At 35.6% G+C, this 72,089-nt stretch overlaps 2 protein-coding genes across 5 annotated transcripts; one reads left to right on the top strand and one right to left on the bottom strand.

The window, feature by feature from the left end:
- The first annotated feature begins 17,424 nt into the window (after positions 1-17,424).
- On the top strand, positions 17,425-17,871 carry LOC145680427 (uncharacterized). Its single transcript, XM_081750951.1, has one exon. The coding sequence runs from the start codon at positions 17,425-17,427 to the stop codon at positions 17,869-17,871; it is 447 nt and encodes a 148-aa protein (XP_081607077.1).
- A 4,974-nt stretch (positions 17,872-22,845) lies between these two features.
- LOC145661652 (cilia- and flagella-associated protein 298) lies at positions 22,846-66,610 on the bottom strand. 4 transcript variants are annotated; one of them, XM_081726982.1, is made up of 7 exons: positions 66,511-66,602; positions 51,953-52,088; positions 48,346-48,509; positions 40,578-40,813; positions 37,071-37,241; positions 28,300-28,515; positions 22,846-23,317 (listed from the first exon to the last, which is right to left on the bottom strand). In XM_081726982.1, exons 3-7 carry the CDS (start codon positions 48,482-48,484, stop codon positions 23,207-23,209), a joined length of 873 nt encoding a protein of 290 aa, XP_081583108.1. In that variant the 5' UTR covers positions 48,485-48,509; positions 51,953-52,088; positions 66,511-66,602; the 3' UTR covers positions 22,846-23,206. The 4 variants fall into 4 exon arrangements, with proteins under 4 accessions (XP_081583108.1, XP_081583104.1, XP_081583111.1 ...); XM_081726978.1 differs by lacking the exon at positions 51,953-52,088 and having other exon boundaries at positions 66,511-66,610; XM_081726985.1 differs by lacking the exons at positions 51,953-52,088; positions 66,511-66,602 and adding an exon at positions 63,420-63,519.
- Positions 66,611-72,089: the final 5,479 nt, after the last annotated feature.

Here is a 72,089-nt window from a genome sequence, read left to right as displayed (position 1 = left end):
CAAACCACCGCCCAGAAACTGACTCAATGTCTAAATTTAACATTATATCAGCGAGAGAGAAATTTACAACACAATAAACAGTTATACAATTAAATATGTTCAGAATTTAGAAGAGAAAATATTAGTGATATAGTATGACTATTAACTTAACATCTGAAACGTACTTTAGAGAACTAGAGGAAGTGATTTTTGTTAATCACATTTCTTATTTAAACAAGATCAACTCATAATAAAATGATCTTCTCGATCACACTGTCCATCGCAGGTACACAATAAAGTGCACACTAACCCCAAGTTTTGACACTTGCAAGAATGTTGACAAAGAGTCTTGAAACCACAGCGAATAAATTCTCTACAGTGCGCAGAAACTTCTGGAAGTAAGGACCACAGAGGATAATAACCACGATCCACCTTCTTCCAACCCCTTTACAAGTTTCGGGTATTATGGGCACTTTCTGGAGAGCTTGAGACCAGTAATATCCGGCCTGTAGGGCAGCTCGCAGACAGTGTTGAAAGAAGGCTGCCTCTGTAGGTGGGGTCCCTTCGTAAGAACAATTCTTTTTCGTCATTAATCTTTGTCAACAGTCGTTAACATTTAGTAAAGAACTGGAGCGATCGTACAGGAGTACGGTGAAGCGTTGAAGATCTGCAAAGTAATGAGCTGAAATTTCAGCAGGAGTAACTGAAAGTTTGATGAATGCATCCGTTATTTCAGAGAATGCTTGCCACACCTGCAAAGCTGCCTTCTTGCCATGACCACCAAAAGCGGACACTGTGTCACACCCTGTAAATGCGTGCCAAAAGAGCAGGGCTTTTGAGTGAGACTTTTCTAGGCTTGTTGCAATTTCATGGACAGGAATATATCTCTTATTTTTACCCGTTCCATATTCAATCCACAAGCGTGATACATTGAGCTCAAAGAATAAAGGAACGGCAATAACAACAACATCAGAATCGACAGTTTTAATTGAGATATGTCCGTGGTTGCTGGCATGCAATGCATGTAAGAACATGCGTGTGTCTGCTTCTTCTTGTTTACAGGGCATAATTCATGTTACGTTCATATTAGAGTTTGCTGATGCGGCATCATCACATGCACACACAATCTCTCTCTCTTAGCATCAGAATCATTTATGTTCTGTAAGTGTTTACACAGAACTCGAAATAAATCAGTTTTGTTTTCAGATTTATTCAAAAACAATGCCCATGTTTTGGGAGTCAGTGTGGAGTCTTTCACAAGTATTCTAGATCCTTTTCCTCGTTGGTCTCGTTCTTCTTTTTTCAGACTGTCGGAATCATGATTGTCAAAGACTATGTCCATTCTGACGATATCACTCGCAAACTTTTCTAAAAATGATTGAAATGTGTTAGTGTAATACATAGAAAACGTCTGTCCCGGAATAGGCTTCAGCATGTAAGCTAATACTACTCCAAATATAACACACGATACACTAGGTACATCGTATTGTGATGTTCCAAGGGCTTCTAAGTAAGAAATAATATCTGATTTTGTTCCTTTGCGCAATTGACCATTTGAAGAGAGTGACGGAGGATACAAAAGTTTTTCGTGAGCAAAGAAATCCTTGATGTCTCCACCTCGACTTTGATAAGCTATGTATAAGCGAGAAAACAGGCTACAGTCAATCTTTAAAATTTACTCCTTGAGTCCTTTCTTCATTCCTTCTTTTTGCGATGTGTGAAAAAGCGAAAGTTTATTTTTTTAATCGGTTCTCTTAAAGGCGTCTGGCATTTGATGAAACGTTTCCGAACAAATATTTTGTACTATCGCTTTCCCAATTCTTCTGCTTTAAAGACAGACTAATTTGCTTTCTCATCCATAACAGCATATGTGGCAACGCATATTAGGGCACCATTTTCTTGAGCAAATGGATTTCTGTCATCATCTTCACATGCATTTATTAAAGCTTTCACATGTTTTTTGAACCTACAGGAAAAAGTGTCTGTATCTTCATGATGACTGTGATAATCTGAATCGTCACTTATTCCTGCCTCTTTCTCAAATTCGGTTAGTAATCCTGCAATCACTGTCCCTGAAACCATCCAACGCAGAAGAGTACTTTCATTATCAAAGAGACCAATGGCACCTCCTTCATATTTTAGATCCTTATTACATTGTTCATGTAAATGGTCGTGGGACATGTGCGAATATTTACTGTTTGTCTTTCTTCCCACAAAATTACCTTTCTGAAATTCATCATATACTTTTGGGTTTCGTGCATTCAATTCTCCCAAAGACTTTACGAATACTGACATCCAACGAGCATAATTGATATGATCCAGGGCGAACATCCAGGGACAAATCTCATCCAATGCACTACAATAGGAGGACAATTTCGCCGATCGAATACTGTCCAGCAAATAAAAAAAAAAAAAAAAAAAAAAGAAGTGATTCAAGGTTCATGGCCGTGTACCAAAATTTGAATTGCGCCGAGAAAAATAAATCATATAATATTATGCATAACACATATTTAAGAGTCGACGGCCATCTTGGGTTTATGACGTCATATACTCGCCTTTTGCCTCAAAGAAAAGACAATAACTTATGTTACTTTATGATTCTACATATGAAAAAAGATATTGGTGGTTGTTGAACGTTTCTATCGTTTCTCTAATGCGAGGAATAAATAATTTTCATAATCCGTATGTAAGCCATAGCGCCATACTGTATTTATGACGTCATATACTGGCTTCTAGACACAAAGGGGAGCCAATCACAAATTGATTAATTGATTCCAGATCCAAATTGATTAATTATTAGTCTTTTCCGCAGCTGCGTTTTTTGTAGCTTTAGGAGCAAGTTGGATCTGGAACCATGGCTGTACCTTAGTCAGTGGCATACGTAAGGGTAAGTTCTTGAGTTTTGAGCTCCATTTGAGCAAGACAATATGGAAAAATAAATATTTACTATATTAAAATAAACGTGCAACAATCACCCGTGTTCTGAAAAAAATACGGGATTAGTGCTTGACCCCCCCTCCTTCTTCAAGAAATTCTGCGTACGCCCCAGCTCTCAGTAATCTTGAAAGTCATCATCTGAAATGTACATGCTTTTCAAGGAAATAAATTCGTGAGAAGAAAGAAACAGAGTTAGATTGAATGTTAAAAAAAAAAATAAATAAATAAAAATAAAAATAAAATGCTACTGCTCTGCTCTACATTTTGGGGTTATCGAAAATTCACAAATTAAACTACCACTACAGGGATTAATTTCGGGCAAAAATTTTAACATATACAGGACAGAAAATGGGTAGCAAGATTTATTTCCGACAGCATATCGGTCTTTAAGTACTCTATTAAAAACGAGTTAGAAATTCTTCCTGACATACAATCGATGGTAAACGCAAACAAACTTAAAATAGCTTCAATAGATATAACAGAAATCTACAATTCAATACCGATAGAATTACCCATATCATGCACGCACCACAAACTTAAAAAGAACAATGTTTAAAATTTGCTTATTTATGAGATCATTAAAATATTAGAATGTTATTTGGCCAGCAATTACTTTCAATTTGAGGACAACATATACAAACAAAACGAAGGCTAGCAATGGGAAGTCCTCTGTCTCTCTTATTGGCAAACATAGTAATCGACCACTTTGAATTTCAAATTTGAATATATATATATATATATATATATATATATATATATATATACAGTAAAACCTGTCTTCAACGGACCCTTTATTAAACGGAAAACTGTCTTAAACGGAAATATTTCACGGTCCCATGAATTTTGGAGAACAAAACGTGTAAAAGTCCCTTCATTAAGCGGAAACTGTGTTACGCGGACAACGGAAAGAAAAACAAACATTTAACGGAAAATTCTGAGTTCCGGACTACAGCGTTTAGAAGATGTTTAATGTTAGTTCTTTTGTTAAATATTTCTGGACAGTGTTTACCTTCCCCAACCACTATTCATATTCACCCCCACAAATTGTCCTTAATCCCCGCAACTTAATCAAAAATCATACGGAATGTCGGAAAGAAGAAAACGAGATAGAGGAAGAAGAGGAATACGATACCGAGTTCGAAGAAGAGTGTAGAATAAATACATATCAAGATTCTCTCAGAAGTTTAAAGGAACTGCAAAAATTTGCCTTACGGAAAAATGATTCTGATTCACTTAGTATAATTTCTCAGGCTAAAGTGTATGCGGAAAGTCAAGCAGCCAAGCAGCAATGTACGCAGAAAACCCTGCTTGGCTATTAGAAAAATAAAGAAAAAGTGTGCATAGTATATTTTGTATTCATTTTAATTTTTTTGTGTATTTATTCGTAGAAGAAAGAAGTACTGTAATCGAACAATGTACGTACAGCAATATATTTTCTCAGTATGCTCCTTTATAAGCATGTATTTTTTTTTTTTTTTAAAAAAAAGGTCTACCTCCACTAAGCGGAAACCTGACATTAACGGAAATTTTTGCAAGTCCCGCTCGATTCCGCTAAAGACAGGTTTCACTGTATATATATAAATGTTAGAAATTTTCGTTATGTTAACTACTGTTAAATAATTTATAGAGAGTACACTTTCAGAGTTAATTTCAATCTTAACAGCAAACGCAAATACATAAAATCCACAGTTGAAAAAGAATCAAAAGAAAGACTCAATTTCCTGGACACTTTTGTACAACGTCTGAACAACAAATTCTTTCCATCTGCTTATAGGAAAGGAACAGCATCAGAATTTTTTGCAAAGAATCGGCACATTCCAACCTCATTAAAGCGAACGTCTGGAAGAATTTCTTTCTACGAGCTTTTATATATTCCACAAGTGAAACTGATTTAGAAAACAATTTACAGTAATTACTTCACCTGGGAACAAAAGCGGATTCGATAATTACACTTGCAATAAATAGCAAAAAGCTGCTTTGAAACAACACAAAAGACCAGAAAACAAGAGTAGAAAGGAACATAAGTGGATCTCCTTATTCCTTTAGCCTGGAATTTCTGAAAGGATAAGGAAAATAAGCAATAATTTTGGTATCAACGTTTAAGTCAAATCTGCGATCAGTTTTGAAGATTTGTTTTCTCCTTACAAAACTTATTACATAGATTAGTTGTCTTCCACAGGGATTTACGCAGCCTGCGACAAATACTACATACGAGAGGCCAAAAGGAATATCAAGGCGAGAATTAGAGAACGCATATTGGGATGCGAGAAGTGAAGCGCCTCCTCATCAGGATTGTATACACATCTTCAAACAACAGACCATTAAGTAGATAGAGTCGAAGTCTTACATTCCTGCTCAAACAATATTGATAGGAATGTAGGGGCCGCGGTGGCTCAATGGCAGAGCGTTCACCTCTGGTGCTTGGGGTCTCGGGTTCGATCCCAGCCCCCGCCAAGTGAACTTTGTGGTGGACAAACACCATGTGCGTGGGTTTTCTCAGGGTTCTCCCGTTTCCTCCCACTTTCTTCATTCCACCATTTCATTCATTACTCATCACCGTTTCCTTTAGCCTAACCGGCATAACCGTGGGACGTAAAACTCACAGATTTTTTGATAGGAATGTTTTTCAATCATCCTTCATTAGAATAGAAAGACCTGAATTGAACTTGGATAGCAGAAACCGGATCATTGGTGGAACAATATAATAAATTAGTTAACCACATCTGAATATAAACACTTTTTATTTCATTATTACCAAGATATTTTAAAGTGTAAATAATGTACACTCATGTCCAAAATGATTGTCGCATATCTATAACTGTCTTATAAGAATATATTTTGGTAATGGTTTTGCAGGGTACTTTTAATACTCATACCATGTGTATAATCAGGAAATGTATATTTGTGATAAATTTCATAGGAAAAGAAATATAAATACGAAAATTAGAATGAGTAAAAAAAAATGTTGCTAAATGAACAAGAAAGTTTTATTTTCGTTTTATTGTTCTTATTTACTGCTCCTTTGACATGGAATTTGTCACATACATATCTTTGCCGATTATACACATACTAGCATTGTAACAAATACTGGGCGAATTCGTTATCAAATTATATTCCTACAACAACATATTTATAGACATTTGACAATAATTTTGGACATGAATGTACATAGAAGTTTTGAACAAGTAATGAATATAGTGGTTTTTTTTTTTTTTTTTTTTTTTTCACACAGGAAGCAAATATCCACATTGATGTGATAATATTGATCTTTATAACTATTGAACACATGACAGTGGTACAAAGTGCTTTTAAAGGTAGCACATATCGTTTCGGTAGTTTCAGAGAGGTTAGTCTGTACCAAGGATCTTATAAAATAGAGAATCTGCCCATATGTATCTTCATCCTATAAGATAAATGAAGCCAAAAAACAACCGAGCATCGGCACGTCTGATTAGCTACTCTCGTTTCCGCCATTGTTTGATTGGCTACTTTCGTTTCCGCCATGATTGTTGGCTCAAAACATTGCGATCCTATTGGGAGGAATGAGCACAGTAGGGGTGTTGAAACTGTGACGTATGGCTTCAAGATTTTGTTGTAAGGGCAGATCCTCTATTTTATAAGATCCTTGGTCTGTACAAACAAAGATATAGGTTGGATAGACAAGACTGTAAAGAATATATTTCAAATGTTATGTACGAAGATTTAAAATTGTATCGAAAGATAATAATAGTTATTTTGTAGAACACCATTGATTTGACAGGACTAGCTCAGGAGAGTAATGCTCCCGGAAGTAGAAACGAAAAACAGTTCTGATTGGTTGGCGTTATCCAGTTCTTGCCACGTTGCATTCAAATAGCAGAAATCAAATGATAGTAGTTGTCGGTCTTCGTGGCCGAGTGGGCTAGCGCTATGTGCTAGTAACCGGCCCGAGGAAAGTTTTTTTAATTTTTTTTTTTTTTTACATTTTTATAACACTTTTTAAATTAAAATAATATGAAAATAACACTCACAAAAGTGATTTACTTACTTTTGTGGAGATTAGTAGTAGTAGTAGTAGTAGTAGGAACGGGTTAGAAGCCTCGCAAGACTCGTTTTGTTCCCCTTGTACTCCATGATATAGAGCTCGTTTTCTTCCCCTTGTACGCTATGATATAAATTTTGTGACCAACTTAAAACAACTGGCTAGGACAATGCGTAAAACAGCTGGCTAGAGTAGCGCGCGAAAAACGTACTTGCGGGAGCATTACTCTCCCGAGCGGGTTGTGATTTGACAGTTATCGATTATAGTAAGGATATACAGATCAAAAATAAATAGACCAGACAACATATTTGTGCTTTCTGCTGTAGAAGGCTACCGTACAATAGTAACAATCAGGGGCGGCTTTAGGTTTTTAATTTTGGGTAGGCCCGCTCGCTCGCTTATGGATACATATATACATATGATTAATAACAGTAGGAAATTACTTTTACAGTAGTGATTGATGCTATTTGTTAAATAATTATCTACCATTGGTTTCAAACAAAAAATTACTCAATTGACATTTTCAGTGCTCGGAATGCACAAAGGGTAATTGACATTTATTCCATTATTTTGAAAGCTCATAAACAGATTTAAGCAACAACAATGGTGGACACTAAGAAGCTATAGAAGCTAAAACCACAATCTGTTTGCACAAAAACTCAAGAGTTATGTACACAATTTACAGAAGTATATCGCGAAACACTTGGTGCCGATGTTTCTATTTACAAGTTTTGAAGTAATATAATAATGTAAACAAAAAAATTGATTTCGGCTAGCATCACATATGCGATTGAGGATGATTCCAGAAAAGATCGAAATATTGTGAGAATAATGACTTAAAACATGAATGGAAGTTAGGGGTAGAATGTGGGATTTCGAGTTTTAAACTATGTACCAAAGAGCATAATTTGATAACTACCGTATTTTAGAAGTTGCGCAAAGACACACCATAATGAACGCATGAGACAAAATCAAATAGCATCGTGGAAGTATATATAATAAAAAACGCTTACCTAAAGTCCATATAGCATGGTCGTAAATTTGACACAATAAGTAATTACCAACACACAACTACTTATGATCAAAATAAAAAGTTTTGAGTATGAAAACCCGATGGAAATACAAAGTGGCCCAAAAGTAGGTATACTCGCCCGTACTGATCAACTCATTGCTTTTTATATCATTTCTTATTTTTATCCATCAGGTAGACTTAGTTTCTTTATTATTTGTTCTTAACGTATTTTAACTTATATATTAAGCTCGGAACAGCCGAAGCAAATAAACCTATAAGCTAGAATGTTATATTTGATCAATGCAGCGGTGAATACGTACTTTTGGGCCACCCTGTATAACTCACCAAGTAATAAGATGAAGTGAAGCATTCAGAGAAAATTGTATGGAGGGCCAGCGATTTCTCAGCATGCTTCAATCGATAACAGATAAAAAAATTCGTATTCATAAGTTATACGATTAAAAATAATTTCTAAACCAAATCAATAGAACTAATAATAATAAAGTTTTTAAATATATTACAATACCTATATATGGGAACAAAGGAGCACCAAAGCGAGAATAGGACGAAAAATAATTACCAGAAAACAGTCAGGGCATAATCGCACGTTCACTAAAAAATACAGTACACTATGGACACTTTCGCTAAATGCTTCATCATAAAGGAAAAGGAAAAATTAGGAAGGAAGAAAGCGAGAGAAAAAATGCCTCTGACCGAGTAGCACTCGTATACTAATCAATTATTTTATTTCACTATATATATATATATATATATATATATATATATATAATATGCCAAAAAGCTAAACCAACTTTTTTCACAAAGGTCAAGATCTAATGGTTTACCAGCAAACCTTTCTTTGTAACTAGCTTTCGCCGTTGCCGTTGTAACACAGAAAGATCTAAAGCTTACTCCCAGTATGGCCAACCCTATTACAATCATCACAGTAGTATCTTACAGCTGTTACTTCTGGCATCTGGAGTTTTTAAACTATAGCGTAATTTTTGGAATAAAGCTTTGCACCTAGCATAAGTCAATTGATCATATATGCACGAAATATTTTAATTACTCTAGGTGTTGAGATATAAGACACACAGTGCTTTAATGTAAATAATGTCAGGAAGCATATAAAAATTATCGAGAAGAGCAAAGCTTCTTTACTTCCGATCCAAGCTCTTGTGTTTCCTTTTGCAACGTCAAGGAATCAGCAATACATTTTAAGAGCCGAGATCTTCTTACGTTGGATGTTTTGAGTGCATAACTGATAGTGGTTATTTTCCATGGCAGTAGGCAGGAGAGGTAAGGGGGCTGAATAATTTCAAGCGCCCTGCCCCTCAGTATCGTGATTAAAAAAAATAGATTCTGCTTACATGCAGTATGCTCCATTTGTGATACCAAATTTTACGACGTTCCTTTTATAGTTTATTGCATAAAATAAATAGGGTCTATTATACAGTCATGTTACAAGAAACTTATGACTCAGAAACATTATCTTCCACCCTACATACGACTTTAAGAAATTATTTACGTACCATATTATTCACTTTTGGAGCTGTGCTTCGTTAGAATATTCATCAAAATTTACCATTTCTGGATCTAAGTAAAAGGCATTAAAATAAAGTGAATGTTCTCGTTTTTTTAAAATGAAGTATTACTGAGCTCCTATTCAGCCGAATTATTAACGCACGCGACTTCGGTGAGAGTTGTTCCTGGTTGTATTCGTGGTGGAAGCAGTAAGATTTTAGGATGTTGACCCAGCATCATGTAGTGATTCGGAAGCCGACCACGTATCACCCAGTTGAACTTGTGCTATCCTGTCAGCTATAGCCCTTCATGAACAGTAGCCCCAGAGAATATTTTTTCCTTTTTAAGTGTATTTGAATACCGTCATGCAACTAACGAAAACTGAAAAGGATGTAACTTGTTTAATAACTGTCTCTTCTATAACTCAACTTACCTCTGTGTACTGAAATCAAATAGTAAACTTACGTTAGTGTTTGAAAGAGCTTATAAAGTCTCTGGCCCACTAGTGGCGCACATTTCAGTCAATGATGTGTGGTCAGTACATATACTTCCAATGCCATGTTTTTATCTTCTCAGACAAATAGCTGTAAATATTGCTATATAATACTTAGTATTTACTATCAATATTGTAATGTCTCACGTGGTGTTGTGTATAAATAACTCTTCACGCTAATGTTTACACACACCACCACATGGTTTAACAAGAGGATTCTACACACCTGATGGATCCACTATCACCTGCAGACGACGGACTTCTGGCCCCTCCCACGGAGCAGACGATGACAACGAAGCAGCAGCGCCACCGCCACCTGAGGATCATTATAAATTTGGTGGACGACAGCAACTAGATTCTAGTTTTCTGGTGTCCCTCCTACTGTTTGCCACGGAACATTAGGAGTAACCTAACCCAAGGCCTCTAGTCTGCAACGGGACTCTTGGTCTATCCTTTCTCCTGGCTCTGATTATTAAGATTCGATACCAGTTTGAGCTCCTCTGTGGCTAAGCGGTTAGCGTACGCGCCTTTGGCGTGGGAGACCCGGGTTCGATTCCCGGCGGGAGCTCATGTGATTCGGATTCCACGTTAATCAGTAGGTCCACGTCTCATATAGCCTCGCTGCTGAAAGGGACGCTAAACTAAAATCAACTCAACTAACTCGATACCAGTTGGACGCATGACATATTTCTTGTCCTATTCTTGTTCCAAAGTGACTCACGGTCTTACTCAGCCTCCGTAAACTGAATCAGCCATAGGGATTATTAAGATTCGATGCCAGATGGAAGCATGACATATTTCTTGTTCTATTCCTGTTCCAAAGTGACTCACGGTCTTACTCAGAGTCTCTAAAATAAATAAGGCATGTGGATTACTATGGTTCGATACCAGGTGGAAGTATGACACATTTCTTGTCCTATTCTTGTGCCAAAGTGACTCACGGTCTTACTCAACCTCTGTAAACTGAGTACCAGGAGATACTTGAGAGATAAAGATGGTCGGAAGTGGTGCTGACTATATCATCTCCAATGTGTGCCCGAGTCAAGAAAACGGAGTTTTATTTCCGTATCAACCTTGGTCCTCTTGTCTAGTTCGCATTATTATTACTAGTGAATAAATATATAGGCTTAATAAAGATTCTGCACCATCTGAACATTATACAGAAGGCTGTTTCATCCTTATGGTAGAGACCTGCACGGGCCGAATTTTTCGGCCCGAGCCCAATCCAGCCCGAACGTACCTAGGCCCGGCCCAGCCCGGGCCCGAAAAGTTTTGGAGATTTTCGGCCCGAGCCCGGCCCGGCCCCATAAGTTTTTCAAAATTCTTGGCCCAAGCCCGACAAATTTTAAAAGTTTTGGCCCGACCCCGGTCCGATAAATTTTTTTAAAAAATTAGCTCGAGCCCGAATCTTTCTCAAAATGTAGTACTAAATTTTACCTAACCCTCAGAAACTTTTTCTAAACTTTGGTTCACAACCTGACGCTTGCCTCCCGAATGGTACCATTGCCTCCTAGAACTTTGCCTGTCATCGAGAGAACAAAAACTCCATTCCCTGTAACAAAAATCTAACTTAATTGATTTTTAGCATAAAGTGAAGATGGCAATATTGTTTAGCGATAGGCAAAACATTCCCACCCCTTCTTTTTATATTTTGAGTTCAGTGAAGGTCAAGGTCAGAGCTCAATTTACCGCATAATGCCTGCAATCCTCTATAGTGAAAGTGGAGCCGCTAAGCAACACAAACTATAAATAGCTATTGCATTCTTTGTAACATTTTTCACGGACATACTTCTTCAACGTTTGGCTTTATTCCAATGATCGTTTAACGAAAGTCAATAATTATTAAAGAATTGCAATTGATCGGCCCCAGCCCGACCCGACCTCAAGAGAAATCAGTGTCTGCCAGCCCAAGTCCGGCCCGGCCCAAAGAAATAACAGTGTCGGCCCGCCCAGGCCCGGCCCGGCCCAAAGAAATAACGGAGTAGGCCCGCGCAGGTCTCTACCTTATGGTAGCAATTTGCAGTAGCCACCAGAGGCGCTAGTTTCGCGTCAGTAACGTGACGCACGCAGCACGGAGTAGCCAGACACTTGTGTACAAGCCGTGCAGAGGAGAGACGTGTGTGAGCATAATGCCGCCGAAAATCGACCCTTTTTGGGAGGGCTACATCATAGCACTTTCTGATATAGGCTTCAGCTATAGCCGAATAAGAACACAGTGCAAGAAGAAAGGTTTCACAGTGTCCGATAAGGGAATTAATGTATCCATCCATCGCAATGCAAACCCAGAGCAAACTATTGCCATGCGTCGTCAAAAGGAGCAAAAGAAGCAACCGGCTCCACAACGAAGTCAAGACGTCATTGCCAAGGTCAGCCGGTTTGTGACCCAGGAGAATCCACCCACCCAACGTGACATAGCGAGGCGTGTTGGACGGTCAACTGCAACTGTACACCGAATCATACGCGACAATTTGGGACTCAGAAGTGCTCACAAGCGGCGGGTCTATGTTCTGAAGCCAACTCACATCGCAGAACGGCGGGTGGCATGCTAAAGGCTGTATGAAGGTTACCTGGCAGGTGACAAATGGCGTTATGTGATCACCTTAGATGAAGCATGGGTCTATTTGACAGGATCCGAGCAGATGCGTGCAATTTACTACCGCCGCAGTGATGGAACCGATCATGCAAAGTGGGTTCGCTCCTGCAAGAAGAGTTTTCCAAAGGGATTTATGGTAGTGACGGATTTCTGTATAAAAGGAAAGCTTCCGATACACCGGTTGTCATCAAATGTCAAGGTGAATGCAGCGTATTATATTGAGCATGTACTGGAACCCATCTATCGCCACCATGCCCTGGCTTTGTATGGCAATGACACTGCCAGAGTGTTCATCCACCAGGACAAGGCCAGCAGCCTACTGCCAAACGAATGATGGCCTACATGACACGTATGGAACAGGAGACAGACAGTAGACAGATGTAAAGGCTATCCCATTTCGAGACATCCCAGTCGAGTCACCAGATGCATCCCCTATGAACTTCTGTGCTTTCGGCCTCCTCAAACGGAACATCAATAAGCGTCGTCCGACCACACTTGGTGGCCTTTGGAAAGTGTGCAAGAAGGAGTGGGCGAAATTGGATCAGGCAGTGCTCAATAGAGGTCTCCTTCAGTGGAAACTACGATGTCGTGCAATCGTTCACCAACGGGGCTCTCACATCGAACATGATCGCTGGTAGAAACGGGGTTTTACGCCCTAGGGCACTGATCTGTACTCCACTACCATAAGGCTGAAACAGCCTTCTGTATGATATAGTTAGGTAGGTTACTAACTGCTTAATTCCTTTGCCATGTGATTCAACAAGTGTATAAAAACTGGAGAATAGGAAGATGGAGTGAAGGATGGATGGTGAATTAGGATTGAAAATATTACATAAGAAATGAGTAATGATAGCATTATTACTCTCATATTAACGTACTACGTTCATCAATATGAGGAACTTAGTATTTAAGAGAATGTTTCTTAGGCATATATTTATAAAATGTCAGGAAAAGCAAATCTGTATTAATTTGAATGATTTAACGTTGATAAAGTTATAGTACCTGCGAATTGTGTTGAAGGAGAATGGAACAAGGCTCTTCAAGTTCGCATTTTATGTAGACAGATGGCTTTTCAAGTAATAATAATAACAATAATAATAATAAAATTATTTATTAGACAGCAAATAGCATTTATAGCCGCAGGTACGCCTGAATAGTGGGTATATGATACATGCAATACATATTCTGAAAATGGAATCAAATTTATGCAAAAATGACAAAAATATATCTGGTAATGGGCAGCCTAAATTATACATATATAAGCTGCATGTATGCAGTTGAAATCATAAAATTTTAACATACAATAAACTTAACAAATGATTTTATACAGGGATAAAATATGACATATTATAAATAAATAAAGAGATTACAAGAAGAGTAATTCATGTAATTACACAAACTCATATTCACTAAGATAAAAGAAGGGCATGTAATTATCAGATCATGCAACTAAAAAATACCAAATTTTACAACTAAAAGAATAAGAAAAGACGGAAAGAAAAAAGAAAGCGATAATTAGTTAAAATCAAGAACTAACAACCTATATATATAATATATATATTACTTATTTGGGATCGTAATAAGATTTATGCGAGAGTAGTGAGCATTGAGGATGCACTAATTAAAATAATATTTGATTGAATTAAAAGAAAATATCTAAGTTTATCTCTTTTCGCACAAGTTTATTTCCCTTTTTATAACTATTATATTTAATGACCTAGGGTGACAGTTATATCATACTCAGAGGGATTTCCAGTACATACATCTTCTCCTGTCCACGTCAGGCTCTCCACTTTTTCTTCTGGTAATTTGCATAAAAAGTCTTTCACTATGAATTGATAAAATATCGGTTAGAGGTTCAACCAAGAATAATCCTTTCTCACTGTCTTCTGGATTTTATTCCAAAATACCTTCCTAGGTTCTCTATTATTGAACCCAGGAGTGTAGTAATGCGGAATGTCAACAGGGTGGTGTGGTCAAGACATGGCAATGTACTCATAGAAAATACAGTAAAACTTCAGTGGATCATTCTTTCTAAGTATATACAAACAATATATAAACTCATAAATGTTATAATTCTAAATTCAATAAGTAACACTAAAGGTTCTTTAATAACTGAATAAGTTCTGGACGAACTTTAACAAATTTCATTTGGAAAATATCTAGAATAGAATAAAATTTATTTGGAACATGAATGGTTTTATAAATAGATGATTGTGCAGAAGAAGCTTTAGAGACAAAATTATCAGTATTACGGTAAGGAATTCTAATGGAAACAAGACCATCACTAAACCTAAACGAAGATTATGAAACAAATTAAGATATAAAAATGTATCTTATACATTTTATATGTAACATATATCATATCGGCTAAGGACAAGAGATGTAATTCTTTGGATATACCAGATAAACTAATATCTTCGAAATCTATGCATTTCCATCGTAATCAGGCTAGGAAGTTATTCTGAATAGACGCAATATTATCTACGAAGTGTTTGGCTTCATTGTTCCAAATCACGGTACGATATAACAAATGAGACCGCATATTACACATGTACAGAATTTTATCATGTATTAATGTTGAAAAAATTAAGGCAAAGCCATTTTAACATTGCTAAATGTTTTTCTAGCCTTAGGTGTAAACCTGTAGATATTTTTGAATTCCGAGATCTTTAACTAAGCTACAAATTCAATTTCCTGATTACCTATTACATATTTATAAGACAAAAGATCAGTTTACTGGAAAAAGTTATACCTTGAGGTGTGCAATATTAAAAATAAGAAATTATTCTCTGACCATTTAACTAATATATCAATGTTTTCTTGCAACATAACTTGATCTTGGACAGCATTAATTTCATTAAAGATTTTAATATTATCAGTATACATCAAATATTTATAGATTAATTTATCACGTAAATCATTTCTATAAAGAAAAAACAGCAAGAAACCCATGTTAGAGCCCTGAGGTACTTCAGATTTTATATTGAAAATAGAGGAAGTACAACCATTATGCTTAGCACTTAATTTGCTGTTACTTAAGTATAAATTTAGCCATTTTATTATATGATTTGACCAATTTGCACTTATACAGCTTACTTATTAATAAATGATGAGGCAGTTTAGCAAATACTTTTGCAAAATCAAAGTAAATAACAACAGTTTGACCACCAGATCGAATAACAGAAAATATAATTGTATAAAACTTGCCAAGTTTGTACTAACTGATTTGCCATTTAAAAACCCATATTGATTAATACTCAATTGATCATAGACAGTGATAGACAAGTAGTTACATTATTTTTGTTTTTAATTAGGAACAACATTCATTATAGAAACAGACCTATAATCATTGATATAATCACCTTTAGCCTTGGGTACGGTTGTTATGATTACTACCTTCCAAGCTTCAGGATAAATATTTACATTTAAGGTCCAAATAAACAAGGATGCTATCGCTGGTGAAATTACTTCGGCCACTCTTTTTATAATGAATACAAGTATTCCATCTATACCAGATGCTGATTTGATCTTTAAGAATTTAATAGCATCTTTTACATTTTTAATTGTAATCATAGGTGGTTTTCTCTCACAGAAAGGTTTCAAATAATGTTGAATAATAATAATAATAATAATAATAATAATAATAATAATAATAATAATAATAATAATAATAATAATAATAAAGGATTAATCCAAAACCTGCTCCGATTATATGCCACGGGTTTAGTTATCAATTACATTAACTAAACAAACAGTGTCGTTGGGACCTTTATAATGTTGTATTTTGCATTGGATAACTTTTATTTAATTATTCAAATTTTATATTTTTTATAGTCGATTGGTTGATAGAGTATTATTAGCCTGGCGCTTGGGGACCTGTGTAGAGATTAGCATGACAATGCTTGGGATCTTGCGTAGAGATTAGAAAATGAGAGATAATTCTGTGAGGGATTAGCGCAAAAACAATGACGTTGTTCTTGTGTGCGTGTTTACTGTGTTGACAGACTGACTAGTTATCAGACTACATTTCAGTGTTTGTATATAATTACTGTATTTCCTGCACCAAAAATAAATAATGTATAAAACGATAAACGTCGTTTGCAGTTTGTACATGATTATTGTCATCCAGGCCGAACCGGGACTTCAGGCTCCATTACGAAGTGATTGTGAATTTCTCGCTTGTTCTATCATGGACTTGTGTAGCTTGTGTAAATCAAATAAACATTTCCAACACACTAACTTTAATGGACGAAAAAAGAAAAAAAAAGTACTGTTGCCAGCTTAACAAACAAGGGCAGTAGTAGTACCATTAGTGTACATTATACTTACTGAAACTATTATGCATTGGTTACATATTAGTGGATTGAATTTAGCAGACACTTCGTTTAACATGGTTGGTTCAGTTGATGTTTTTTGAGAGATGATATGTTTTCTTCATTGCTGCTTAGTGGAAGATGTGTGGGACCACCAGGTTCGCCAGTGGCGCTGGAAACAGTTTTGGGATGGTTTCTTTTAGGTGGTATAAATTTGAACAATTATTCTAATAAAGTTGTGTCACGTTTTGTATCGTGTGATATTGATGTGAATTTGAAAAGATTTTGGAAATTAGAAGAAATCCCATCAAAGACATTTTATTTCCACGAAAAGAAACAATGTGAACAGCACTTCGTTTCTATCCATCAGCGGAACGAAACTGGAAAATACATTTAGACTGCCTTTTAAAGAGAATTCTAATTTAATATTACGTTCTTCAAGGGAAATTGCTGTGAGAAGACTAGTACAATATGAACGCTAATTTATAAAATATTCTGAAGACAATATAGATAATTCATGCAAGAATACACACAGTACATCTTAGTCACATGGAAATTATTCCGATTAATGAACGAGAAGTTCCACAGGAAGTCAGTTGCTATCTTTCTCATCATGCAGTGCTAAAGCCTAGTAGTTCTACAACCTGTCTGCGAGTAGTTCTTGATGGTTCAGCTCAGACAAGTACAGGCGTATCGTTAAACGATAAACTGATGGTAGGACCTATCCTAGCGATCTTAGTGCATAAAGATGTTAATTACCAAAGAATAGTCTGGCGTGAATCACCCGAGCAACCGATAAAAGACTATTGGTTATTAACTGTTACATATGGTGAATCCAGTTCTCCTGTTCTGGCTACTCGAGTTTTGCCACAGTTAACAAAGGACGAAGGGAAACATTTTCCATTAGCAGCAACAATACTACTTCAAGATTTCCTCATGTATGACCTTCTCAGTGGAGCATTTTGTGTTTCAGAGGCAATTGAATTTCAAAAGTAAACCACTGAATTGTTACACCAAGGAAGATTTCAGGTACGTAAGTGGTCAACGAATTCACCAGATGTGTTACAGTCCATTCCAGAGGAATTGAGAGAAGCAGAGCGGCCATTCAGTTTTGATACACACATTAATATCAAAATCCTTGATGTCCATTGGAATCCATGTACTGATCAGTTTACATTTAGCATAGTGCCAGCAAACAAGGAGGACAATACTTTCAGGGTTATCTAAGATATTTAATCCATTGGGACGTCTAAGTCTAACAACAGTCAAGGCAAAACTGTTGTTACAGCGACTGTGGAAAGAAAACGTAGATTGGGACGACAACGTGTCTGTTGAAATACGTAAAGAATGGCAAAGTTTTCGTTGTGAGCTGCCTTTGTTGAAAGACGTAATGGTAGATGCTTTTGTTCTCCTAGTGCAGTTCGATATCAGCTAATAGGATTCTGTAATTTCTTCCAAAGAGCTCATGTGGCAGTATGTTATATGCATTCAATATTACCAGATGGTAGTGTAGAAATTAAATTAGTGGCAGCTAAAAAAAAGGTCGCTCCAATTAAGACAGTTACTCTACGCGGCCTAGAATTGTGAGAAGCATTGCTTTTGGCAAGACTTGTCAGTGCTGTAATGAAAGCAACACTATTTGAAATACATGAAATAATAGCATATATAGACTCTACAATAGTATTGGCATGGTTATCTTCCAATCCGAGTCGCTGGAAAACATTTGTTTCCAATAGAGTAGCAGAAATTCAAGAAATAATTCCATCCTCCCACTGATATCATGTAAATTCAATAGATAATCCCGCCGATTGTGCCTCAAGAGGAATATATATTGTGCCTCAAAAGGAGATTCATTGCACACAGAGGCTATCCTACAGAAGAAATTTCGTTGGTGCTAACAGGGGATTAAAAGAGCTGCTCCAAAAAGGTGCACATCAAAATTCCAATGAAACCACTTCCCAATTCCTTATTGACTATAGTATAGTGGCACTTCAACCCGTCAGCTACGCCACATTTCGCTGGATTGTGGAAAGCTGGTGTAAAAAGTGTTAAACATCATCTATATCGTCCTTGGCAATAGTGTGTTAACTTATGAAGAGATGTATACTACTCTTGTGCAAATTGAAGCTTGTTTAAAGCCCCGTCCACTTACCCCAGTGTCCAATGATCTCCGTGATATGAATGTGCTCACTCCAGCGCATTTCTTGATTGGTTATTCGTTCTGTCGCTACCATGCGAAGACTATACACAGTCTAAATTATATTATTTAAAAAGGTGGCAAATAGTACAACTTCTAGTACAGCATTTTTGAAAACGTTGGTCTCAAGAATATCTTTCGTCTCTGTACCAAAAAATAAATGGTACAAGAAAAATGAAAATATCAAATTAAATGACTTAGTGCTTATTAAAAATACAAATATTGCACCTCAAGGAAGATTAATAAAAATACATCCTGGTGTGGATTCTGCAGTGCGTGCAGCAACTTCGAAAAGCGCTAACGGTGAGTTTAAAAGACCTATAGTAAAATTACCTATGAAAGAACATTAGTAATTGTGTAGACATTACATAGTTATACTGATTTTTTTTTTTTTTTTTTTTGTTTTGTTTTACTGTGAGCATTCTCAAGGTGGGCGGAATGTTGGGACCTTTAATGTTGTATTTTGCATTAGACAACATTTATTTAATTATTCATATTATATATATATATATATATATATATATATATATATATATATATATATATATATATATATATATATATATATAGATAGATAGATAGATAGATAGATAGATAGATAGATAGATAGATAGATATTATAGTTGGTTGGTTGATGGCGTATTATTAGCCTCGCGCTTAAGGACCTGTGTAGAGATTAGCATGAGAATGCTTAAGATCCTGTGGAGATTAGAAAATGAGAGAGAGTTCTGTGAGGGATTATTGCAAAAACAATGTCGTTGTTCATGTGTGCGTGTTTACTGTATTGATATTACAGTTGTCAGATTACATTTCAGTGTTTGTATATAACTACTGTATTTCTTACACCCGAAAGTAAATGACGTATAAAACGATAAACGTCGTTTTAAGTTGTGCAAGTGTAACTATAAAAGTTTTGTTTTCATGCACACATAATAATCAGATGTGACGTCAGTATAATTAATCATTCCAGTCAGAAATTAAAATAAGTTTAACACAATGTTTTCAAGAATGCGAGTTCGGAATATGCATCGAATTTCCCGCTTCTTTAAGCCTGCACAGATGTCAAGTTTTGTGTGTCGTCTCGTGTGAACGTCAGAGGACCTCTGAGACGTGCCCCTACTGTGATTCTCTTTTGGTGGCGAAGTTTGTTTGTCTTTGATTAGCTGACGTTACTGCGATCTGTCAAACTGTCTGAATATTGTCGCCGTAGTTGCAGAAGAATTCCTTGCCAGAACAAAAACTGAATGTCACAGGTTCCAGCCATCACTGTAAGCGAACACCGACAAAGAAGAAAGAGTATCCAATCGGGAGTGGTTCAGAAATGAGGAAGAAGAATGTGTGTATTATGATAAATGTATATGAATACGTGCGTGGTATAGTAAAAACTGGGGGAAGGGGTAGAATTGCTTAGTAAAAACAAATAAAATAACGGCAGATGCAACTGGTGTTAACATAAGCACTGTGAGGAAAATTTTTGCAATTGAGGATATTTTATCATATTAAACATAAACCAAACGGAAAGTCAATAAAACTAAATCGGCTTTCGATAACATTGATAATTTTACGAGGGATTTAGTTCAATAAACATGTACGATTTTTTAAAATGAAAGTTTCTTATCATCCCTTATAAAATAAAAGCGGGTGCAGATAGCCGGAACTGGCGTTAGGCCGAGGATGAATCTTTATGATTCGTGTCAATTGCACGGCCGCAATCTTGCTTTCCACCATTTTGAATTTCGCTCAAAAAATTTAAATGGAAAGGGGGTTATGTGATATATATAAGAGAAACTGAATAGTTTAAGCAGATTTAATATAACTGTAATATTTTTGAAATTATACACACATGAAACTCGAATTTATCTTTTATTTCCAGGTATCATGCATTAGCCATTAGCCAAAGCCGACCGCATCGAGATCGTTAAGATATGGGGTGGTACAAATCTCCGTACTATAGCTCGTGATTTTAATTAAAGACATCCTTAACATGCTCCAGTTTTGCGCGTTGCAGTAGCACAGTTACAGACCAAGTTCGAAGACACCAGTACAGTCGAGGACAGTCCACGTTCAGGTAGGCCCAGCTCATCGCATGTTAAGTCACCATAGCGCAGCACACGCCGATATTGCTGGAATGTCATGTTAGCCCAACTTCAATTTGCAGGGTGTTACAGACACATAAGTGGCATCGTTACAAGCTGCAACTGCAGCAACTTCTCTCTGAGAATGACTCAGATTGGAGAGTGCAATTTTGTGAGTGAGCAGTGAAAAAATTGCAGCAGAATCCACGCAAATTACAGGCAATGCAAATTTTGCACACTTATGAAGCAAATTTTTACGTTACAGGAAGGTAAACAAGCCAAATCTACGTTACTGGTCTCCAGATAGCCCCAAATGGACAGATCCATGTAAAATGGTTGATGCAGGGAAAATTATGGTGTGGGTAGGGATTTGGGGGACACGTATCATTGGCCCATTTGTTATTCCTGACACCTTACTGAAGAGCGTTACGTGGACATATTAGAACAAATCATTCTTCCCTCATTATCGGCCCCGGATGGCAACTTTCCCTTATCTTAACATGATGGGGCGCCACCTCATTATGGACTGCAGGTTCGTCAGAAGATAGATGACAATTTCATGGTCGATGGATAGGTCAACGTGGGCCAGTGCAGGGGCGGACTGGCCCACCCTGCTACCCTGCAAATGCAGGATGGGCCCCCCAAACAGGTGGGCCCCCTCCGCCAATTTTAAAAAGATGTGCTCAATTAAACCTACCAGCATCAAAAATATGGCAGGGTAACTCCCGCAAACTTGTGTTTTGCATAAGAAAGACGTAAAGTTAAACTTTCATGAACAGACCTTATTCTTCTTCACGTTTTTCGACTTGAAAAGGTTCCGTCTATGAGACAATCAGGCCCTAAAACATTGCGGGGTTTGTGATACAAATTATCACTGATTTAAAATTTGACAGAGCATGAATCGTGTTTCGGCTAGAAACTGTGGTAATTTATGATATTAAACAATAGATTCACCTCAAACATTCAATTTTTAAGTTGCTGCTGACTGAACACCTAAGATAAGCAGCGTTACAGGTATATAGAAGCTGGGATAAGTACTTGGTCATTTTTTTTTTTTTTCAAAAAAATAATAGTATAATTAATATATTCAAGAAAAGGTCTTAAAATAACTTTAGATTGGCGATATGATGGTTCTTAATTTTTACATTCGAAGTACTTTCTTCTTCTTCGTTTTCTTTTAGTGGCAATATATACCTGGTTTACTTCCAGACAGCTTTATTTTAGGTTTGCTATTATTACTAAAATATGTAGTACATTTTCTATTGAAGATTCTTTATACCACTCTATAGCTGAATGTGTTTCTTTCAACATAAGGAAATATAATATGCCCAAGAAAACTAGTTGCCCAAGATCGTATTCAAGATATGACTTTATTATTATGAAAAATAATAATTGAGGCATCTGTTTTAATTATATGATCATTTTTCTATTTTGTATTAACTGAACAACAGATGAATAACTAAAATAATAAACTTTTCTAGTATTAAGAAAGAAAAGAAGAATTAAACAAGTTTAGTTATGTGTATACACAAAAAATCAACATTAAATAACAGATCATTTGCGCCAATAACTAAATAAAACGACATTATTTCTATTTTAATGCTACACTTGATTTATTTGGATGCATGATTATTTATTCTTTGAACTAATTAAAATAGCTCTCTTTGTTTTTTCAAACACATTTAAACGGTAATCTGATTGTAAAATTTAGAAGTACTTGTCTAATGATAAATTCATATAATACTTTACTTATTCGATTTAAAATAAATACGATGAAATACACTTCGGTCTATGAATACATTTTTGCCAATACAGATAGTTATTCAAACACACATGTTACACAAATAGAATGGCTACTATTAATTTAACCAAATGTGCTCTGGTGTTCGAGACGAACTACTGTGTGCAACAATGTGACATATATTATTGTCTAATATATTTGATGAATGCATGATCCTAAAGAAGGTAATTCATACAAATTAGAAAAACAAAGTTTAAATTTACGATAATGTATTAAAAATGAGATGAATGAGACACTACCCATATGAATTAGATATGTTTATACAGGTTTCCAAGAAATGTCTGAAATGCCGTGAACTCTTCGCTTTAAACTATTGTTATCTGCCCAGGAAGAATTTAAATATGCGTCATCATCGTCTTGTTCTAACTTCTGCAACAGATTAAAAAAAAATAGATCATAATAAAATATATTAACATACTGTACACACAAATAAATCGATACATGAGGTACAGAATATGTTATCTACTTTTTCGAAAGAAGTAAAAAGAGCTAACATACAATCATAATTGGAAGTACACGGTAAGTTACTTGAACACTATAATTACAATAAATGTTTGCTTCCTTTTCAATAATTTATTACTTGTTCTTACGATTATACCTACACTAACGAGTTATAAAGACGGACATATCAAAAGAATTAATATTTTCTTAGTAATATACATACATACACACACACACACACACACACACACATATATATATATATATATATATCATTATAGCAACGTATATTACGATAAATATTCTTTTCTTCTTCTTTTGGTATCGTGCAGAACATGTAGAACCATGCAGAACATGCATTGATTGAACCTCGTATATCAGATATATTTTATGTGATTTGAGTTTAGCGCTCCTTTCAGCAGCAAGGCTATATAAGACGTAGACCTACAGCTTAATGTGGGATCCGAACCATATGAGCTGCTGTCGGGAATCGAACCCAGCTCCTACGCTATCCACATAGCCATGAGGAAGCTCATCGGATATACTGATATTAAATTATATCAATATATAAAATACACTTGTTCTTATGATATTTAAAAGATCCTTCATAAATATTTACCATTATACATATAATTCGTTTCGTATATAAATTATTCCTTTATTATACTATTCCAATTAATTGACTCTTCGTTTAATATAAGAATACTACAACATATATGTGTAGGTCTTAGGTTTTATATACATTTTCTTCAAATTACATATGAATGTTATTCGTAAAAATAGATTTAATTCTGTAGATTGCAACAGCGAAGACATCAATATGTTGTACATTACTTATATGTCTAGATCACAAAATTAGATATGAGGGTTGGAACTTTAAAAGTGGCAACACTACTTTAGAGACGCTACGTAACGGAATCAAATAATGTCCCTCGTACCACATGTTAGTTACATACCTACCTTGCCTTAGCGCAAATGGACTTTTCTTTTCGACGTCACGCGGGAGGGCAGTAGACGAGGACAGAGCCTCGTGTAGCGGGCTGTCTAGGTTATACACACATACATCCGTACGCGCGCGGTGTAAGGCAAGGTTATTGTAGTCATGATGTTTTCGAAACAGGCCGTACAGCATAAGAGTGTCATTAAATTCTTCAAGAGACTTGCGGGGAATCTGTAGTGTCTTAGAGAACAGTGGCAAGATGGGTAGGTGCCTTCAAGGATGGACGCCAAAATATGGAAGACCAGGCCATCCTCGTCTCAGTTAAGAATACGTAAATGTTGTTACCGTGTTACTAGACACTGATCGACACTACTTCATGAGCTGATCCAAGAGACAGGATTAGCGTATACGACTGCTCTGCACATTCTGAAGGAACGCTTGGGCATGAGAAAAATTGCATCACGATGGGTTCCGCATGAGTTGACAAAAATGCAGAAATGGTTATAATACGACGCTGCTTATACCCAATTGGAACGCTACAAGTGCGAAGGAGAGGCTTAATAATACTGGATTAAATATCGGCCAAATTGTACGAGTCACACTTGAAACGAATGATGTCATTATGGGTCACCACGAAAATCCAAAGTTCGTCAGAATTCCAGCAATGTAAAAGTCACGGTAATTATCGTGTACGACTGGGATAGTACGTATAATTCTAACGCACACCATTCCCCCACATCAGACTGTTACTGTGTAGTATTTTTGTTCCTTTCTGGAACACAACTTGCAACCAGCATAAGAAAGAAGCAGCGATACTTTTTGTAGAACACACCCATTTTCCTGGGCAACGCTCGGAAGCATACAGCGCAAGGTGTGACTGATTTGTTTGATCGATGGGGTGGGAAGTGACAGCTCTGACAAATGTTTCAATATTGGTGGAAACTATATAAAAAAAAAAAAAAAAAAAAAAATAGTTTAAGGTGTGCTCTTTCATATAAAAATAAATTTTGCTTCAACAAATCGTTTTTATTTATTTATTTATTTTAACGGTACTTACTTTCCGGACGCATCATATTACAAACTATTCACTTAGAGAATGCTTCTTCCTATTAGTTTTTTTTTTTTTTTTTTTTTCCAGCATGTTATCGGCAAGTATAATTTTACTGATAAGATGTTTCGCAATACAACTGAAGTAACAATAAGTGATTGAAACAGGATCTATTTCAATCTATTATAATTGTTACAAACTAGGCATCATAATATGATTTATGTATTTTGTTTTCATAATATTACAGGTAAGCTTATCCATGCCAGCAATATTTTTCATTATATAAAAACTGAATGAAAAGCAGCGTGTATTTATGCAAAGAAAGATAAGGCCAACAGGAAGGTGGAGATTTCCCTTGAAAATTTCAGCATCAATAAATACTTTTAGGCACATTCCTGAGTTTAAGTTACTAGTTACAATTACGTGTCAGTTTAGTTCCTTTAGTAACATTTAAGTACTTAAGTAGAGCAACGCAACCAAATTAATATATTTATTTGGTCAAATTACACCACTGCAGTTGATGCAACATAAAATGTAATGTATTTCTCTTACATGATGAAATAAAAAAACCTAGGACTACCGAGGAAGAATATTCACGGAAATATTAGAAATATTTAGCACACACCAATCTTTGAGCAATTATATCAATATACTGGTTAGTGAAGTAGAAGTTACTGTTCAGAGAGGTTCCTTACGTTCTATTAGTAACCTTTAAATAGTTGACCTTACTAAAATCAACTAACTAGCATTTTTTAGCACTAATATCAATATCTTCAAACTTCTTTAAAAACGCGCTCGCGGGAATACTATCAACGCAATAGTTATAGAATATTATTGACCTAAGATGTGTGGTTTCTCGTTCCGTTCCGGACAGGTGCTTCCTTCTTACTGGTACTTCCAGAACATTCTCAGGTATTAGTGAATATGTTGGTACGTTTCCCTCTTCAACACAACACATTATCCTGTTTCCGGTATTAAACACATTCTAATTTACAGATGACCTTGAAATTTCTGATTGTATCAATTTCTGTTTCAATTCGAATTTCAGTACTTGTTATTGAACTTTGGATAACTTCACTTGATTTTATCTTCCTCTTATTGGTTTGGTCTTCCTTTCGTAATTCAGCGATTTTGTGTTGGTTAAAATTCGTGAGAAGAGTTTGTCTATTTAATTCTTTTAATAGACGTCATATCTTCATAAAATATTCTTTTTACGTTGTCTAACTTGGCATTAGATTGTTCCATTTCTTAGTATTGACTCTCAGTTTCGGTGTTAGTTATTTTTGAGATTTCTTTCTTTCTTTCTTTTTCTAATCGGCATTAAGTTTTGAAGTTAAGGTGCTCTTGAGAATTGTTGCATTCACTGAAATTGACTTTTTACTTGATTAGTGAATGCTTCAAGTTCTAAAGTTGATTAGTATATATATTGGATTAGGTACTGATGTAGTATCTATCCTAGTCGGCACCTCTTCAACGTATCGCTCAACTGAATTTTTGGCGATTGTCTTGACAAAAACTGAATAATCTTACAAGAACAGTTATGTATAAGGTATAGATAATCCGTACTATAACTCGAATTATCGAGATTTTTCAATGTGGAGACACCACGACTACAACGCCATTATTATATACATTCTTAATATTACACCACGTAATCATGGTTGGTTGTTAATATTTTACTTTCTCAGAAAGACTACTGTGATTGAAGATTTCATGATGGACGCGGAGAAAGAACGGAATGATATGTCTTATTTCAATTATTAAACATTACAAGGCTATGATTGAAGCAAAAGTACTGAAATTCACCTTACTTACTGGATATTTGAGGAAGATTTCAAAAATGTGGTATAAGACAGTATGAATGGATTCCTAATCCATAGAACATCACTCCAAATTGATGACAGTAGATTTTGAAAACATATATAATTTATTTATCAAAATCTCTCATCCTTTTTGTGTCAAGATGTGTGGTACTGATGTTGATTAATTTGAAAGAAAATATAATTTACTATTAGGAGGTTAAACACATAGTTGCGTATTTACATTTACCAATCTAATGTGGGCATAATGTACAAGGTGAGTCAAAAATTCCAGGGCACGCTTCCTTCTCCGAAACATAAGTATCACTCTTTTGGGTTCACCATCCTGTATAAAGATAGGGACCCTATTTTTGAGGGTACATGTGAATTACGTCCACCATGTTGAAATCCACCATGTCATAGATCTTGATTAAAAGAAGATATAGTAACTTTGGTGAATGAATGTATATATACAGTTTCAAAATTGTCCATTACCAATTTGGATGTTTCACGTATTAAGAATCCATTCATATTGTCCATCCATTTTAGGATTAGGAATTAGATTTATGGGTTTTTAGCATCTATGGCTATGTTAGCCCATCATACATATAAGGAATGACATCCCTCGGCGACCACATTATCTGGAAAGTTGGAGAGGAAGAAAGGAATGGGGAAGGAAGGAAATGCCTGGGAATATTATGGTAGGAGCTATCCCGGCATTTGCCCGGTGTGAATGAGGAAAACCCAGGAAAAGTTTCACTCAGGATGGCTGAAAAATCTGTTACACCTTTTCGACCGAGTGTCCCTATCGGGAATCGAATCCGAAACCGCTCGCAACAAAGGTAAGAACATTATCGACTACGCTACACGGGACCACTCCATCCATTTCGTGCACTATGCTGTTTTTCCACAATATTTGCATTCAAAGATGAAATAAGGGTGTAAAATTCCATGGGTTGGGAACACTGCTGACACCTTCACAGCACTGCGATTATTGACGGCTCTAATAACTAAGGGAGAGGAGAAGCAGGAAAATACAAGCTCGTTAAATGATTTAGCTGATCAGTATAGGATTTTGCTCGTTTAATGACGGCAGCAACAAGACTGAAAAACATAATCATACCTTCAGCTCTTCTTGTCGTCTGTAGGCATGAAGCATCATTTGTTTCCGCTCATCTTCAGTTATAACTGGCTCTCGTCCTGGAGGACCCTGTCCTTGCTTCTGTAGTTTAAGAATCACTTTAGTTTTTTCATTGTGACCAATATAGTCCGAAAGTTTCTTTTTCCTATTCATTTCTTTACCACAAAACCATAACTGAGCCATTGACAAATCTATAACCTGCAATATGAGAAAGAAAATGAGGTTTCCATTAAGAATGGAACAATCATCTACTGCAACAGATCTTTGTCAGTTAGTAACACTGAATATTTTTAGAACTGTGTTTGAAGCATTTTACATTAAGATCAAAAAGCCGGGCCTAAATACAGAGAAAGAATACTTGGACAGAAATTGGAATGCTGTGACTACCAATAACATCAATACACTATAAAATGATGGCAATAATATGAATATTCTACTTTTTTAAAGTGATGTACATAAATTATAAATTGGCAACTATGAAATATGAAATTATAAAATAAATAAATAAAAATAAAATAAAAATACGTATTCACTGCATGAATAGTCCCTATTTAATTTTAAATGTTTGATTTAATTAAATAAAAACCACAAAACAGATTAATTAATAGATGTTTCATACGGACAATTGCTATTACTGTATATAGATGACTTACGTAGTTAAGATGCACCTAAACAGCACTGACTGTGATATGCTAGCTTACCAGTTACCATGGAAGTAGTGAGGTTGATTAATTTTCAGGTTTTTCTATACGCCACAGGTGTTGTTCCTTTTAAGTTTATTGTTTTCCTTAAGCATAATAAGAGGATATATTTATGAAGATTAGCAAAGAAAGAATATCTGAATAAAAAATAAACAGCACGTAAAATATACAATCGTCGTTGCCCGTAAATATGTCAAGAAGTAATATAAGGATGAAATGAAGAAATACAGACTTCTGTAACTGCACTAATATGTTTTATTTAAAGCCGAATGTTCTAGCTTCCACTACTTACAAATACCAAAGACCTACAACACTATTTAGTCTTACCGAAATCATTAAACTACTTTTCCATTTAATTCTGTATAAATCAATACTGTTTCTATGTACAGTTTTTAGGCATCGTTAGTTAAACCTTTCTTGTCAGCGATGGCACACAACACTCAGTTTTTTTTTTTCCAACATCTGAACAAATGGATAGATGAATTAGAGTTTAGTGTTCCTTTCAGCAGTGAGGCTATATACAACGTGGGCCTACAGCCTAACGTGAGATCTGAGCCACAGAGCTCCCGCTGGCAATCAAACCCAAGTCTCACGTGCCGAAGACCGTAAGCTAACCATATAGCCATGAAGAAGCTCTGTATAAGGAAGTAGTACGTATGGAAGTGGCTATGATGAATGTTCGATAATCGTGCTAATAACGAGGCATATGTATGTGAATTATTAGTGTAAGCCACTTGAAGAGCTATCACAGATAAACTCAGTAGGTACTCACCTTCTGCGTTCTGCTATGTTCCTTCAAAAAATCATTTACACATTGAACTTTCATGAGCACCTATTTTTAGCAATAATAGTTTGAATCAATTATTTCACTTCCGTTCGCCCTTTCAGACCTAATGTCCATTCCAATGAACATGTAGTTTATTGCTGCTGGAGACAAATTACTTTGCGGCTGATGTCCCCATTAAACCATAATCATACATTCATTCATTGTAATTTATTGTTTTATATCTTATTTTTATAGTGGAAAGCTTCAGCTTCAGCCTAGATGTATATTAGATTGCACTATTATTGGATAACTTGCCATCTGACGATTTACTTTTTGATTTTTCAAAATACAGGTGTATTTCTTTCTTTCTTTTAACCATTAAAATAAATCAAGTCTGAAAGGGTTAAATTCTAATTCCTGAAAATTTCTTGTAATTCTAAATTTTCAACTTTCCCATGAAATCTTGTGCATTGGTGGTAAAAACAGCAGAAAAAGGTAATAAAAACACGAAATATATAACGGAACGGGCTCACCAGGAAAGAACAGTCAAAATGCATTTAGTCAATTGCTGCTGGTTATGCAACTGATGGTGTGGCACACTGTGAACTGGCAGGTCCAAGTTGCATGCTCCTTTGTTTGTGCAGAAAAGGTTGCCAACGTGTGTTAGTGTTTTTGTTCTTGTGCCAATGTGGATTTCATTCCTTTCTTAACCAATCCTTATTTATGTTAAATTTGGAATTTTAACGAAAATTAAACAAAATTTCGAAAACAAGTGTTTCTATTTTATTCTTGGCTCCCAATTAAATTTCTAAGTGTACAATATTGTTGTGTTTCTTTTAAATATTTGTTAAGACCTAAAAACGGGTGGTCTGTTTTAGCATCTCTACGATGCTCTTTGTCCATTATCTTCAAATTTCTTTTTGTCGTGAAATGTAACCCTCCAGGAAACTGCATTTTATCCCTTAAACTTTGGATTTTTTATGTTAATTTTTTCTTAACTTCGGTAGTATCCTTTACATCTGTTGGAAACATTGCTCAAAATGGATAGAACGAAAAAAAAAATGATATTAAAAAACTGAATACGTAAGAATATCACATAACATTTTCAGAAAAAGGTAAATTTAATATAGTATTAGTGGTCGCAAAGGACACTGAGAAAACCTAATATAAAAATTTCTTCACTAATCAGCTGGATTCTGTATTTTTATTAAGTTTCCTACTCGTGCCAAGATACTTGTATAGGCATTATAAAAAGGAACATTTACCAGACTGAAAGAACATATTCGTGATGCCAAATGCAACGACGTTCCGATATGAAGTTATTCTAAACAACTAAAAAGTACAAAACACTATATTGATAAAGTAGAAGTGAGCAAACGATCTTCATCATCTACAGAAAGACAGGCATACAGAAGTACAAGCTCTTTTTTAATAAAACGAAGGAATCAAAATTAAACTTCGACATTGGCAGTCTAGACAAAAGTTGGAATAACGTCATTGATACCTTCACCGTTGTCACCAGCCAGCAAAAAAGAAGCACAATAACTTACGATTCGCATACTGTGTAAACTCGTACTGGAAACCTCAAAATGTTTGTGTTTGCAAGTGTTATATCTTTGTATACATGATTTTGCCTTTATAATTACCTACTACTATAATCATTAGTACTTATCCACTCTCTCCCTACTAAACCTTTCTTCTTACTGTGTCGGAGACCTGGGTTCGATTCCCGGTGGAAGCTCATTGGTTCGTATTCCACGTTAATCAGTAGGTCCACGTCTCATACAACCTCGCTGCTGAACGAGACATTAAACTCAAAATCAACTCAACATATTTACTGTGTGTTGGCAATGCTAACAGAAATAAGCGAAAATTCGAGGTATCAACGATTTTTTGAAGGAATATGTAACAGAATATAGAAAAGCAAGGTGAGTACCTTTTAAGTGAGTATGTATCTATCGTTCATGGACAATACAAAGAATATATTAACGAAAGGAGGAAACAACCGATTTAAACTTATTTTTACACACTAAATCTTCTGTAGATGCAAATTCAATAACATATAAACAATAAAAAAAAATTACTGGACTTGGACTCGAACCTGGGATCTCTAGCATACAGTGTCGATGCGTTGATCACTACTCCACAATCGTCAAAAGGTGTTCTCAATATATGGATTGTCCAAGCACAGCAGCTAGGCTGTGGTCTGAGTGGAGAGCACAGACTATAGGAGTGAGAGAGTGTTTGGCTGTTCTGGGAAGCGGACTGGCTGGCGTAGGGGTGACGAATCGACACGGCATATCGGAGGTCCCGGGTTCGAGTCCAAGTCCAGTCAATCACATTTTCACTCTTTGTACGTTAATAATTCGACATCAATATCGACATTACGCTTACACGAACCATAAGCACCAAATCCAATTTTTACTCGACTTTATTAAAGAGTATCTCATTTACTAGTACGTAAACTAAACCAAGACACTGACTTGCATTTTTAAGCATTACACGAAAATTATTTGAAATAAAAATCCTAATTCCAAGCAGAACATTTTGTCTTTCTTTCCATGCGCTGTTTACAAACGGAGGGAATATAAGAGACTACGTCACGATTGTATGGTTATCTCCCACATTGTATGGAATGCAAGACGTATTGAAATCTCATGAAATCTGATGGGAAGGAATTGTGTCGCTCACAGAGTAGCGTAGATCCTTACCACAGAAAAAATGTCAAACACATTCTTTAAGTTAAAACACTTCAGTTTAGCACAGAATTAGACACTTAGTAAGCAGGTAACTGTCTATAAGGAGAAACTTTTTGTTTCTTCATTTTGGTACGAAAAATATATTTTATTAAAATCTTCACCAACTATACGAGTCTACGTGCGAAATCATTACTAAAAATAAAGGGATACACTGTGAACACATTCTGTTTTTAGCGTCAATGTGAAATAACACTTGATTCTGCATGCTCATTATACTTACTTTTTTTCTAAAATTATCAGAGCCCTAATCCAGTTTTTACTTTGTATTTTGGTTGTAACTTAATAATTTATACATATAATATTTGAAATTGTCTACTATATTTCTTCCTTCGAAATCTAGCTACTGTATTTCTTCAGAAATATTTCAACATGGATGATATCTCGGGCCCGCGATCCTTTCTCTAATAATGAGATAAAAATAAATATCTAACTAACCCTATGGCCTATGAAACATGGAGGCTCAATGCCGCGTTCACAAAAGCTCTCCACTGACTTTTATCCTTAGCCAACTGGATCCAGTTTCTACTTTGTATTCCTATTTCTGCGAGATCCATCCATTGTCCTCCCATCTGCGCCTAGGTCTTCCTAATGGTTGTTTTCCCATTGGTTTTCCAGTCAGGACTTTGAAAACGTTTCTACTTTCTTCCATCCTAGCTAAATGACCTGCACACCTGAACCTCCTAGATTTGATGACCCTAATAATGTTTAATAAACAGTATAAGTTATGTGGTTCCTCGTTATGAAGTTTCCACCGTTTCCCATTCCCGCTCCTTTTGGATCCGAATGTTCATCTCAGGATCTTGTTCTCAAATACTTTATCTACGTTCTTCACTCAGAGTAAGTGACCATGTTTCACAACCATACAGAACTACAGGCATGATTATCGTTTTATATATTTTAAGTTTCAAATTCCTTGTCATAATTCGCGACGACAAGAGATTTTGAACTAAATAATAAGACGAATTCCATGCTTTTAGTCGACATTTCATTATTCGTGAACATGATTTTCGTCTGTTAATACTGATCGTAGATATCTGAAAGTATCAACTTTATCACAAGTATTATTTAATATTTTAACGCATCCATAATTTGCAGCATTATGGTCCCGACGTACTTCCATGTATTTAGTTTTCTCTGCATTTACTTCTAAACCAAAGTCCCTGTAAGCGTTTAATAAAACCTCTGTATTTCTTTCTATTGTTCTCCTATCATCCCCTATTAAATTTACACCATCAGCATAATATATATATATATATTTAAACGTAGTAGTAAGAGGGTAGAATGAAGTTAATAGAGAATATACACAAAAAATACCATCTCTCCGTAAAAACGAACTCTGGTACAAAGAGAATATAAGGAAAATAATACACTGAGTCAGCTAAGTAGCTAATAAGTATGTTCCTTCTTGTGCACGTGGTCTCGGCTTCGTTTCTCGGTAAGAGTACCTTGCCTTGGATTGAAACTCGATCTGTGATTTATATGCCACTTCAAGTAGAAGGTTCCGTCTAATATAGCCACGGTGCTAACAAACTATGTTCAAGTCCAATCATGTCAGGTTTGTTCAAATATATATTAGGACTCAAACAGAAAACCGAAAAGTGTAACTATTGCATAAATCAGAATTTTAAATAAGAAGAAACACATTTGAATCTTTTTGACCATGTGTTATGAATCTTGACTTAACACTTACAGAAGGGGACATAATGGCTCAGTGCTAGAGCGCTTACCTCTGGTGCGTCAGTCCTGGTTCGATAACCGTTCCACTGATTATTTCATCATCATTCATTTGCCTTCATCATCTGTCTCCCTAAAAAGGGCATAATCGTGAAACGTTAAACGTTAAACAAAAAAGACTAACAGTAATTTCTTTTATTATATGGACATTTTAACTTGGTTGAATTAATCTTCTTTACCGTCTACGTCCATTCTTCCTCATTAGTTAATCTTTTAAGAAATCTTTAGCATTTCTTTGCATCGTGACTTGAAAGAGAACTGAGAATATCGACTTTGAAATATCGCTAGTATTGAATAATAATACCGGACTTTTAACATACAGATTTACAAAGCATTAGTATTGCGTGATATACATATATTCTTTATGCTAAACTTTTCTTTCGAGTCAACATAAATATGGAAAAAATAAAGTTATTTAAAAAAAATCATAATTAGAAAGTATGGTAGTAATATGTATGATTCACCGATAATATTCCATGTTCCTTCAATGCATGTTTTTTAGTCTATACAATATATCAATTACACAAGCGGGCAATCTTCGTCAGGGCAGAGGGATTAAATTATTTTCCTATGCAGATCTTTGCGTATATGCGTAGTTGATGCAACTAATAGTGGTACGATGTAAATAAAAGATAGTATTATTACGTCCTTACATGAAATATTGACAACCAGTTATTTATCATACTAGTTAAAAACTGTTAACCTATTAATATGCGTATGAATACATTAAAACTTTTTTTTTTTTTTTTTTGGTGAGAATCACTTCATTATGTTCACCCACCAATGAGCGCTTCAAATTTATAGATGTATAGTGTTATCGGACCAAACGCTATTGCCAATGAAGTAGTTACTACAACCCATAATATCTATATGAATTTTGTAATTTTTGTGCAGCCTTCTTTTTACCAATATAACCATTCCTATATTGGCAAAAAGAAAGTCTACCACGGGAAGTCCCCATATCGCCAGTATCGGCGAATATAGTATTGAAAATCACTACGAAACGAGTATTCTATACAACCCAGAATCAAATTATATTAATTAATATCCTTATACGAACAACACGTTAGTGGTTTGCCGACACAAAGAGCAATTGGATATACTTTTAAGGAAATTAGAAGGTATGGATAATGGAATTAAGTTTACTCTCGAACGAGAAAGTAATAATTTCATTAATTTTTTGGATGTTACATTTTACAGACAATTCAACAAATTCCAATCAAAAGTATACAGAAAACGTTCAGCACGTAATATATTGGTATATAAAAACTTTAGATCATCCATGACAGACTAAAGCAAACATATGGATCAACGTGTTTATAAGAGCATTTATTCTTTAGGAGGATTTGATGGAAGAATTTAGTAGAATTACTAAATAGGGTCTTGTCTTACTAATGGGTTTAGTTCTTCCATAGTGAAAACTTGGCACCATAAAGCGGAAAAGAAAAATTGGAGTTAATAATGGAGAAGGAAATAAGGCTCCCCGTGGGTCTCCCTCTCGCTCCAAGGAGCTCTTACAACTTATGGAAAATAGTAAAAAGATATAACCTTGGAATCAGTTTTAAGCCTCCTACTACTACGGAAAGGTCATGTTACAAAAGCTACTTCGTGGACATACATACGTTTAGTAGCATTTACCAGGACGTTTGTTCGTATCATGCTTTCTACTTAGGGATTATCAAAAGGAATATAGGCGCCAGATTGAAGAAACATATTAGAGAATCTCGTGAAGGAAGAAAAAAAAAACTGTATCATGTTTATCAGAACATACCAAAATCACTAAACATTCAATTCGAAATGTGGAAGTTTTACACCGAGTCTCTTTTAATATTGAAATAAACGTATTTGAAGCTTAATAAATTAGAACAAAGAACCCATTATTAAAGAAGGACAAGGGAAACACTCAAAAAGACTGGAATACTATTATTATTAATAACATTAACAAAAACAAATTTTAGGACGTCAAAAATATCTTCTTCAAATTTGTGTGGCTGCATAAAAATAACAAAATTCATAAATTATGGGTTGTACAGTCCGCAGCAAAAACCTGCAACGTGAGCATGTAAGTTTATTCTGAAACGACAAAGTCTTTTGTTCCAAAATAAATGTGCAGGGGAGGACGCCGAGGTTTCTCCTGGCGTGATTCGTGCCACTTAGACGTTATGTTGATTCCCTGCGCTGGTACGCGTAGTTTCATAATAAACTTACATGCTCATGTTGCAGTTTTTTGCTGCGTACTGTACTAGTTACTTTATTGGCAATAGTGTATAGTGTTAGATCTGGGAACCTGTACATTTAGAAATTTAAAGCACTCATCGGTTGATGGACATAACGAAGATTAGTACAAGAAGACACCATCGAGTGGCTCTTACAAAAAACAGATTTAGTGTATTTATATATTAATGGGCAAAGAGCTCTTAACTATATAGTTAGGTAAATAACTAGTTGTGGATTCCTCACAAAGATAGTTTAAAAAAATATCGTATCATTGTTAGTTGTATCAACCGTGTAAAGAGCTACACAGGAAAATAATTTAACCCCTCTTCTCTGACGAAGATTGGTCACTTGTGTAATTGAAATATAGTCTACAAACACGCATTGAAGAACATTACGGGAGAGTCATTGTATTATTATTATTAGTGAAAGTGAGTTCCATATGCTCAATAAGCAATTAGAAAGCACGATCTTTTCGCTGGAGTACTTGCATGGAACTTAATGAAACTCTAACACGTAAAAGATGCATTGCATATCAGAAAAACCGTCAACAATATTATCCTCAGATGTCGAACTCACCTCTAAAGATGCATGAGTGCCGCTCAAGTCTTCGTTATTTTCAAACTCCAAACGAATGGGATCGTAAGGTGGTAAATTCATTGGATAAACGATCATTACAGCTCCCCGAAGAATATCAAGAGCTTCCTTAATTGTTCTTTGTGTCAAATACACCTCTTTTTCTACTAGTTTCTGAAAATACATTGAGTAGAAAAAATTAAATATTTATAAAATATGCTTTTTATATGGTGCTACATACGGATTACCTAAGAATGGTTGTTCTCACATTAACTAAAAAGTTACGAATTTGCCATTCTAATCTTCTAAATCATATTAATCTATATGGTACATTAAAATTAATGTATAGATCTTTGTTCCCGAATTCCCGCCGGACCGCTGCACCAATTTTGATTATTTTTGGTATACGAGTAGACCCCGATGGCAGAACTTTCTGTGCCTTTCTGCGATGAGCTTTAGTAAGTCAAAAATTTTCTGCAGGAATTCTGCAAAAATTTTCTGCAGAAGAAAAACTTGTGATTGTTAAAAATGCGCTTTACGTGACGTAAAAACAGTTCAAACTATATTTATGTGAGTAGTCCGCGCATTTAAGACATCTACACATAGCGGGCATGTTTTTATACTTTTCTGTTGACTATTTTCTATTTTCTCTGGCAGTGCGATCACATCGCGGCATGTTCTGCTATGGGGAGTAGACCATGGCCAAACTTAAGTTTTTGTCATATTATTTCGATTAAAATGCGTATACTAAGGGGAGAGTGGGGGGTCACAATTAATGCAAAAGATTGATAATCTTACAATCTTATCAATTTAGGGAGATGAAACTTGGTACATAAATTCTTCATTTAAAGTAGGTGTACCTCACACAATTGTTTCGAAAGTTCCCATTTTAAGCGGATAACGGGTATTTATATATAGGATGTCCAAACGAGAAGGCCAGATTCAATGTCCCCCAAAAATTTTACTTTTAGAAAATGGACAATACTTTTACATAATTACATCTCGCAAATGTTCCGAATTAAGAATAAAGAATAATGTCTGTTATGTATTCCACGACCTGCTCTGCAGTACTGCACTTTCTCGATGAAATTCATAATCACTTTTTCACACATACGCCTATCAAGGTCACTAATGACACGTTTAATTTCATCTTTAAGTTCTTGCACTGCTCTCTGTGTTTATTTGCCTAAACCTGTGATTTCAGAAATCCTCAAAGAAAGCACTTACAAAGAGTAACGTCATATGACCACGATGGTCAGTTATGATCACTGTTGCGAGCGAGTATTCAGCTTGAGAATTTCTCACGACGAGAAGCAATTATTTCATGGGAAGAGTAGCAAGTAGCGCCATCTTGTTGAAACCACATGGCTTATTGTTCAAATTCAACATTCTTAAATCGGAACGTTTGCTGTTGTAAACATGTAAAAATAGTCAATTTTCTAAAAACATTGCGACTTTTTGGACATACTAAATCCGGTTTTCTTGTTGGGACACCTTTTATATAAAAATCTATGTATGTATGTTCCACTATAGCTCTAAAATGCCTGCAGTAATTTCAACTAAATTTAGTATACATATCACTTACGATCTGGAAAAATACTGTACGGATAACACACATATATAGCACGCATATGGGGGTGAGAGGAGGGACACGTGTAAAAATAATCGAAAACGACTAATACTAGTGTCAAATCCATAGTTTTTGGGGTCGTTGAGATGAATAGTGACACTCCAGAATCCAAGCTCAATTTCTATCGGCCCAAGGATTGAGAAGGGATGACAAATAAGAAGTCCAAAATGACCGAGATTAGTATCGAGTCCATAGTTTTCGGGGTCAATAAAACGGCTCATCCTATTGAAATTTCTTTTGAAACACAGTACCTACCTCAAGCTGAGTTTTTTAACATGTCTTAGATTAAAGGCCGTATCCTAATGAGATAGGATGTTCAAAATTTAAGGCCGAAAGAAAACTTCATTGAAATGCATGTCCTAAGGGGAATGGGAAGAGGGTTCCGCCCGAAGAACAGGCATTTCAGCATATTTAACAAGAAAGATGAGTCGTATGCCAATCGATAGATCTTAGTGAGCTGAACACAATGATATAAGCGTGCAAATCCTTATGAGTTGTTTTCGAGAAAAGCGACTTTTTCTTGTAATCGCGAAAATTCACTATAGAATAAGCATGCCACCTATTTTAAGATGAAACTGCTACTGAACTATACTATCAGCAATCTTTCATTACGATACTAGAGAAACAATAGTACTGTGAGCACAGTACGTTTAATGATATATATCCTAAAATTACAATTAACTCTTAAACCTTAATTTTTGTTTAACTACAATATTATTTGAAGATTCGACAAATATCAATTCATAGATTACATCAAGCGGAATAAAATTAGATGTTCGAGAGTATATTTTCGTACGTGGTTAAAAAAAAAAAAAAAAAAAAATAAAAAAATAAAAAAAAAAAAAATTGAAGTTTCTTGCCAATAATAATTGATACATTTTATTCTAATAGAACAGATCATTTTTATATTTCTACATATAATTTATCTATATCTATCTATCTGTCTATATAGGATTAGGAATTAGATTTCTGGGCTTTCGACATTTATGGCCATGTTAGTCCAACACCTATGATGGATGACGTTTCTTGGCGATCGAATTAGCTGGGAAATTGCGGAGAAAGAAAGGAATGGGGAAGGAAGGAAGCAGCCTGCGACCATTGTTAGGTACCATCCCGGCATTTGCCTGGTGTGAATGAGTAAAACCTAGAAAATCTCACTTAGGATGGTTGGTCTGGAAAAACTCACTCAGGATTCGACCGAGTGACCTCACAGGCAATCAAATTCGGGATTGCTCGCATCAAAGGCGAAAGCGTTAGCGTATACGCTCCCGGGGCTACTATCTCTCAACATATATAAGTATATAGACAGATACTGCAAAGTAGCAGATTGTACCTATTGTTGTTCGTTTTCTCTTAACGGTGACACATATACCTGCAATTATTTGAAATTAACGGTTAGTTCATTAAGAACATACTCAATTAGCCCCCGTAACTAAGGTATGTTCATTAACTTTCAGAGATACAAAATGGGTATATGCATGGTGTCAGTGTCTGGGTTCCGTTCCAATTAGTGACACAAGACAATATTGTTGAATCATTCACCTATTCTATGTTTTGATTCATCCATGCATCATCATGCTCTTGCATTGAGTTGCTAAATATTGTCCTCTTGCACACCTTTTCAATTTACAAATTAATCCACAACTATGCTTGAAATTGAATAAAAATAGTTTAAATTCAAGCTGATTCATTCAAACAAAATTGTCTAAACAGTACATGTAGGCAAATAAAACCGATATTTTTGTTCATAATTAAGCATAGAACATACTATACAACTTTATTTAGAAGTATCATTAGAGGAAAATGTCTTAACTTAAATTTCCTTAGTCTATTAATAATTAAATAAAAGCGTTTTGATCCAGTCATAGAATTATACTTACTTTTGATACCATTGCTTTTACTTCTTCTATAGCTTTTTTGATAACGTCCTGCATTTTCTCATTGGGTTGGCGGCCATTTCTTCTACCAAGTTCGTCTTTGTTGAATGTCCATCCTCCACTAGGCACGCACCTTTCTCCCCATTCATCTTTTAAATGCAGCTCTTCTATTTGTTCGTCTGTTAATCCCATCATATTGGCTGGTAATATTGTCCCATGTTGAGCCAAGAATTCCATTTCTGCATTTGCAATTAAAATAAAATGATACATTTAAAATACTTAAGAACTGCCAAAGCAATACTATAACTAACTCACTCTTTGGCCTATGGAACCCGGAGGTTCAATGTCGCGATCACAAAGCTCTCCATTGACTTCTATCTGTGAGATCCATCTTAATAGTGTCCTTCTATCTGCGCCTAGGTCTTCCTAATGGTCGTTTTCCGATTGGATTTCCAGTTAAAACTTTGAAAGCGTTCCTACTTTCGTCCACTCTGGCTACATGCCGTGCCCACCTGGGCCTCTTAGATTGATGCCCCTAACAGTGTATGGTAAATAGTATGCATTATGCAGTTCCTCGTTATGAAGTTTCCGCCATTCCCCATTCCTGTGACTCTTGGGTCCGAATATTCGTCTCAGGATCTTGTTCTCAAATACTTTCAGTCTACGTTTTTCTCTCAAAGCAATAACCATGTTTCGCAACCATACAGAACAACAGTTATGATTATGATTTTATATATTTTAAATTTCAAATTCCTGGACATAATTCGCGGCGTCAAAAGATATTGAACTGATAGTAAGTTCGTATAAGTTGTATGTTCGTATGCAAGTTGATGATACAAATATGCCGTTTGCGTCATTCGATTATTCTCACGTTCCTGATGAACAATTACCATGGTGTCACTCTTTCCTGCCCTTAGGGCATGTGTGGTCACGTCATCAATATGGCCGCCGCTTCAAACGACTTAACACGTGTTATCTTGAGAACTGCTTATCCAATTTTTAATCTATTCGCGTCAAATGAAAAGTTTAATTTCAAGTTAAAAATTATGTTCAGTGATATTTTTTCATACAAGCGATAATTAAAAATGTACGAGGGACTTTATATATTTTCCGAAATCGATATTTGTGTTTTTTGGCAAATTACAGAGAAATTGTCAGGTTTGCGGAAACATGTTACAGGGCATAAATTTTAGTGTAGTTTAAGATCTTTTATTTGCTGTAAAGAAAATCAAAATCGTTCTATCAAGTCTCGAGGTATGGGTATAAGAATTAGTTAAAAAAAGAAAAAAGAAAAGCTCGTAAATGCTTGTCACTATTCAGTTGCAGATGTCATGAAGAAGACTCCATGTTGAAGATGGTCATATCATTAGGATAACCAAAATAAAGACAATGCAACTAACATAACAGCGCCAGACGGATTTGCGTGATGTGCTGGTACGTTAACAAGTTTTTGTTGTGATACGTTTTCTTTTTAATTTAGATGGAATTATGCATCTGTGCAGTAACAATAGCACGTTAACTGAAATTTTGAAGATTCTACCAAAACCTGGTACTTCTCCAGGAGAAATGCAAGAGCCTTCGGACTCGAATGAGCAAAGAAAAGAACTAAAACTTATCCCACGCGAAAGGGGCTTCTCAGTTGCTTTAGTTGATGGAATGCGAGAGCTACAGGCTCTAAGTAAAGGGCCAATCGTGAAGAAATGCCAGGATTTATCAGAAAAATTCACAAAACTAATTATTAAAAAATACTTGGGCTTCCACGAAATGCATCTGATATTTGATAGGTAAGAACACAAATCCATTAAGAATCAAATGAGACAGAAAAAACTTCAAGGCATGACTTCAGTTTAATATAGGATTGTAGACAGTACAATGATAGCAAACATAACCATGAAAAAACTTGTTTTGCACATAAGCACTAAAGTTGAGTTAATATGCTATTTATCAGAGAAAATAATTTCATATGCTAAATGTTCTCAGAAAAAACTTGTAACTGCATGACGTACAAATGTAGTTGTAACTCACTGCAATTTGGAATACCTAAATAGCACTCAGGAGGAAGCAAATACCAAGATAATTCTTCTCTCTGTAGATGCAACACAAAGAAGCGCTACAACGCTTTATATATTTGCTCAAGATACCGATATCTTAATTTTAGCATTAAGGCATTACTCAAGACTTCCCACAAACTCCTACTTTATACCGTCTCCACAGAATTGTGTAGCTTTGTCAGATATTTACCACATCCTCGGTGCTACAAAAGCGTCTGCACTTCCAGCGTTACATGACCTCTCTGGATGTGACAGTACTGAATATTTATTCGGCAAATGAAAAACATTATTGGAAGGCATTTAAAAACTCTAATAAAGAGACTCTCTTTGCACTATAGAATCTTGGAAGGCAAAAACTTTCTGCTACACTAATAGATCAGTTTGAAGCATTCATCTGTCAAATTTGTCAACCAGCAACAAAAATTACTTCTTTTGCGGAGCTTCGTTGGAATATGTTCAGAAAAATGAAGACAAATTGGAAGAAAGTACCTCCAACTCGAAACTCATTCATACCCGCTCTCCAGAGAGTAAGCTACCAAACGACTGTATGGAATCAAAGATGATAAAGTTAAGCCTTGTATACCTTTGTCAGTGGCCATGGTTGGTGTGAAGAAAATTGGGATATTAAACCTATGTACTGCGAATTACGTACCTTGTGCGCCAGAATCTATTTTAAAGTTAGTACGTTGCACATAAACTAGAAGTAAGTACAATGTTCAGTGCAAGTGTTCAGCAAATAAACTTCCCTGTACTGAAATGTGTGAGTGTAGTGCGAATGAATTTTGTTGTAATAAATTTAAGAGTGAATCCTCATATCTACATGACGATGTTAGCTTTATGAGTTTGATCAATAAATAAAGAGTGGTACCTAAGGTTGACCATGTGCAATGTGTGTAGTGGTTTCACTATTGAGTGGTATTATTTCTTCGGAAATAGAAAGGTACCTCGTCAGCAGGGATGAAGAATAAAAGTTATTTTTGTATTACATATTTTCTTTATGTGCAATATATATGAAAAAAAAATGTAACTGAGTGCGCCAGTAACTGCTATTGTGACTTAATTAATTGTTTGTATGGAGGGTTGAAACGGAAATAAATATAAGTTTATTTAAAGGTAATTTGTTACTGATTCATGTGCTATTATCCAATAGATATTTTAAATAATTTTTTTTAATAATTCAGCAATTCGTATCTTTCACGATATCTTGAATGAACACAGTATGTACAAATTTGATGGTGTACTGAAAAGGTTCGGCCTTACTGCCATCGGCTGTAGCATTTAAATTAGATTTTCAATTCTACATTTCGGTTACGGTCGAGTGATCAGTTTGAGACGGTCGCCCTTCGGAGTCGGTTTGTATTGGGACAGTGGCCGGAATTTAAAGTATGGATTGCGTTATTGAAGAGCGAAATGCCGCAAGCAGGTGGCCTCATTCATGGCTTTATAGAAGCAGTATCTATGTAGGTAACCAAATTAGTTGCAATGTTATGGTACCAGCAACTACGCATATCTTTACTTTTGTTGTTCTAATGATGTGACCATCTTCAACATGGAGTCTTCTTTATGGCATCTGCAACTGGGCAGTGAGGAGCATTTACGAAGATTTTTACTTATGCCCATACTTCGAGACTTAATGGGCCGATTTTGATTTTCTTTACAGCAAATTTATGTTATGTTATGTTATGTATGTAACATGTTTCGTAAACCTGATAGTTTCTTTGTAATTTGCCAAAAAACACAAATATTGATTTCGGAAAATATATAAAGACCCTCGTACATTTTTAATTATCGCTTGTATGAAAAAATATCACTGAACATAATTTTTAACTTGAAATTAAACTTTTCATTTGACGCAAACAGAATTAAAATCAGTTGAGCAGTTCTCAAGATAATACGTGTTAATTAGTTTGAACTGGCGGCCATATTGGTGACGTCACCACACGCGTCTTAAGGACAGGAAAGAGTGACACTATGGTAATTGTTCATCAAGAACGTGAGAATAATCGAATGTCGCAAACGGCATATTTGTATCATCAAACTGCACACGAAAGCGATTTTTCCGACAATTAAGCTCCTACTATAAATTCCGTGCTTTTAGTCGACATTTAATTTCTTCACGAATATGGTTTTGGTCTATTAATATTGATCCTAGATATTTGAAAGTATCCATTTTATCGATAGTATTATTTGATATTTTAATGCGTCCATAATTTGCAGTATTACGACTCCGATGAACTTCCACGTATTTCGTTTTCTCTCCATTTACTTCAAAAGCCGTGTCCCTACAAGCGTTTAATAAGACCAATGCGTTTCTTTCTATTGTTCTCCTATCGCTTCCTATTAAATTCGCGTCATCAACATACGCCATAACTTGTGAATACCATTCAGCTCTAGGCCCTGGTTGCTATCTTTGATTTTCCTTATTGCATACCCCAGAACAAATAATAATGGCGACAATATATCTCCTTGTTTCAGGCCATTCCCGATGTGAAAGCTGGTGGACAAGAATTTTTCTACTCGGACTTTACTTTAGGATTAACTTAAACATATCTTAATTAATCTAACTAGTTTTTTCCGCACTTCAAATTTTGCAGGAATGTTGTACAATATACTATAATAAGAAGCAATAAAGAAGTAATGCAGGAATTACTACTAAATAATGTAGTCGCTTAATATAAGAATATTTTATTTGTACGTAGTATGTGCATCACTGTTAGGAGTACGTGTGTAGCTATTAGGGCTATATGTGTGTCACTGTTGAGAGAATATAAACAATAATAGACATAATAAGCTCCATCAGAATAGCAACGAATAATATACTTTTTGACTCCATAAAAACTATTTTCAACGAACTTAAAAAGTTCGTTACTGACTTCTCTATGTCTGTGTGTGTGTGTGTCTGTCTGTCTCTTTGTTATTTGCGATTTTTTCAATTTTGAACCCTGCATTCTATACAGCATCAAAAATTATTAAAGAATGTGATTAAATTTTTCGTGTCACTATTACCGTTTCCGAGATATTGGCCATAAAACAGCCGATTTCCAGAGATTTAAGGAGCCATATCTCGGGAACTGTAAGTCATAGAGAGATCATATTGGTGTTGAACAATATCTAAAAGGATGGTGAATATGTTTGTACCAAATAGCAACCGGTGGCCACTGTCCAATGGCCAGTGGCCACCAATTAATATCGATACCAAAATGTTTTCCATGCTCTTAGGTATTGACTAACCAATATAATCTCTCTATGACTTACCGTTCACGTGATATTAGCCAAAAAGGCCAATTTCTAGATATTTAAGGAACCATAGCTCCGGAACCATAAGTTGTAGAGAGATGATATTGATGTTGATCAATATCTAAAAGGATGGTAAATATTTTGGTATCAAATAGTAACCGGTGGCCACTGTCCAATTGGCCACTTGATTGGCCAATGACCAGTTGGTCAGTAGCCACCAATTATTATCCATACCAAAATGTTTATCATACTCTTAGGTACTGATTAACACCAATACCATCTCTCTACGACTTACTGTTCCCGTGATACTGGTGAAAAATGGACAATTTCTAAATATTTAAGAAGCCATAGCTCCGGAACCGTAAGTCACACAGAGATCATATTGGTGTTGATCAATACCTAAGATGATGGTGAACATTTTGGTACCAAATAGTAATCGGTGGCCACTGATTAACTGTCTACTGGCCAACTGGCTACCGTTCTCCAGATATTGGCCAAACAAGTTCGGATTTCGGGAGATTTAAGGAGCCATGTCTCAGGAACCGCGAGTCATAGAGAGATGATATTTTTGCTGATTTTTGCGAAAAAGAGAAGAAGATGCGGATAAAAATATTTACTTTTACATCTAGGAACAATCACAGTTATTTTTTTCGCTCCGTCTCTCCATTCTTTTTAAGTTCGTTCTGATGGTCTTGGAGCATTCTCAACTTTTTTTTCTAAAACTGCGCATGAGCATTTTCCCTCGATCTTGTCATTTTCTTCAGCTTGATGTGATCTAACGATTGATATTGGAACACTACTGTAGTTAAACAAAAATAAAAGTTTAAAAGTTCACATTTTTTTAACTATATCTCATTAATAAAACTTTATACTATCGTTTTGCTTTGTGTCATAATGAAAGGTTTCTTATTTATTTATTTATATGTCTATCTCTGGGCATTACTTGCATCTATAGCTTTAAGCCAGTCACGTAGGAAGGATGACGTCTCTCGGTGAGCACACTATCCCGGGAAAAAAAAGGAAGCGGCCTAGGACTTGCATGTTAGGTGCCATCCCGGCAGTTGCGTGGTGTGAATGAGGATAATCCCGGAAAAACTACCTCATTCAGGATGGTTGGCCTGAAAAAGCTGTTACACCCTTTCGACTGAGTGTCCCACCGGAAATCGAACCCGGGACTGCTCGTACCAACCCCCAGAGACTACGCTACGCAAGGCCACTAATGAAAGGTTTGATTAATGTGTATTTCAGTATGTTTCATCTTTATAGGTGGGGTGGGTATCGTACATTATCGACTGTTAGGTTTACAGAAAAATACTTTTTTTTCTATTTTTTCGATAACTACGCATGAGGATACAATCATTCATGCAATTTTCTTCAGTTCAATGGAAGCTATCGATTTGTATATTTCTCATTTATGGACATTTTTTCTGTTAAATGCTAATAACAATGTAAAGTATATTATTAAAAAAGAATTATTTATTTTAACAATCTGAATTGCTCTGGTTACGAAGGTGATTAGCGAGATATTCTATCATTTTTATGTAGAAGCTACTCGAATGTTGAAAGCGGCTAGTGAAACTCTATTCGTTTAATTTTCAAAATGTACTACAAAAGCCCTTTAATATTTAATTTCGGTGATTATGGAGGACAAAGATGATGTGGAATTTCGTTCTCATGCTCTTCCAATCATGACAAAATAGTCATAATGTGAGAATTGCAGCGTTATACAATTGGCAATATTACGCTCAGTAGAAAGCAATGTATACATCAGAATCTACACGGTCGTTCACAATTTCACAATATATCAATGCTTCCAAATAATATAGGGTCATTTGCCCTAGATAAGTCAACTAGATGGGCACCAACAATTTGTTTTCTTTGGAAACCTGTGAAGTGAGGATGGACAAGATATCTAAACAACACAGCAGTATGAAGTTCTCAAACACGCTGATGAATGAAAGCTGAGCAGGAACTGCACTATATAGAAAGTAAAGACGAGCATTAGTGGAATATTGTTACTTTTACAATGAGAAAGGAGATGCAGTAGGCATTTTTAATTTACACTACTTTGTTCAATTTCTGCATTTATTCCGAAAGTATACTCTACGCTGTGAACTTCAGCTTCAAAATGAAATTTAAAGCTTTGTCTACTTTTCCATCTATGGGTACCTCTGCCGAGAAATAATAGTACACTGTTCGATTCTACATACTGTACCAAACACACTGTACTTCTTTTACAGCTCTTATGATGACAGGCAAGTTACAGGGCAAAATGTGGTGCTGTATTAGAATTAATTAAAAATGATTTTATGAAATAAATATTAAGTGACAGTATTGTGCAACGAATAAACCTAAGTGTTATAATTCATAGCATTCTTTTAACAGAGCAACTTTTCTTAATCTTTTCTAATTGCCTTTACCAAAATTGAAAACAAAATGAAATCCGAACATGAAAGTCTTGTAAATTTTCTACGGATACTTACCACTGCATATTCGACTGATTTTTAACCTTCCGTTGTATATTACTGTAACATCGATAACAGTGTCTTCAACAGACGCATCCGTAGTTGCTTTGTATAGGAATTGGCTTTCATCGCCCTTTTTTATGTGTAACTTCACCATTTTCTAATTAGGTAGATTAACTTATCTGTAAAATACACAAATGGAAATTACTATTGGTATACAGAAGGATATTTAGTCATTACAGAGGTCATGACAGATATTTAGTCATTACAGAGATATTTAGTCATTACTGTAATGACATATTTAGTCATTACAGTCATTACATTTAGGATATACAGAAGAATAAAACAAGAAGAATATTTAGTCATTCAAGAATTAAATAACTTTATCAAATAAATATATTTTCCTCGTGAACCTTTGATTCATGACAACACACATACATAGCCTTCAAAACATCGTTAATTATTTTAATATAAAAGTTTATTTCTTAGTTTATAGGCTATTTTAAAATTTTATCATCCTACGATTATGCACTAAGGCTAAGGAAGACGATAATGATGAAATGGATGATGATGGAATGCGAAAGAAAACCGGAAAACCCCCGAGAAAACCCACGCACACGGTGTTTGTCCACCAGAAAAGCTTACTTGGCGGAAGTTTGGATTGAATCATCGACACTACGCGCCAGAGGTGAACGGTCTACTACTGAGCTACCTCAGCTCCGTAAAAATTTCTGCAACAATTACTAATTCAATCTTTCATTTGAAAAAAAAAAATCCTTTAAATTTCATTAAATATATGGTAAAGCAGTGGCGTGTTTGGGATTCTGTTACGGAGGAGGGTTTGCTATGCACAATACGGGGATGCAGGGTGGACGCAATTGTTCACCTGAGTTTGAGAATTAAATATATTTTAATTTATGCATAAATTGAAGTTTTAATGGTAAGAATTGCAAACCGGTGAATCTTACGTGATACAATACACACAAAATTTAGCAGTGAATCTAACCTTTTATTCTATTCATAGAAGAAAAAGGAAGCATACTCTTGGCCTACATAATTTACCGAGCTACTTATTCCTCTCTCTTCATTTTCTTTAATTCAAACATTTTACCTTTCTTTATAACTGAACGATGTAAATATTCCTTTGCCATAATAACAAAACTTCCGTTGTCTTGATATCCGTGCAAGTTGGTGTGGAACACCAGGCTTGCTTATCAGCTACTCTTAGTTTTGGTGTCACTGCCGACAGCCGACTTGAATCACAACTAACAACGGTCGAAAGTATGATTGGAGAAACGAAAGAGAGTAACAACTAAGAAAAAGTAACAGAAAAGTAGAATGGACGAAAGAAAGGAAAAAGAACGCAGTTCTTAAATGGATGAAATTTGACAAACACAGTATCATTTCTGAACAAAGAGCATAAGAAAACGGAAAGTCAATGAAATTCTTAAAAAGGGTAAGTAAGATTATTGTTGTACGTGGAATGCGAAAAACTAACAAATTTATTTGGGGAGGCTTGAGCCCGATAGTCTCCTAAATACGCCACTCTGGTAAAGGAAAAGAAAAGTTAAAACGAATTATATCAGAATTTAGGGAACAAGATGAAATTCCGTTTGAATGGCTAAAAATTCTAATAATTTCCGAGTAACGAAAATTAGATGAAAAGTCAAATACGGAGGCAGATATTATTGGAATAATTAATAAAAGAACGAAGAAAGAAACAAGAGACTTTCTTAGCTTTATATGAGAGTTCGTTTCATTTGACTATAATCTTCATGTGGTAAGTTAATATTTACTCTTGCCATATTCCTTACGAAGTTCGAAGGCAAAGCTCGTATTAACAACACAGGGCTACGAAAAAGGAAAAAAAAAAAATGTCGGGGGTTTTAATGAATCGAGGAAGCCATTAATACTTTTAGCATGCTGATTACAGAGATGAAGGCAGATTACTTTTATTTGTTTTTATTTATTTATTAATCGTCAATATTTCTGTTTATTTCACTGAACAGCAAATGTACAAAAACGACTAGTCATTCCAAAACCACACGCAACATACATTTGAAAATACTATTTAACATCTAATTAATAGAAATACTGAGAATATTATGCAGTACAATAAAATACAGGATGAGGCAATGTAATATAAGACATGTACAGGTCAGTCACTCAACGGGTTTCTACTTGTCATAAATATTGTGCCTGAGAGATTGTCTCCTATGTTCTGGAACCACACATTCTCTCTTAGGTAACCAGCAATAGTCTGCCATTATAGCTTCATTTCATTTTCCTTCATTACGACATCTCATCACCTTGATGTCCTGATGGAAGCTTTCTCCGTATTCATCATTGAAATTATCGAGGCAGGCAGGGAAGAAATCCAGGTGACTATACAGAAAATGAATTTTAATGCTTATATTGCATCCTAATTTGTGGAAATTTGTTAAAATATTGCATGCTGTTTACAATATTTTTGAAATGAAAGTGATTTCTACTTCTCAAGAAGCAGCCCATCACGGGATACGGACAAAATCTCGCGGCCGAAACATCGCCGCCCAAAACCTCGCGTTGCCAAAACCTCACCTGCAGCTTAATAAAAATTCAGTTTAGTATAACAATATCTGCTGCTTTGCTTATAAGTAAAAAGAAAAAAAAGAAGAGCTTGGTGTGGTGAGAGTAGGGGCGCCGAAATCCCTAGCTACGGCTCTGTATATATATATATATATATCCCACTCCCCCTCCCTTTTCTTGTGCCGACAAAGTGAAATTATAAAAGACATCCTAGGCTCGAACCTCATCTATGTTGAAAATTTGATTGAGATTGGTAGGATGGCTCAAGAGGTATAATGTAACAAACATAGTCATTTAATTTTTATATATATAGATTTCCAAAGCATGCATTAGAATTTTTCTTGTCATTATTTTAATGTAGTTATGTGTTATTACTAAATATATACATATAGTAATATATAGAACATTCTACATTGAAGAAATCGTCGTGAAGAGGATTTATCCTGACGACATTTCTTCCCAGGCGACACTACGTCTCGCTTAATTTAGACCAGGCGAGAATCTGTGTCGCGAGATCATTACAACGAGGTTTTGGTCAGGCGAGATTTTGGGTATGGCGATATTTTGGGGCGCGAGGTTTTGGAAGACGAAGTTTTGGCAAGGCGAGGTTTTGGGTGGCGAGGTTTTGGCCAGGCGAGGTTTTGGCCCCGCGAGATTTTGGCCCGCGACGTTTTGGGCGGCAAGATTTTGTCCCGCGAGGTTTTGGCCAGGCGAGGTTTTGGTCCGCGAGGTTTTGTACCCAAACCGCCCATCACATTTTTAAATCTTATCCAAACCTCTACATCTTTGTGTGTCATCAGAATTTCAAAGTACGCATCTTTCATTAATGTTATTTCTGAGGGCCTACGAAGATGTTTTCCTTTAGCTTAGCCTCAATACAAATGAGAAACTGGAACATATGTACTTAAAGCAGATTCCATCTTGATTCAGTGTTTTGACAAATTGCTTGATAAAGCTAATCCTAACAAGTAAGAACGGAAGAATATGTTGCGATTTACCAAACTATCCCTTATGATACCTAACAGATGCTACAGAGTACATAAAAATTAAAACTTACCTTGTGGCTAATTTAGTCTTCCCTCTTTAAAATTTAATAATGATCAATATTTCGGCTCGCTCTGTTGCCTTGAATAAAGTTTATGTTAGCCGAAATATCATTGAAGTTACATGTTGTTACTAGTTGGTTCCTTATTCTATAAAAGAAAAAATACAAGTAAAAAAAGCCCCAAATATTCTGTAATACACTCGTTTATGTCAATTCTACAACTTGAGATTTTTTTTAATATCCGATTACTCTCTTAGAATTTAAGAGTGTTTTTTATGTTATATTCCAGCTAACATACAATACAGCTCGTAATATTTTCCTGCTTGTTCATGGCCACAGAGTGATCCCAAACATTGATCATAATTAAATTTTAAAGAGAGAAGACTGGATTGGGCACAAGATAAGCTTTTTAATATTCCTTGTGAGTTTCTTTTCATCATGATTCAAACGGGACAGGACGTTTGGGCGCCGCCATTTGGGCGCGGACGTTTGGGCGCAAAGCCGTTTAGGCGCCAGACGTTTGGGCGCGAGGTACATAGTAAAAATCACAATTTACGACATATAAAGTAAGCTAGGCACTGAAAACTAAGCGCCAATCAAGATATATACATTTCCTACACTTCTATCTTTATCTCACCTCATTTACCTTTCTATTTTCTATCTCTATCTTATTTATTCATCTAAATTAAATGCGTTTGTGGCATTTGTTGCCTAACCTCGTCATGGATTGATTTTTCGCTTGTTCACGATTCTTGTACTTCTGATCTAATTTTTGTATTATATAAGAAAGCTAGGAAATAAAGGAATCAGACGAACTGTTAATTTTCTTAATGTTAATTAAAACATATTGATTTAATTTTTGTATTTTTTTTAAAGAAAGTTAATAATTACATATTTATGAATATTAAAATTTGTTTTCTTTCGTATTACGTTTGCCAAACTCTTCTCTTCCTTAAGTCCAATAAAGAACTACCAATAAAAGATTGCAGCGTAGTCGCTAACACTCTCACCTTCGGTGCGATCGGTCCCGGGTTCGATTCCCGGTGGGGGCACTCGGTCGAAAAAGTGTAACACGCTCTTTCAGGCCAGCCACCCTGAATGAGGTTTTCCTGGGTTTTCTTCATTCACACCAGGCAAATGCCGGGGTGGTACCTAATTTATAGGTCCAGGCCGCTTCCTTCCTTCCCCAATCCTTTCTTCCTTCCCTTTCCCCGGATAGCGTGCTCCCTCAAACGTGACGGGCTAAATGGCCTTAGATGCCGAGAGCCCAGAAATCTAAAAATCCTATATCCTAATCGAGTTGAGGGAAAGATATTTTGCATACATGGTGTCTAAGACATATTTTGCATACAGGATGTCTAACACATTGAGTTTAGGAACTGTAGTATGCCGTATTTCTGGTATCACTTTTTTTTATTAACATTCCAATATAAAAATCAAAACTTAACACACATTTTTTTCGTCCCATTGTAAGCATTTAATCTGCATTAAAGAAAGTGGCGAAAGAAAAAAAAAAAAACAAACCAACGATTTCAAAGTGAAAAATAATAGTTAAGTGTACATATATTGGTCATTTAGCCACTAGAAATGTGTTTGACATTCACACTTATTGCGTAACTACAGCAGAAGGCCTGCTTTAAGTTTTTTAATGGAATAGGCTCACTATGTATGTAATGTAGTCAATCATATGTAGTCTGGTCGACTTACATTTGGCTTGAAAAGTTATCAAATAAAAAGCACACTTAACTTTCGTTGAAACTTAAATTTACAAAATTTAATTGTTAATTCAGTTTTTATAATTTTGAAATTCCAGTATTTCTATTTGGTCTAGGAATTAATTCGTGCGGTTTTTAATAAAAATTGAAGCTTTATTTCAAAAACAAAGTAAATGAATACGTTAACAAAAATATTGTCCATCGCTAGCCACTACTTTCTCCCATCTTTCAGGCAATTTACGGATTCCGTGTCGAAAGAATTCCTCATCTTTTGACGCAATCTAATCAAAGATCCATTTTTCGATATTTTCTGAAGAAGTGAACCGCTGTCCAATCAAATCGTTATTCATGCAATCGATCAAGTAGTAGTCAGACGGAGCAGTGTCTGGTGAATATCGCGGGTGGAGTAACACTTTCCATCCGACATTTTCCAAATAGGTTTTGACCGGTTTTGCGACATGTGGTCGAGCGTTATCATCTTGATAAATAAGTTTATTATGCCTGTTATTCCATTCTGGTCGTTTTCAGGCCAGAGCTTGCTTCAAACGCATTAATTGTTGTCGATAGCGGTGTCCATTAATAGTTTCACCAAGTTTCAGAAGTTCATAGTACACCACACGTTTCAAATCCCACCATATATACAGCATAACCTTTGCACAATGAATATCTCGTTTCGGTTGTGAAGGACCTGGTTCACCTTGTTTCACCCAGGCCTTTTTTCGTTTAGGATTCTCGTAATGAATCCACTTCTCATCACCAGTTACAATTCGATGCAAAAATGCCTTCCTTTTCTGTCTTTGAAGCAGCAATTCGCAAACGGTTTTTCTTCTTTCAACGTCTTTCTTTTCAATTCATGTGAAACCCAATAAGACATCTTTTGAATCATTCCTATGGCTTTGAGACGTTTGGAAACTGTCGTTTGCTCAACTCCAAATGCTTCTGCAAGTTCGTCCTGCGTTTGACACGAATCCTGATCAAGCAATGCTCTCAATTCTTCATCTTCAAATTCTTTTGGCTGTCCAAATTGCTTTTGGTCTTCCAAGCTGAAATCACCACCTTTAAACCGTGCAAACCACTTCTGACACGTTCGCTCAGCTAGAGCATGGTCACCAAACACTTCCACTAAAATATGATGACTTGCAGTAGCACTTTTCTTCGTTAAAGCAATGAAGAATAACTCCCCGCAAAAACACTTTATCAGGCACAAAATGCGCCATTTTCAGTTGAAGAAAAAATGTTGTTGTTTCCGCTTCAAGCAACTGACATATACTAAACAAGATGCTCAATGACAGTAGTTTTCAACGCATGTTTGGATCAACGAAACTATGGGACAATAAGCTAGTTACGCCATCTTTTGTAAAACCGCACGAATTAATTCCTAGACCAAATAGTATGTAAAACAAAATCCAGTATAATTCAAGGACTTCCACTACAGTAGACACCTTGTGATATCTTGATTCGAACTTAGTACTCAGCGCCTAATATAACGATTTTTTAACTCGCGCCCAAACGTCTGGCGCCCAAATGGCTTCGCGCCCAAACGTCCAGTGCCCAAACTGCGGGGCCCAAACGTCCGCGCCCAAACGTCACGTAGGTTAAGTGGGGTGTTTCTTCTTAATTCTGTGTTCAAAACAGACAGAAGTGTTCCACTCCCGTACCTAAATGCATTATTCTAGAGAAACTGGAAGTGATAGCAATAAAATAACAACATATTTCTAATAAGTATATAAAAATGATTAGAATTCTACTTTTATCTAAGGCACCAAACCACCATACTCCAGTGCAATTATTACAAGAATACCTGATACATTAACAGATCTGAATAAATTAATTAGTTGGTTTCTGTGTGATTTAGAATTCATTTTCAGTGTCAAAATTGTGTGAGACAATTATTATACTTACAGGTAACTACTATAATTTCTGAAAGTTTCTTGTACTACCAAACTTTCGGCTCTACCCTGAAGCCATGATCATGGAGATTAAAAACGGGAGGAAAAGTAAGAGAAACATTAGTATAGTAGAAGGAACGAATTCACGTAGAGTGGGTAGAAACAACACCTTGTCGAAGCTGCTGATCACTCATCTAATGGAGAAACAGCGCTCTGTAACATGGCGAATACAGGTCGTATATTCTTTTGTTTAGATGTGGAAGGCTGCCAGCTCATGTTACAACATTTTATTACATTTTTATTTTGTTGCCAATGTTTATGTGATTCCCAATTACTGCTCCCCTATTTCTTACTTAACCAGCCCCTATCCAAATTTAATTTTGATTTTCTTAACCAAATAAACAAATTTTCAAAAACTAGTCTCTCTCCTTCATTTTTAGCATCAAATAAACATTTTGAATCATTAATATTATGTTGTTGTTTTTTTTAAATACTTTGATAACGGTCCCTGATATGTTCTTTAACCCATACTTTGAGTTTCTTTTTGTCATACCTATATAACTCTTCCGGCAATAGAAATATAATTTCATGAATTTCTGATTTCTTGTTGAGGTATGCAATAGTTCCTGAATTGGGTGATATTCTTTTTCCAATGTTTTGAGGGATTTCAACGCAGTACGATTGTGTAAACGTATTGTGTAAACAATGTATTAATGCAGTTGTCAATCAGGGACCCACTTAGGGTCGATGCTTCCGGAACAGGTCTATCGTAACATAAATTACTTTTAACTTGTTTGTACCAACTTGATAAGTTGGAAATTGGATGCCCATGAATGCTGCCTGGCCTTAACGATTAGTCAATCTCATGCTGGAAATCTGATTCCAATGAATTAAGTCGTAGAGCACACAGAAAAAAGTTCTTCCATATGTTTGCTTTAGCCACTGCTGCATGAGCTTATCTGCAACATATAATATTGTGTGCCTGTAATGGGCTTATGATGGAACATTGGTAACAACCCTGTTTTTATATTTCCTAATTTCTAGATCTAGGTAGGTGAGTTTACTCTTTTTTCATGCTCTACGGTGAATTTCAAGTTACTATACAGAAGTTTGTTCGCTGTATACCCGACCATTTTCGATTCCGTGCTGCCACCTGGCGTATAATGCTGGAACCATGGATTTGCTGGCGGAAGCAGCATTGTGTCTGATCTTGTAAATGCATGAATGTTATCAAATGGTGCCGAAAATCAATCGGTATTAGTGTTACTTAATGTCCCTTTTCTATGCTAAGTTTTCCTACATACGCCTTGTAAAATAGTGTAGGGAGAATAAGTTAACACTTGGGGTGACTACTGCGAAAGCTATTGTGGCCCGTTACACACAACAGGCTCCCTTTGCGAAACATTCACCCACGAAAACCACCAGGAGAAGGACTGCAACGAAAGTTACCCGTAGTGCTAAGGGGGATCCGTCAATTGGCATGCCAAGAAAATCCCCCGACGTAACGTGACATAGGCCGCATCATCAACTGTAAATGAAACAATTCGCAAGCGCTTCAGGCTGAACTGTATGTCAGAAGGCCTGAGTACACCACCTGCTCTACCACGTCATATTGCCGAACGTACGACGAACTGCAGGAAACTGTATGAAAATACCTGGCGGGTTCCAAATGGAAGAAAGTTGTTATAATGAATGAATCATATGTTTATCTCACTGCTGGTAGTCATATTCGGGCGATCATATACCGTGACATTGACAGAAAAGAACGCAGCAACTTTGTATGCCAGTGCAGGGAAAATTTCCCTCTTGGCTTTAAGGCTGTGATGGGATTCGGATATGAGGGTAAGTTGCTGATACGCAAGGTGGACAAAAATGTGAAGGTGAAAGCAAGACACTTCCATGCAGGAATCCATTCTGACAACTATCTATCGGAGAGACATCCCACAATTGTATGTAATGGACGTGAACAAGGTGCGACCGCACAGCGTGACATAAAAACTGAGTTTGACAATTTTTCTGTAGATGCAATGCTGACGACATTTGTGCAAATAGCTTCACATAAATTTCGAATCATTTTATTTACCGATGACGATGAAAGTGGTGATGACATTGAAGATTAATGAAAATATGTATTTCTTTTGAAAACGATGAAAAGTGTGTAGTATGAAATAATAAATATATTATTTCGTTGATCGAAAAATACACAGGTGTGTAGTATAAAGGTTTAAAATTGTGTATTGATGTAGTGTAAAGTTAGGAAGTTCGATAAATTAGTTCGGAAGAACTTTAGTTCGAAAATATGACAAACTCTTCGCAGTCATATTGAATTCGTATAAATAGATAGAATGACAAGTTTACTTCACTTTACTTTGTTTGATCATGCGACTAAGATAAGCATATCACTTGCATATTTGTTACGTATTAGCGAAGTGTAAAACACCCAACGAAATGTCTTGTAAATATTTCTTTCACTGAAAATCAAATAATTTCAAGTTATCATTTCTTTTTACTGTCAATAACGTAGTTATCTTTTAATGTACCTAAATAAAGCATACGTCAGATTAAAGCAAATTTAACGATTTTTGAAAAGTTATTTCACACGTTTTACGATTATTCTAGCCGTTTGCTAGTGATTTTGCAATATATGATTGAAAAAAATAAAGATTTTAAAATTCATTACTTTTCTTGTCACTAATTTTAGGTACAAATAATAATAAGTGATATATTTTATTCTTTTGTCTTCTAGCTAATTTAGTATTTGAACGATAAAGATTGGGTTGACAGTTTAAGAGATGGACGATATCGTATGGTGTTCATGGATTCTTCATTTCTTCATACACTCATTAGAACAAATTCTTTCATGACTATTAATTTTCATTAATCAATCGTCTCCTTAGCCTAAAGAGCATGGTATAAAGTTACAAATTTTATTTTATGTTTAAATAGAACTTCTGGTAATTCCTATGTACTGTTTCTCGAACATCTTAAGACAGCTCCCTCATGACTAAACGATTAGCGCACGCGTCTTTGGCGTGAAGGAACAAGGTTCGATCCCACGTTAAGTTGTAGGTCCACGTCTCACATAGCCTCACTGCTGAAAGGAGTGCAAACTTTTCTAATATACGGTATCGTGTAAAATGTAAATTTTTATCCAATTTGCTCGTATCTAATGTCGTTGAGAAAGCACTGCTGTTCTTTCAACTATTTTCAGTCCCCGCTACCAACAAATATTATTTTAATTTTCATCTTTAAAAAAAATATTTATGTAATACAGGTTTGACTTCAGTTGTATTTATTAAATCGAATTTGTAGAAATTAGAACTCGTGTTATAATGTTAATCTCCATGTTTCTGTCATTTGAGAGTCCGGACAGGTTGTAGGAAAACGAATCTTATCGATTTTTTTTTCTTTCTTTTTTCTTCCAATTTCAAAGAACTATCTTCTTTGCTGTAGTCGAATACACAGAGTATGATGTGTGCAAATACTGTATGAAATGAAAGTGTGTGGTGAGTTTAAAGATATACTTATATAGTGACGTGTGTGATTAGTGCATATTAATTTTGTAGCGCATATTATATTTACTGCTTAGTGAAGTGACAATTCATAATGACTTGAAATTCTGTGATAAAACATCAGCCTAGGAAAACGTTACGAAGTGGTGAGAAGTGTTGTATTTTAAATGTCTTTAACTCTTTAAGCAAGCAGCACCGTACTAATTTAACTCTTGAAGAATTACTCGATATAACTGAAAACCAAACAGATGTAGGAAAGGCAACTGTTTATAGAATTAGGTGTGAGGCTAAATTTAATGAAAATCAGCTCAAAATCACACGTACAAGTACTTCCCTCTCGGGAAAACATAACGACTTCACGAAGTCGGTAATTTGATCGAAGGTGCATCAGTTGTTCTTCCGAAGTGAACTGGCAACATTAAATAAAATTCTTGCCGCTATAAACACGGACGATGAATTTCCCTCTTTTTCTCCTACAATTCTCCATAGGCTATTGAAAACAATGAAATTCAAGTACGTGACGCGCAACAAGAAGTCTATTGTGGTTGATAGAGACGAAATTGTATTATGGGATAGAAATTAGTATATCTCAGTTTAATAGGGAAGTTCAGAGCAGAGCGTAAGAAAATCTATTGATAGGTTTGATAAGGCATGAGTAAATGCTTCATACACGGTGTCAAACGTAAGAGTAGATGAAAGTGGGAATTACGGCAAAGAAGCCTTTCTTTGTGAACACTCCACTAGACTTTAAAGTCCTATTGGTAAAGGTAAATTATCGTACACATCAGAAGTGATGAAGGATTTGTCACCCAGAAAAAGTATATCTTCGAATCACAATCCACTGAGGACTCTCCGTCTTTTCTCACTTATCTGGAATCAATGTTTTGATGAGTCTTCTCTACAAAGCTATGTCCCGGAATTCCTTTCCTGTTAGAACTTCCTTTTTAAAACCATTCTTAACCATATCCACCAAGTTGACTCTTTGTCTCCTTCTGCATTCTCATGTCCGAAATATTCATTCCTTTTTCCTCTGCTTTCTTTATTAGCCATGTTTCTGCTTCGTATATCATTGCTGACCTAACCACTGTTTTGTAAATCATCCCTCTTTTCCTTACATTGATTATGGGGTCACACAAAACGCCACATGCTTTGTTCCAACTTTGCCATCCCTCTTGCGTTCTGTGTGTTGTTTCCATATCCAGATCACCATTCTCGGCAATCATTTATTTATTTATTTATTTTTAAACTTCATTTAATTATTCTCCTTGTAGATCTATTTCCCCATTTCCTTCTCCGTTAAACTCGAGATATTCCATTTTCTTTCTATTAACTTTTAGGTTTCTATCTTCCAAAAACTTAGTTTGAATTTCTACTTTCCTTCCTTTCTCTTTCTTCTTTGCATTGTATAATATGTAATGGACCCGTTTGGTCTCCATTACAGAATAAGATTATTTTTCTTTTAATACGCCCTTATTGTTTATCTTTACCATTACCAAAAGTTTATTAGTTATTGTTAGTATTGCATTTATGCTATTATTTTTGTTTATTTCGTTGTATAAGTTAATGTTGGATTATAATTAATCTGCGCCATCGGTGTACTGGCGTTAATGGCCGCGAAATTAAAGTCAGTTGTATTCTTTTTCCTCTGTTGAATTGAGATTTCTGCTGTTTATATTATTAGTGATTGAAATTGAAATAGCTGTGTATATATAGTAATGTCGTTCAGAAGGGAAGAAAACTTAAATATGTCATACTAAATCCAATAGTCCGGAATCCATGAGGATTCCGTAACTGGATTATCTTCTCTCTTCTGTTTATAAATAACATCAGGGAAAATAATATATTTTTGGTTCATCACAAATAACAAATCGGATGCCTGTACACTTGTTTAATATATTACTGTGCTTGCCATGTTGAATGAATCAATTTGCTTCCTGTACTGAATGATCATCCTTCTGCTGTTACGCGACGAAGTTAGTATAAATATAATATAAATGTGTATTGGTGTATGTATATGATGAAACACGATGATTTAAAGGATTAATTGATGACATGTACTGAAAAAATATTAATTATATGTATAGGTGGATGACTCATATCGAGAACAGGAATGCTGTTATGTAACTTAAATGTTAATGTGGAGAAATTTGGAGACATGTATAAATGTTTACATCATTATGATCGTACTGATATAACTATGTTAACTGTAGCCGATGTGATGAGACAATAGTTTGCTATATACAGTGACGGTAATAAAAGCAGCCCAATAATCCGTGGTTGTATTTGATTTCCATCTTTATCTTATGGAACGCACTGTGTATTCATTCCTGATGTACTTTATTCAATTATAGTTACCTGTTTCCTTTCCTTGTTAGCCTGTTCTACGTTGGCAATAAACCAGCTCTCGGAAGTCCGATGTTCTAATGTTAACCGAGCGATATTTCTAGCTGATTGTACAATAAGCAACACATATTGTGGGACTGCCTGCGCCGTACCAGAACGGCGGAAGAAAGGGCACTACAAATACTACAATATTATCGGCAAGCATAATAAACTACGGGGGCTTCTCTTTCAAATCTTGAGTTACAATATTCATGACAACGTTGAAGAGGCACGAGCATAAGGCTGATTCCTGGTGTAATCTAACTCGAACAAGGATTTGTTGCGTTAACCTCACACTACTTCTTTCTTAGGTCGTACCTTCTTTATATATATATTCTGGATTATAAAACGGGTTAATGTCAACGCAACTCATAACCATAAGTAATTAGGAAAACAACGCTTAAAACAGCTTTATGTTCCTTCACTTCGGGGGACCATCAGAGGAACCTTAGCTGTAGGTTAGATTAAGGAAGGTTCGGTTTTTTGTTTTCTTTTTTTTATTTATATTTTCTGTTATTTATTGATCATCGGAACCTAGCATAACTAAACCTAACTTCCTACTATTTATCTGGTTGCAGAGGATCTACACAACAATATTTTGAAAATGAGAAACTGTAACGTATGAGTCTAGAGTTAGCACGTCTGAGTGCAAATTTCTTACTTCTTCATAGAAATAATCATAATTTGAAAGCTTATTCTGCTGGAGACTCCCTATTTTATCTTCCAATATGCGGCAGAGGTAAAGAATGCTGAAAGCATCATATAACTACCACAATACATTGTTCCTCTGCGGAAATTGTTTCCTGATACCATTTGGCTTTAACTACTGCAGTGTTCTATCAGCGACTTCTCATTTTTGTGCAGTCACAGTTTATACAAACATACTTACATTCATGATATATTCACCTCTTTCTAACTTAGGTACTGATCGTTACGGGAGGAGTTGTATTACTTGGTGCAGATTCACTTTAGGAGGGCTTCCCGACATAGGTATAAATACAGCGTGGTAATTTATGTCGTAAAAATCACAGTGAAAAAAAAACTTGTGCTAAGTGCCCACTTAAGAAGCCCTAGACCACTTACGGAAGGAGTGCAGCACAAGGGCCCATGCGCTAGGGTGGGAGTGCGTTCGTAGGGAGTAGGTGCGTCGCGAAGGTGGGAATGTACACTCATGTTCAAAATTATTGTCGCATGTATATAAATATGTTGTTGTAGGAATATAATTTGATAACGAATTCGCCCGGCATTTCTTATGATGTTAGTATGTGATAATCGGCAAAGACATGTATGTGGCAAATTTCATGTCAAAGGAGCAGTAAATAAGAACAATAAAACGAAAATAAAACTTTATTGTCTATTTAGCAACATTTTGTTTTACTCATTCTAATTTTCGTATTTATAATTCTTTTCTATGAAATTTACCACAAATATACATTTCCCGATTATACACATAGTATTAGTATTAAAAGTACCCTTCAAAATCATTATCAAATTATAGTCTTACAAGAAGACAGTTATAGATATGACATGAGGATACTGGAAAAATATTTCACATAAGAAGAAAAGCTTTACGTGTGGCACAGCTGCCTGACACTTTTACTGTTACGCATGATCACTTTGTACACCGCTTTTATATAGCACTTTATTTCATCCTAGAGTTTTACATGTTAAATTGAACACTTTACACTTCGTATTTTTACCTTATTCTATGTATGAGGGGTAAGATTGCGACATATTTGGAGTACCTATACTTGGTCTTTCCAAATAGGATAACATATTCGTTCCGTAGGGAGGTAAACTTTATAATGCCCGTTCCAGTTTGTATCCTTACGGACGGTGAAATTACACTCTATTAATTTTAAGAAAATAGGTGCAATCTTCCTTAACCTTACGTTAACCCGACCCAACTTATTTCTACCTACTACACTATACTCTTAATAATCAATGTGGAAGTGGAGCATGTATTGTAAAGTTTACTCACGATTTGCTTTTTGACCTAACATGAAATGAAGAAGCCAGAGATTGTGAACGCCGGCAAGTAGTACTGAAGCGCCGAAAGTACAAGGAGGCAGCTAGGATATCTGTAAAACCTAAAATGTGTTAGGGAAATGCATATTACGTGTTGGAGGAAACATATTACATATGTACAGTTTTTCTTTTTGATGATTGCATGATAGTGAAGCTAGCATTATTTCTACCTCGTTAATTTAGCTAGGGATAAGGCCTGTATAAATAAGTTTCGGTGCTATTCCATTTTATGGCGGCATAGCTTTACAAAATTTACGGAAGAAATGTGAATTCTGTTTTCGAAAGAGGAACATACAAAAAATCAGAATATATACGTGAATCTTACCAGCAACATTCGTAAAAATCGACAATATGAAATACAAAGTCTGCACTTGTAAGCTCATATCGGTAAGAATGTACTGTTAAGCACCGAAATCATAGAACGTGGTGTTGTAAATTTGTGATCTCTAATGATCGAAGTATTCGAAAAGTGTTTAGTTCCAATGAGTGGTCCATAGTAACGCACTGACAATGATGGTATTGTCCAAAAATTGTGTAAAAGAATTAAGGAACTCAGTGATGTGGTATTAAAACATCAGAAAAGAATGAAACAGAAGTTTGAACTAACGGACGTACGAAAGCATAAAATGTTAGGATTTCAAGGAATCTCTCACATATACAACAAGATAGGAACGAAATGCAAAGTATGCTCTATAAGAGGGTTAACTGCTGTTTCGAACGACAAATTTTAAGAAATTTACAAGGTCACTTGGAGAATTTATTTTCGTTTTTGAGGAAAGGTAATGGGAATAGTTGAAGTTAAGAAAGTGGTTGTTGTTGTTGTTTTTTTTTTTAAATGTTGTAAGCGCCACTGTATATTGAGGTGGAAGGGACTATTTGGCGGAGAGGTACACTTGTTACGACTTAGTCACGGGAAAGGCAGTGTGGAAAGAGCACGTATATTTCCATACGAGTTTCTACTCGAAATTGAAAAAGTTTACATGCCTCTGTTTTGAAGGTCTAAACTAACCTACCCTAATATAACATAATTTAGTCCATTCTGTTACCTTTTTGAATGGCATTTAGTATCTCCCCCAATGGTGAGAGTTTTATGCCATTTACTATGTTTTGCGCTATCCTCGTTTAAGTATATACGGTACTCACCGTCGGTGACACACCTGCTCAATACGGACGCACCTGTCGCTACCGCTGGGGCTCCCCTGCTGCGCTCTTGCAGCGACTGGAGTAGATAGCATTCATGCTTTTTAGTGGCCACCAAGTTGATTAGCGTCTTTTGCAGAATAGTTATTATCGCGTACGTACAGTGTGGTCCTCCTAAAGTGAATTTGCACAGAAGAACGCAAGTCCACACCCCATCGACGGTTCTGGAGCCGGTATTTAAGTTAGAGTCACTACCAAGTAATTTGGCGGAAGAACTAAATAATACATTTTTTTCAATTTCCTGGGAAAGTTTACACGCCTCTGTTTTGAACGTCTAACCTAACCGAACTTAAATTAATATATCCTGGAGCTTTGTTCGATTTTTCGTGTGGTCCGGCGATATAGCACTAATGACCCATAAGCAATTCATGACGAAGTGAAGTGCCATGTAAGGGCAGTGTAATGACTAAAAGTGTCGCACTGATTAGTAACACGCTAAACATGTGTTTTTATGCGGTATAAAGTTTTTTTTTCACTATTCTCGTTTATGTGTATAACCGTAGTCGCCGACATGCGTGCTTCTGTCTTGACTCATTTAAATAGAATTCGTGCTTTTTATTGGCTACCTAGCACAAATGGTTTGTTTATACATCAATTCGTGTCTTATGTATTGCAATTTTCATGCCATATATGCACACTGTATTCATGCTCTGCCTTCCTAAAATCAATCTCTACCCATTAATGCATCATCTTCTTCAAGCAAAACTTTCGAAGGAAGTACCAGTGTGTTGCTGGAAGTATTTGTTGCTAAAAGTTCGTATTTCATGAATATAAGTATGCTCCCATAAAATGGGAGTCATTACTCGAGGAGACGGTTCTACCAACTTTTAACACATTTTTAACATTTTCATATTAGGTTAGAGCAGTGTATTCCCTTCAGCACAGCATACACTAAATGAGGAGCTCCAGTACTATCTGGAGACTGATTTCAGGTGGGCTCAGTCTATATATAAAATGCGGACGTATGGCATAAAAACTACAGTGCATAAAACTCGAACCAACTTCCGCTAGATGGCCAGTAAAAGCAGGAATACTAACTAACCAACTCAAGGCAGGAGCCCACCAGGAGAGCCCGAGCGGTAGCGAGGGGGTGCAGACATGTGAGCAACGGGAGGTATACGCATAAACGAAGATAATGGAAAAGCACACTTACACATACAATACTTTCACTATCACTCAAAATTTACTTACTATGCTGTGCACTGACAATAATTACGGCCTATGTTTAGTAGAAGGATCCAGCTCTTTTCTCTAAAAAAATGTTACAATTTTGGTCATTTCTGTTCAGATTAAGTTAGTTTAGAGTAGGTTAGGTTAGTTTATGTTATATTAGTGTATGGGTCCAGCATTATTTTCCAAAAAATGATAGAATTTCACTTATTTCTACTAATATTAGGTTAGTTTGGGTTATCTTAGGTTACTTTGGGTTAGGTAAGGTTAGATTTGGTTACGTTCTGTTACGTCTAAGTACTTGCATCATTCATTTCTCCTGTAAAGTTTGTGTTTTTTACGTGCTTCTGTACCCCTTGTACTAAACGTACTCCATAATTACTTATGTTCACACACTCACCTTTCTCGAAAAATGTTTTACATTGTAGTTTACCTTTAAAATTTCTATTTGGTAGAACCGTCAGCTCGAGTGAACACAAATGGGATAGAACTAAGTATTTCACACAAAAGTCTCTTTGCAGTACAAGATTTTATCAAAATATTTTCCACACATAGCCCATACATCAATTATACCCTAAACCGCCTTGGACAACAGTCCAATCAGTACCAAAATCTTGGCTAATTTGAGAATAATAATAACAAACAGTTTTAATTGCTATGAAATTATAACTTACCAATCAATAACGACTTTGTGAAAATGTCTTAAGGATACTTGCACTTTCCAATCTCCCACTATAAACAAATCTGTTGCCTTAGCAACTGCAGGGCTGCCAGTACATGTACCAATTTCGTAAAATTTGACAGTCATTAAATGCAAGGGAACGGTGTAAGACTGATGTACACTCAAGGAAATATTCTGTATTGGTTTGCGTCAAAATTCGCCTTACGACTATAGTAAATAGTGTGGATTTATAAGCCTATATAAGTTTGTTGTTTTTATTAGATGTTGATAAATCTCACAACGAGTGAACAAAAAGTTTGTGGAACGATCAACAGGTCGTCCAATTTTTCGCGCCACCGTGTCACTGAAAAAGTTCAAAATGATATCAATGGTGCTTCGATTTGATAATCGCCAGACATGACCTTAAGACGTGAAAGAGACAAATTCGCGGGAATTCGTGAATTGTGGGGTTAAAAATCTACCAAAACTGTACAATCCAGGTATGTTTCTAACAGCGGATGAGCAACTCGTAGGATTTCGAGGAAATTGTCCATTTCGGGTATATATGCCAAATAAAAATGCGAAATAAGGCATAAAGTTTTGGATACTGTGCGACAACGATACAAGTTCCTTACCCAGGAAAATCTGGAAGTGGCCCTGAATGTAATCAAACGATGTAAGTGATATTAGAGCTATCTGTTGGTCTAAAAGGTCACAACCATTACATACAACAACTTTTTCACATCCTATGAACCGGCACAGACGCTTCTAAAGAAGAATAACACCCTACTTGGAACAATGAGAAAAATAAGTCATCCATTCCACCAAGGCTACTGACTATCAAAGGTTGTGCTCAGTACGATTCAAAGTTTGCTTTCACCAAAGATACAACCCTTGTATCTTATATTTCAAAAATTTACAAGTGTATAGTTCTGTAGATCAGAATCCACAATGACAGTAAGACTAGTGAATCTGCGAAGAAGAAACTACAAAAGATTCTTGACTGCAATGCAACAAAAAGGGCAGTGGATACAATAGATAAAATGGTGTGACTTACACGACGAAACGAATTACAAACAGTTGGCCTATAGGTGTATTCTGCAACATTTTGGATATTTCCGCCTACAATGCTTACGCCCTCTTTACTAAGGCATGCGCGCCAACTACGTGGGTGCTTCGGGGCTCCGGCACCCACACAAATAATCTTGTGAGTTTGAAACCGTTTCTCTTACGTTAAAGTCAGCCGTATTATCGACTGAGCTAGGGCAGCCCTAACTTATCCTTATAGTACCAGTATATTTCACTTTATCACAGCAGAGACCTTTGTGACAGTGTTCATAAAAGATTTTAACTAAAAATAAATCAATCAAATCAATCAGACCTCCATGAAAACATATAGGCTAACATGCCCGCCATTGATATAGATCAACATAACTTTTGGATCGGCGCCGTTGTACTAAGGTGTTTCCAAACTAGCAAAAACAGAATCCGACCGTGTAGGCACAGGATTTCGTAAAAGGGGGGGGGGGGCGTGACATGAAATAATGTGGTAACCAGACCAGGGGTTCAATCATTCTAAATTATTTTACTGGAACATATATTGGTTCATTTAGCCAGGATTTCGTAATGTGGGAGGGGGCGGGGGGCATGAAATACTGAAGATCCAAGAGCTTGATCAATCTAAACTACTTTACTGGCAACATATATTGGTTTGTTAGGACAATAAAATGAGAATATGTTAGTAAGTACTTTAATAACAAACGAACTTTCTTTCCACAGAGCATTTTTGTTTTCATTATTCCATCAACTACTCTGTTCCAAATGACAGATTAAAGGAGCAGTAGAAAACTGCTTCTGAAATAACATGTTTGATACTGCAGAAAAGCGATGACGAAAAATTATGATAAAAATGTCCACGCTGTTACACAACGGCACTATGTTTTCTAAAGCTTGAAATTTCCCTGACTTGTAGGAGAAATTCTGAGAATTCCGTAAGTTTTCTAGAAATTTCAAAGTCCCTGACTTTACAGGATATCCTCTCATTCACCACCATGTATTGCAAGTAATACAAATCTCATTATAAGAGAGAGTAACCACAAGCTTGCTGTAGCTTTTTATTTTTAACGCTGATTCTTCTTTTTTTCGTTTTATTTTGTTTCATCCTTCTCTAATCTTTTTTCATTTCTGGTTTCGAAGCGGGTCAGGACCCCCCGGACCCCACCCTTGGCTACGTGCCTTCTCCGTGGAGAGACAGGACGAGTGTGTTCATCAACGACGAGCAGTGCTGGGTAAGTTACTTGAAAAATGTAACGGGTTACAAGTTACTTTACTTTCCCTTAAAATGTAATGCGTTACTAACAAGTTTTTTGCCCCAGAAAAGTAATTCTTACCCTACTTCGAAAGTAACGCAAGTAACTCGTTACTTTTGGGTGCGAAACTTTGAATATATATTCAAAAAGAACATTCTTATTATTTCAATTTTTCCTACTACTACTACCATTACCATGGGCGCCCGAAGAAAATTTTCTAGGAGGCGCTCAAATCCCTGGTTGCTGTATTACGTTTGGTATTTTTTATTTGTACTAAGAAAATCTTAAGAAATTTAATATACTTTCGTGAGCCAAGGGTGTGGGGACTCGGGCCCCATCTTGCCCTCCCCTTCGGGCGCCCATCATCACCACCACCACTATTATTATTATTATTATTATTATTATTATTATTATTATTATTATTATTATTATTATTATTATTATTATTATTATTATTATTATTATTATTATTATTATTACACATTCTGATTTTCCCCAATCATCATTAGTGTTTAGAATTGTAGGTTGATAATAGTAGCGTTGCCATATCCTTTCATGCGGACAGTTACTTTCTAATTATAAAGTTGGCTTACTCATCAGTCATAGTTTATTCATATTAACCCCTTACTGTATCAAACATATCTACGTTAATATTAACTATAAACAATGCGCTATCATTGAAATGTTATACTGCACTGTAAAAAATTTTTCACTTTTTATACGCGTAAACTGCAACGACTTTTGATCACTTCTTTTACATGCATATATGATGATAATTATGACTGCTTGATTGCCAAAATAAACAGTGAGGGGAAAACCATATATATTTGTGTTGTGTATTTCTCACCGGGATCTAATATTGAATTGTATAATGATTTATTTACTCGCCTTGAAATTAATTGTTCTCAAGGTTGTCCTGTTCTCCTGATTGGTGATTTCAATTTATCGGAAATAAACGGCACGGAATTTAATTTTGAAACAAGCTCTTCTAAATGTAAGAATTTATATGAATTTATGTCTTATTATAATTTGGAATCATTAAATAATGTGACGAACGAAAATAATCGTACATTAGATCTGGTTCTGTCTAATATAACGAATATAGAAATCAGTAGGGAATATTGTCCACTAATTCCAGAAGATGTACACCATCCATCCTTAGTAATAAACGTGTTGCAGCAAGGGACCGCGAAGATTAAAAAGAAAACTAATATATCAGGATATAATTTTAGGAAAGCTAATTTCTTAGAGTTGTATCTTGAATTCTCATCTATTGACTGGAACTGCCTAAAGAAATATGAAAACGCCAATGACCTAGTTGATAATCTCTATTATATTATTTATAGTGTATTTGACAAGTGCGTGCCACTTAAAAACAACTCAAGAACAGCTTATCCATGCTGGTTTACAAATGAAATTATCAAAAAATCAAAACTAAAGCAAGGTATCATAAAAAATACAAATGTAATAAAGAAGTAAATTATCTCAATAAATTCAATGAATTGCGTAGGGAAATAAAGAAAGAAATTAAGCTAGCATACAGAGCGTTCATACAAGATTCTGAAAATAACATTAATAACAATGCTAATGAATTGTGGAATTTTATAAAAAATAAGACTAAGCATCTTCTTGGGGGGAAATTAAATTATGAGGGACGCGAACTTTATCATAATGATGAAATAGCCAATGCTTTTGCACAGTATTTCTCGTCAGTATATGTGCCAGATACAGGCTTCACTGACATTCCTACGAACAATTTATTAACTTATGTAAGTAACAAACTAGAGTTACTTACCATTGAGGAAATCACTCAATCTGAAGTAGAAATGGCAATCAAAAAATTAAAGCCCAGAACTGCTGTTGGCCCTGATGGAATACCTCCATATATCGTAAAGGGTTGTATAGATGCGTTTACATATCCGCTAAGCATTGCATTCAATCTCGCTTTAAAAACATGCGTTTTTCCGGATAAATGGAAATCATCTATAGTTTGCCCAATACCAAAAACCAATGATAAACATGAAATAAATAACTACCGGCCTATATCAATTTTACCTACTTTTGCAAAGATATTTGAACAAATCCTATACCGACGGATAATTGACCACATCCAACCCGTAATCTCACCATATCAACATGGCTTTATCCCACACAAATCAACAACAACAAACCTTGCACTTATCACAGACTTTATAGCAAATTCGTTAGATGTAGGATGTCAGGTTGATGTAATATATATAGATTTTGAAAAGGCATTTGACAGAGTCAATCACAAGGTACTATTACATAAGCTAGGCGAATATAATTTCTCTTCTCCCTTGATCAAGTTCTTTTCATCATATTTAAATCATCGAAAACAAACTGATATCTACAAGGAATATAAATCATCTGATTATATTGCATATTCTGGAATTCCCCAGGGCTCTAATCTAGGTCCGTTATTGTTCCTTTTATTCATTAACGATTTCCCTGATCATATATTATTAAGTAACAAATTGCTTTTTGCTGATGACCTCAAAATATATGGTAGGATAAAGACCATCCATGACTGTCTCGATTTACAACGTGACATGGAAAATATTGCTAATTGATGTTCTCTTAACAAACTTAATGTAAACATAAACAAATGTAACATTTTATCGTGTACCAGAAACAAAAGTCAAATAGAGTTTGATTACTCAATGAATCAGATCTTACTAAATAGATTAAATTCAGTCAGAGATCTTGGAGTTATATTTGATACGAAACTGACATTTAATAACCATATAGAGAACATAGTTAACGAATCTTTCAAGATGTTAGGGTTCATAATTAGAGTTGGAAAGGAATTTAACAATAGTACTACACTAACAAAAATGTATTATGCCTATGTGCGATCAAAACTGGAATATGCTGCTGTGATTTGGAACCCATCACAACAGCAATACAGACACCAACTGGAAAAGGTCCAATCTAAATTTATCAAATACTTGACGTACAAGACAACTGGAATCTATCCATATTATGAAAATTATCTAACATTAATAGACAACTTCTGTATCCCTACACTTGAACAAAGGCGAAATGTGACAGATTTGATTTTTGTCCATAAAATAGTACAAAACGAATTTAATTGTACAGATCTCATATCAACATTAAATTTTCATGTCCCAACACTTAAAACTCGTGCTAATAACTCTGGTCTGTTTTATTGCAAAAAAGCAAGGACCAACGTATTATTGAAATCACCAATTTGAAGAATGTGTTCTACTTATAACAAAATATGTATCAAACACAAAGAAAT

The sequence above is a fragment of the Thermobia domestica genome, chromosome 1 (assembly GCF_964235325.1).
Source record: "Thermobia domestica chromosome 1, izTheDome1.hap1.1, whole genome shotgun sequence".
Taxonomy (NCBI): Eukaryota; Metazoa; Arthropoda; class Insecta; order Zygentoma; family Lepismatidae; genus Thermobia; species Thermobia domestica.
The sequence above is the reverse complement of the archived record's forward strand: the minus strand, read 5'-3'. Positions and strand labels throughout refer to the sequence as shown.

What these genes read in the sequence shown, in the direction of transcription:
- LOC145661652 (XM_081726978.1), bottom strand. Translation starts at nt 48,484, where the DNA reads ATGGTGAAGTTACACATAAAAAAGGGCGATGAAAGCCAATTCCTATAC. An exon ending in TAAAAGCAATGGTATCAAAA is followed by an intron (nt 37,242 to 40,577) that starts GTAAGTATAATT and finishes ATGTATTTTCAG; the next exon opens with AAACTAGTAGAAAAAGAGGT. An exon ending in GACGACAAGAAGAGCTGAAG is followed by an intron (nt 23,318 to 28,299) that starts GTATGATTATGT and finishes AATCTGTTGCAG; the next exon opens with AAGTTAGAACAAGACGATGA.
- LOC145680427 (XM_081750951.1), top strand. Translation starts at nt 17,425, where the DNA reads ATGGAAATTATTCCGATTAATGAACGAGAAGTTCCACAGGAAGTCAGT.